This window comes from Canis lupus, chromosome 30, assembly GCF_048164855.1.
Source record: "Canis lupus baileyi chromosome 30, mCanLup2.hap1, whole genome shotgun sequence".
NCBI classification, from domain to species: Eukaryota; Metazoa; Chordata; class Mammalia; order Carnivora; family Canidae; genus Canis; species Canis lupus.
Window position 1 is genome coordinate 4757499 of NC_132867.1, and position 72089 is coordinate 4829587.

The 72089-nt window shown below is 37.8% G+C and overlaps 2 protein-coding genes across 2 annotated transcripts; one reads left to right on the top strand and one right to left on the bottom strand.

Moving 5' to 3' along the window:
• The first annotated feature begins 8790 nt into the window (after window positions 1–8790).
• Window positions 8791–28335, top strand: POU1F1 (POU class 1 homeobox 1). The gene is made up of 6 exons (XM_072806505.1): window positions 8791–9033; window positions 11614–11685; window positions 19276–19500; window positions 24252–24416; window positions 25141–25201; window positions 26050–28335. The coding sequence occupies exons 1-6, from the start codon at window positions 8892–8894 to the stop codon at window positions 26258–26260; spliced, it is 876 nt and encodes a 291-aa protein (XP_072662606.1). The 5' UTR covers window positions 8791–8891; the 3' UTR covers window positions 26261–28335.
• Window positions 28336–30182: 1847 nt separating this feature from the next.
• Window positions 30183–58534, bottom strand: CHMP2B (charged multivesicular body protein 2B). The gene is made up of 6 exons (XM_072806506.1): window positions 58184–58534; window positions 44448–44539; window positions 40308–40502; window positions 36101–36203; window positions 32043–32149; window positions 30183–31846 (listed from the first exon to the last, which is right to left on the bottom strand). The coding sequence occupies exons 1-6, from the start codon at window positions 58215–58217 to the stop codon at window positions 31736–31738; spliced, it is 642 nt and encodes a 213-aa protein (XP_072662607.1). The 5' UTR covers window positions 58218–58534; the 3' UTR covers window positions 30183–31735.
• Window positions 58535–72089: the final 13555 nt, after the last annotated feature.

Consider the following 72089-nt stretch of genomic DNA (forward strand, 5'->3'; position numbering starts at 1 on the left):
TTAATTATTATTATCCAGGGCATGAGGAAGCATTCTCCTCAAATTGTTCTAATTTGTTCTCTCCATTTTTCCCCACAGAGACAAACACATTCTACTTGTTTATTAAAGAACTAAACTTGAATTTTCCTCCACTTGTTCAATTACTATATTAAAAGAATTCTAGTACTTGGAGAGATTACTATTTTCAAAGTAAAGTGCAAATATTTGGATATTTCTGTGACAGTCAAACTACAATAAGTATTTTCAAGTAAAGATATATTAATAACAAGCTTATGTTTAATGAATCACATATCTAACACGTCAGGAAAATATAGGACAGCGATTAGCATAAAATCACTTGGAGATCATTAGAATTATATTCATTTAAATAACATGTTTTAATAACATACTTCAAAGCACTTAAGACAAATAAGTCACAAGTAGATGGTCAGTAAACATCAAATGAACCTGATTTCATATTAGAAGGAAATGTCTTATTATTAAAAATATAAAGAGCGTTCTTTTCTAATAATTGAGCAATAAATAGTACTTTGTGCCTATGTGTCAAGAACAGTCCGCAGCGTTATTTTTATATAATGTCTCCCCAACACTGGAAGTTTTCAATGCATTTAGTTATGCTGCCACTTAGTTCTCCAACATCCATCAAGCCATTCATTTTTTTCCCCATTTGAATTATTGGGAAACATTTAGCCATATCTAATTCAGAGTAGTATAGATTTATGAAAATTTAAGTTATTAGAATATTTGCTCCTCAAATGATCACATAGAAATTTACAAAGACTTCATCTGTTCATGACATTCCTGCAATGTAAGTAGGAAATATAAAAGTAGCATAAATTACATAAATTATACTTTTAAACACGGCAGTAAAAAAAAGGATAAGCGAAAGAGGATACAAATGGTATAGATAACATTTTACAATAGGTAGTGTTAAAGAGAACATAGTATGACTGTCTTCTGAAAGCCTTCTATTTCTTCATTGTGATCTGTAGTAACTCTTGCTTACCTTCACTTTAATGAATTTTTAATGGAATATTGTGAATTACACAGAAATGACTGAATTTTTTGGTTGACATATTTTGCCCCCCTCAAAAAGAACAAAACACTGAGGCAATCTCAAATAATCAAACATAGCCTTTGATCTCTATCAGAGGAAATGAAATACCTTTCTTTCTTCCACCTCGCACCCCTGTTTACCTTGTCTCCCTTCTACAACCCGTACATTAGATTATCTTGTATCATGAACTAAGCCATAGCCAGATGATTATAATTAAATAACCTCATTGCAGTAACTAAGGAAAACATTCTACTTCTTTCATCTTCAGAGATGCCTAAATGAAAAAAGGAGGCAGACTCCCTCAGCACAATATCAATTAATTTGCTGTGCTCTGTATTTATTTCTTGTTACACCATATGATATGCTTGTGTCACTCAGTAAGGCTACTAAGGAGCTAATCATTTTTTTCCATCATGAGTTTAAGGAATAAAAAAATAACTTCTAATTCAGGTTCAAATAGGAAACATCTCACGTGAAAGATTTATACACTTCAAAATGTACCTCCATGCATCCTGTGTTAACGCTGTCTATTGAACTCAGAGCAAAGAGGTTTCCCGACTAAATTAATTCAAGTGTGGCAATTCATTGTTTAGACAACACTTAGTCTATTTAAGTGAGTGAGACAAATGATAAATCTACCCATGCACTGTAGTACAATGGGGATATGGCCCATGTGGATGAGCATCACTCCTAAGTCAATATCTCACCTTGACATTTATTTTCCATAAGTAATGAGTTTACCCTTTAGACAGCATTAAGAGAGCATTCATTTTCAGGAAGGTTGCAAGCCATTGACATTATCTCTTCCTTGGGCAATAAAGAAACTTGATTTCTGGATATGAAAGGATTTAAGTAAGAATGAACTGAATAATGCACACATTCATCGCTGTTTTCATAATCAATAAAGAGCCAAACATGGTATGCATAACTGATGTGCACTTTAAATAATGTCTATTTCCAATGTGACAGAGTTCCTTTTCAAGCCATATGGCTGTATAATCTTTTCCTTAAAAAACTATTTTGAGTAAAATTTATCATCTTTTCGAAAGTTACGAGTTGTGGGAATACTGTATTTTATTGCCACTTAGACTATCTGAATAAATTAATTGAGATTCATTTTCATATCCCGATGGGAATCCCTCATCTTAATTCCTTTTCTTTCTCCTCTGTGTGTGTGTATGTATATATATATACATACACACACACATATATATAATTATTGATAGAAATATATTTATAGAAACATGTTTATATATAAAAATATATATTTAAAATATCCACAAATTTGGGGCACTGAGTGACTCAGGTCATGATCTCAGGGTCCTGGGACTGAGCCCTGCATCAGGCTCCCTCATCAGAGAGGAGTCTGATTCTCCCTCTGATCCTCCCCCCTCGCTTGTGATTTCTCTCTTAAATAAATAAATAGATAGATAGATAGATAGATAGATAATAAAATCTTTAAAATGAAATAAAATACTACAAATTTAAATTAGTTTGAAGTTCTTTGAATTGCAAGTTGGTGAAGAGAGAATTATTAACATCGATTAAACTCATTACTGGATAGGGTTAAATTATTCAGCAGTGTTAGATCTTTGCCCTACAAGAGGTAATGTTTATATTATTCTTGTAATATACCTGCCTACTCTTAGAGGTTTACATAGCAATCCGGACACCGAAAAGAAAGAGTGCTACATCTTGTAAGGAGGTATTTTTCCCCTATGTTTTCTCTCTGAAGCCACGTGACAAAAAATCTTCATACGGAGGTAAATAGAGATATGGAATGGATTTAGATAAATCTCAATATCAACATCTCTTTTCCTTATACAATAAAGGGCAGTATTATGTAGCTTGCTCAGGCTTCAAACGGCTTGAATTCCTACCCCTGCTACACTATTTACTGTATGACTTTTGGTAAAGTTATAGTCTCTTTATGATACAGTTTCTCAGTCTGTACAATGGCGCCTACCTGTTTGGAGTCATGTGAGGATTAAATGAAATACCCCCAAAATAGACTTTATAAGCATAAAAATTATTATAAAAAGTCACTTATTAATAATTGCTAATATTTATTGAGAGTTTATGGCACGCCTGGCATTTTTCTAAGTGAAACAAGCAATGTCTTCATTTTATGGATAAGATAAACTGAGACATTAAAAGGTGAAGGTAATAGTCAATCATTACATAGCTGCTAAAGTGTAAAGCTTGAGTTCAAGACCAAACAGTTTGGCTCCAGAATCTACCTACATGCTGAATCATTATTCTGTACTTTTCAACTCAAGTAAAAATATTAAAAAATTAGCAAACAAAGATGTGAAAAAAAGAAAAATAAGGCTTTCTATTATCCGGAGATAAATAGATTTGAGTATTATTTCTTAATAGCATGTTTTCTAGATTTGTATCTTTTTCTTAAAACACATTCTATCAAACAGTATATATAAAAAAAAAAATCCTTGGCTTAAGTGAAGGGGAGGTCCAATGAATGAATGAGACTAACAAATATCCTGGCCTGGCCTTCCGCTATGTTTTCCTCTATTACTTTAATGTGATTAGATTTTTCTTTTTTTGATAGTTTTTAAATTATGCTACAATATTCATTAGTATCTAAGCAGTTATAAAGAAACTCTAGAAACATAATGAACATGGCAGCTTACAACATCAAAAGGAATTTTTAAGGTTCCAAAATAACAAAACACAAAACGAACAAAAATTTCTGGACAAGGGGCACCTGGGTGGCTCAGTCAGTTAAGCGTCTCCCTTTGGTTCAGGTCATGATACTGGGGTCCTGGGATCAAGCCTTGCCTCTAGCCCCCTGCTTAGCAGGGAGTCGGCTTCTTCTCCCTCTGTCCCTACCCCCAGCTCACGCTCTCTCTCTCATTCACTTTCTATCTCGAATAAATAAATAAGTAATAATCTTGAAAATAAAAAAAATTTCAAAACCAAAAATTTCTGGACAAGAGAAAGAGTAAAAACTTAAAATTATTAAGAAATGCACAAAATAAAAGATCAATGTATTTAGCTCATACCTAAAATATTATGTATGTCAGTGTCCAATATAAATTTAAAAGACAAATAAGAAATTAGGAAAATTTTAATCATAAAATGAAAACACTAAAAGTTATTATTCTTAATATATTTTGAAATACAAACTGATAATAAAACAAAAAGATATTAAATAGGGGGTGAAATATACTGTTTGCTAATTCACAAAATGATAAATACAAATAGGTCCTATAGGTATAAAATATAGCATATTAGGAATAAAATGCAAATTATATTAATAAGATGGCATTGTCTTAACAGACTAATGTTTAGCCTAAGTATTTACTCTTTATTACTGACATTGAGAATACAAGAAAATTGTCAGTTTCGCTCTACTGGTGCTTTTGTAAAATTGTAGAATAGCATCAGTCATATTTTAAGAATGTCTTTACAGATGACAATCTATCTCTCATTGTCTACAAATGTCTGACTGCTTCCAGTGCAAATCAATCCAGTCAAAAGTGTGTGCACCAGGAACAATAGCTGGTGAGACACATCAAGAGCCATGGCCAATTAAACTATTTCTCTCATAAATATAGACTGAGTAGCAGCAAGATAATCTTTTTGCCTGGCTAAAAGCTTAAGGCATGATCTGGAGATAGATGGAGAATCCGCCAGGCTGCTTTGCAGAGATAGACCCAAAATAGTGACAACACCAAATGTTGACAAGGATGTGGAGCAACAGAAACTGTCATTCATTTCTAGTGGGAATATGAAATGGTATAGCCACATTGGGGAACTGGTAGTTTCCTTTTTTGTTTTTAAAGATTTTATTTATTTATTCATGAGAGACACAGAGAGAGAGAGAGAGAGAGAGAGAGGCAGAGACATAGGCAGAGGGAGAAGCAGGCTCCCTATGGGGAACTTGATGTGGGACTCAATCCCAGGATCCAGAGATCACACCCTGAACCAAAGGCAGATGCTCAATTGCTGAGCCACCCAGGGATCCCAGAAAACTGGTAGTTTTTTACAAAACTAACCATACACCTATCATGAAATCTTATAGTCACAGGCCTTGGTATTTACCCAAAGGGATTGAAAACTTACATCTACACAAAAATCTGCACACAAATGTTTTTAGCATCCTTATTCATAATTGACAAGACTTGGAAGCAACAAGATGTCCTTCAGTAAGTGCATGGGTAAGTCAGGTATGGTGCGTCCAGATAATGGACTATTATTCAGCACTGAAAAGAAATGAGCTATCAAGTCATGACAGACCTGGAGGACTCTTAAATGCCTATTATCAAAGTGAAAGATGCCAATCTGAAAAGGCTACATATGATGAAGTTCAAACTATATGACACTCTGGAAAAGGCAAAACTATGTAGACAATGAAAAGGTAAGTGGTACCAGAAGCTCAGGTCATGATCCTAGGGTCCTGGGATCGAGTGCGCAATGGGAAGGCTGCTTGAGGATTTCTCTCCCTCTCCCTCTGTTCCTTTCCCCATTTGTGTGCTCTCTTACTCTCTCTCAAATAAATAAATAAATAAATCTAAAAAAGGGGGGTGCAGGCAGTACCAGGTGTTAGAAGGGAGGTTATGAATAGGCGGAGCACAGAAGATTTGTAGGGCAGTGAAACTTTTCCGTACTTTTCTGTTATTACAATGGTAGAGTCAAGTCGTGATACATTTGTCAAAACCCATTGAATATATTAGAAGACTGAACTGTAATATAAACTGACTTCAGCTGATAATTCTGTGTCAGGGTAGACTCATCAATTGTAACAAATGCAGCGCTCTGGTGGGTGATTTTGATAGTGGGAAGGACCGTGCATGGGGCAGGGGGTTTATGAGAACGCTCAGGACTCTCTGTCCAGTTTTGCCATGAACATAAAACTACTCTCAAAACAAAAGTTTTTTTAAAAAACAATTTGGGAATTTTTTTAGGAACTTCAGTAAGTCAATCGGAGTAGGACAATCATTATACGGTTTCACTCATACGGGGAATATAAGAAATAGTGAAAGGGATTATAGGGGAAAGGAGGGGAAATGAGTGGGAAAAATTAGAGAGGGAGACAAGCCATGAGAGACTCCTAACTCTGGGAAATGAACAAAGGGATAATGGAAGGGGAGGTGGGCAGGGGGATGGGGTGACTGGGTGACAGGCACTGAGGGGGGCACTTGGCAGGATGAGCCCTGAGTGTCATACTATATGTTGGCAAATCGAACTCCAATAAAAAAATATATATATAAAAAAATAAAAAAAATAAAAGTCTTATAAGACAAATTCAGTAATCCCACTTCTAAGAATCTATCCTACAGGAGGATATTTAGATTATATTGTAAAATACAGATTATATTGTGAAAAATGCATTGTGTAAAAATTTTGGAGAAAAACATTCATTGCATTGTTATTTATAAAAGTAAAAAGCAAAAGGTGATATAAACACCCAACAATAGGGATCCCTGGGTGGCGCAGCGGTTTGGCGCCTGCCTTTGGCCCAGGGCGTGATCCCGGAGACCCGGGAACGAATCCCACATCGGGCTCCCGGTGCATGGAGCCTGCTTCTCCCTCTGCCTATGTCTCTGCCTCTCTCTCTCTCTCTCTGTGTGACTATCATAAATAAATAAAAATTAAAAAAAAAACACCCAACAATAAAGAAATGGTCAAATTGTAATAGATCCATACAACTCAATATTATGCAAAATCACAATTGTTTACAAAACTGATTTAAAAACCTGATGAATTAACAGTTGATAGTACTAAGTGAGAAGGCTGTAGTGGAAATGTCTATTTTCTGGCTTCATGCAATTTTAACTGGGGCATTCTGGTTTGCATTTCACAGCCCAAACAGTTAAAAATTTAAAAACTTTTATTAAAGAAATGATGTCAAAGATTCAACTGTAGTATTTTAGATAGTATGACAAACTGCTGGGAAAGCTTTTTGTTTTGTTCAGGGAGATTTTACAGTGCTCCTCATTATCTACCACTGTGTTGATATACTTTATCAGCATATTCCAAGGACTCTTATCATTTAGCTTATTTTTAGAAATATTCAATCTCCAATATGTTTATTTTTATTTAATTTTTTAAATAAATTATCTTTATAAAGACATTAAAGCCCCCCCCTTTTTTTTGCTTACATAGCCTGAAAATTTCATAAATTCTGTCAGAATAAAATAAATATTTTTGATTACCTGTAACCTTCTTCTCTCATTTAAAGAAAATTAATAGAGTTTAAAAGATACAGGATTTAGGGGATGCCTGGGTGGCTCAGCAGTTGAGCGTCTGCCTTTGGCTCAGGGCATGATCCCGGGGTCCTGGGATGGAGTCCCACTTCCAGCTCCCTGCAAGAAGCCTGCTTCTCCCTCTGCCTGTGTCTCTGTCTTTCTTTCTGTGTGTCTCTTACGAATAAATAAATAAAATTAAATCTTTAAAAAAAAAAAGATACAGAATTCAGAATGAAAAAATATGTCACTATCACAATAAATAATTTTCAAGCAGTATCTAATGATTTGGGTAACCTTACATCTTCCTACAAAATATCAACTGGTTATTAGCAAAACACTTGAGTTGCAAGTTTTTTAAAAAAGTATTCTTATCAATATAAACATTAGATTTAGCACAAAAAACGAACTTCAAATTATCTTGAAACATTCTGTAATACAAAATTTCAAAAAATCTAATGAAGCATGGCCTTGTTTATGTCAATAATCTCTATGCCTCTTGGTTTACTTCTGTCTGCTATATTATCCCTAGCATACATTCTGAAAATAGTATTGCATTCCCTCATTTATTTGTAGAAATCATGATCATTGAACTTCATGCTAATATATTTATCTTTGAATGAACTGTTTGTGGTATATGTGTGTGTGTGTGTGTGTGTATACATATATTTTTTCATGCTTACATAATGTCAGTATTTTCACGTGGAAGGTTTACAAACCCCAGTGCTACTGTGGTTACTGCAGGCTCTGGAGCAGAATGGTCAAGATCAGGGGCTCTGGAACAAGCATAGTGAGGATGGGATGGTAAATAACACACAGATGTGAGATTTGCATGACATGAACTGTAGAAAGTGCCTAGAACAGTGTCCAATAAGGGCTTCTTACTAAGCCCATAGTTAGAATGAATTAAGTGTTCATGCTTAATGAGTAAATTGAAATCAAGGGAAAGAGACTGTCATTCATGTTTGTCTTCTCTACACAGTACTACAATTTTATTCAATATTTTTCTATTTTCTATTTAGAGCATACAAATCAGTTTACATAATTTTTCAAAATTGCATTGTTGAGTCTGAATCAATAGGTGGCAATACATTCATTGTCGTATTTAGTCTTCTATGCTCTTTCAATTTAAACTTCTAGTTTTTAAAAAGTTTTTGTAGTGTTTCTGTTGTTTTACAGATCTAATAAGAAGTTATCAAAAAGAATCTCCTATATAAAAATCTGTTATTGTATTAGTAACAAAAAGACACCTAGCACTTTTCAATTCATTTTGAGATTATTTCTTGGTGGGACATTTATTTCTAAAGTTCCTGAATCTTTTCTAAAGTTCTCAAAGTCTCGGATTTCTCCCTCTCCCTCCACCTGCACCCCAGAACCAGGTTCCCTCTTGGGCATGGATTATGCTTGGGCGAGAAGGAAGGCAGTTCGGTTAGATAAAGCAATACCCCTGGGAAAAGACGATTAACATGTATAAAGGGATTTCCCGCGGTATAAGCGCCAGCACGCGCTCCCGGCGGCGGCCCTCCTGATGTGTCTGCGCAGGCAGCGCTGGACCGGCCCTTTGAAGCGGGGATAGAGTAACACTGACCCGGGCAGCAGCAGTTCTCCTCAGCCCTCTCGTGGGAATGAGCTGCCAACCCTTTACTTCGGCTGACACCTTTCTACCCCTGAATTCTGAGGCTTCTGCAGCCCTGCCTCTGATCATGCACCCCGGCGCGGCCGAGTGCCTCCCAGGCTCCAACCACGCCACCAACGTGGTGTCCACAGGTACCGGGGCCACACCTGTCTGCGCGGTCAGGGGCCTACAGATTGCAGAGCTGATGCCTGGAATCTGGCTACTGTAGGATCCCTTTGCGTCTCTTAGTTTCTCCTTCATTTTAATTCGTTTTAAGTTAAACAGTAAGGATATTGAAAAAGCCAGGCAACCTAAGACATTTTTGAAGAGTATTATTAAGAGTGGACATTTTAATTGTCGATTTTATTATAAAATCACTCTTCAACAAAGGTAAACCGTGAGTCTGAGTGTTTTTGATCCCAAAACCATCTTTATGTAAACATTTAGGTAGGGATAAGGAACAAAACTAAAGAAATGGACTGAGCAATTTAGTGTTTAAAAGGTGTTACTTCTTTATCTTCTTTAAAGATTTATTTGTATTACCACGCCTAAGAATAGCCATATACCTCATAGTAAACACAACTGAATGATTCCCAATACCAGCAACAAGGGATTTCAAAGAATAATATAATTAAATGATTTTAACAGACATTTTTAGCATAATTCAAAAATCAAAAATCAAAGCTAGAAGCAGTATGTAGCATTTAGAACCCACAAAGTGGGTTAAAATATCTTAAAACTGAGTTCTGAAGAGAGTACAATCTCTCTAGCCAAGTTTTAATATTTTCTTATGTGACTTTCTAACATATAAGTTAAGCTTGAAAATTTGAATATGTTGTCTTAGATGCAGTCAAAGAGGTATGTGTTGCTAATGCATCCATTACAGGGTAACAAAGTTTTTTAAAGTAGCTTTATGAATAGACAAAGCCATGAGTTGAGTAAATTTCTTTCATATGTAAGTTTGGGATTAATCTGCAGCTGAATTTTTAAAATCTAGAGTGTATATCTGGATTTTGGTGAAATTATTAATATAGAGGTTTTGTTTTGTTTTGTTTTGTTTTTCATCTATTAAAGATTCTCATAATTTAAATAAAAAGACAATAGTGGAAGTTTCCCAAACATATTTTTTAGAAAATATAATACAGTATTTTAACCAAAAATACGTTATAAATAAACTTAAACAATGATCACGTAACTAACTATATATTTAAATAACAGATTTCTCTATTTTTAATATGTATTTAAATAATAGGCATTTAAATATATGATAATAGCATTGATTTTATAAATTTTCCATCAAATGATACTATACTAGGTAAGAAACTATAATCATTGTTTATAATGAGAAGAACATTTGGGTTTATTTGTTTAATTTTAGATTGCATAGTAAGATTTTTACATGTAATCATTATAATATAAAATATCATTATAATGTAAAATGACTTCAGTTCTTTCTACATGTTAATTATAAAATGGAAATTGTGCAGATATTCTAAAATATTGAAGATTTATCAATAGTAAGAGAAAATATTTTGCTTCTGAAGTGACCACATGTCTTTAATTACTGGATTGTATCTCAATGTTTTCAAAGGATTCTTTTTTTTTTTTTTATGATAGTCACAGAGAGAGAGAGGCAGAGACACAGGCAGAGGGAGAAGCAGGCTCCATGCATCGGGAGCCCGATGTGGGATTCGATCCCGGGTCTCCAGGATCGTGCCCTGGGCCAAAGGCAGGTGCCAAACCACTGCGCCACCCAGGGATCCCTTTTCAAAGGATTCTAATTCTCTATTTTATAATATCTCAAATGAGAAAGTAAAATACATAGAGAAACAGTCCTTTTATTGTCAACACCTAAACTCTTATTCAACTTGGTGATTCATGTTTAAAGCCTGATAAAAATTTAGTGATGTAAATTTACTTTCATTATTATGAAATTGATTCCACAAGGCAAGTAACTATTTGTGAATGGTTATATTTATATATGAGGTACAACCTTTATAGATTTCAAGTCATTCAGCAATCATTTATTTTTAACCAGCTTTATTATTGGAATTGTTGAACTGATTGTTTGCATGCAGAAAACCTATCACTTCTTGGTTTCAGCATCAACATTCACACATCATACATTGTCACAGGTTTTCCATAAACCTCTGAATTTAGTGGGATTTTTACGATTGTATCCATTTATAGGCTAGTTGCTTGGCCATTTTCTCTTTGATGGAAGAAATTTGTTAGGAGAATAAGCAGAAGTAAAGACTGTCAAGAGTTGATTTCTGTATTCATTCTTCCAGAGAAAAACCACATATAATACCATATTACAAAAGAATTTAAATTGATTATTCCTCTAGTCACTTTATTGTAATGTCTATATGGGATGGAACCTACGAGAAGTTTGCAACTCCCAAGTGGCCAACAGCCAAACTGGTCAGTTACCCCTTCACAGAGCACAGCATAGTTAATGAGTCCTATCATCCACACTGATGATTTAGGATCTGATTACTTGAGACAAACTTTGATTTCTGCTTTTAACCTATGTATATCAGAGAATTTCCCCCAAATGAAAACAAATTACTGCCATATAACTTTAAGAATCTTATAAATGTGTATTTTTGCAATGAAATGAATGTGTCTTGAATCCTCATACATTTTCTTATCAGTCCCGTCTATTTTGTTTTTGATCCAAACTCCTAAATGTTTGCATGCATATTTCTTGGTGACAATGGGAAACACAGCAACAGGACTTCATTATTCTGTTCCTTCCTGTCATTATGGAAACCAGCCATCTACCTATGGAGTTATGGCAGGTAAGAAAAATTGTCTGCATATATGAGATTGAGTATGGGGACACTTAGAACCTATTTCTTGGATCTGAGGGAATCTTGACCAGAGCGTATCATGAAATTCTCATCTCCTAACCTTAGAAATCATTGGTAAATCCCTGTGTTCCCTGATACGGAGTGCCTTCAGAGACCATAATGGTTAAAACTTGATTGCCCCTGTTCTATATAACCCTGAACTTCTGTGCTTAACTCTTTTGTTTGCTTTGTATGATTTTTACTTCTAATTGACTACTACCAAACTGCTGATTGTCACTTGATGTTATTGGTGGGCTCAATCCAGTAATATTACAGTAGTGACTAACCTAATGTGGTAATTTAAATTTAAACATAAATTAGCTAAATAAGGCCAGATTTAAAATTGAGTTCTTCAGCTGCACTACTAGCCCTATTTCAAGTGCTTAATAGCCTCATGTGGCTATCAAAGCAAACATCACAGATTTATAAAACATCCCCTCACTGCGATATTTCTTCTGGACATTTGGTCCATAAATATAAATAAGACATTGAAAGTCAAGATAAGTTGTAGTGGCTTTAGTGATAGTCATTTGTAGTTTTGGCATCTCTAAGCTATTGTTAGTCTTAAATGAGATTGAAGAGTTGAAGTTACTTATGTTTCTTCTCTGGATAAATAAAGCATCACTAGATCAAGGTTAACTATTTATTGATGCTTGGATGAAAGCAGTGATAACACATTCCTTAAGGAAGAGGAAAATCTGACCTAATCTTCATAATGAAACTTACGGCTTAATTTTAGGATATGGCCAGAAAAAAGATTTTGATGGTTTAATAAAGTACACAATTTTGTTCACATATTTTTTAGCTATTTTTGATCTTTTATATTCATTTTTGTAGTAGGGAGAGAAATCTTATGAATGACAATAAACTACTGGGGCTCTATGTGAGAAAATGAGTGTGTGTGTGTTAGAAAGAGAAAGAGTGACAGAGTGGGGGGAGAGAAGCTTTAATAAAGGAATCATATTCTAACTGCTGTGTCTTCTTGTCATCCATCATAAGTGATGGAAAAAAACCATGGATTTATGACTATAAATTTGAAGTAAAATTGAACAAAAAATTTAGTTCACTGCTATTTAATTTCTCCATAATTTTCAGTTTGAGACTAACACTTAAATCTTAAAATAAAATATTCCAATAAAATAAAATAAAATAAAATATTTCAGAACAAATTAGCTTCACTTAGAATCTATCAAGTAGCATTCTGAATAAACTAGAATCCTTACATTTATGGTAAAATGAAGACTGATGTGTCCTTAGTGATTACCTGTATGTTCTAATAACTCTTTAATAATTATAAAAGAGGGACAACCATATTTTCCCCTTTGAAAACTGATCATTTATGATACATATATTTAAGTTAATCAGCACTCATGGTTAATGAGAACAGTCCTTGTTGATGGTAAATGACTTTCATTATAAAAATAGTAAAAGGTACATTTAGCCACTAGAGTTCAGGCAGTATGCCCTGCATGGCCCAAACCCATTTTGATTATGAAGATAGGAAATGACAAGCACATGGCCATGTGCTGCTGTCTCTTGGAGGAGAGTCCTTGCTGTTCATTCACAGCGATTCTCACAAACCCAGGTCCAACTTTAGGCACCTTCTATAACCAACAGGCAGCAATGGATTGAGGTTAGCACAAAGATAACATCAGCCACAGACCAAATACCTTTTTTTTTTTTCTTTTAGAAAGGGAGAGACACACACACAGAGAGAGAGAGAGAGAGAGAGAGAGAGAAGTAGGGTAGAGGCAGAGGGAGAGGGAGAGTGAGAGAGAGAATCTTGAGCAGGAACCATGCCCACGAGTGCGGAGCCTGACATGAGGCTCTATCTCAACTCTGAGATCATAACCTGAGCCAAAATCAAGAGTTGGATGCATAACTGACTGAACCACCTAGTTGCCCCCAACCCAAATACTTCAAGATGGTTTTTGCTACCACCTCCCTCCCCACCAGATCGAGGCCACTGGCTACTGGCCTAGTGGATCTGCGGCTGGCCTGACAATTCTAACGTGTTTCTCATTTCTGGGCCCAGGTTCACAATGAGAGTCCATAGGCAGCTCAGGCTGTGTTGCCTATTGCCCTCAGCTGTAGTTGAAAAGGAGTGTCCCCCAGAAAAGCCCCTTAAAATGATCCAAAGCCTGGGTTAGTCACATGAGTAGCAAAATGATATCATGATTTGAATGTATCACCATAGTCTTAAAAGTAAATAGTAAATATATGTTGTCACTGAAAGAAAAACTCACCATAGCCAGCATAGACATTATACTGGAGTATTTTTTGAGAGTGATATGCTTTATTGTTAGAATGTCACTATTTTGACATATGTTTAGTATGAGTATTTGCATCATAGCAAATTAAACCTCAGAGAATCTGAACTCTCCTGTCTTTATCCCCAGAGAAGCTACATAAATTGAGTTATAAAACACAGGGATTCAAATATAAGAGAGCAAAGGCATAAAATACACAAGAGAAACTGGTTATGTCAGAATTTTCTGAGAAGTCTCAAGGCATTCATCAAATCAGCCTCTTCCACACAATTCACAGGAGCATCTTATCATCTACAACAAAGACAGGTTCATTGTCATATATGCCACATGAAAGGAAAGATGGAGAAAGACCTATATTTCAAAGCATACAAAATTGCTTTATTTTAATGTGGCAATCTTATAGCTCATATTCTGATGCTTACCTTTAGTTTGAGCATTTCATTAAATTAATAACCCACTGAAAGGGAAGAGCTGTAGCTACTACTTTGTTAAGATTGGTGGAGAGGACTTGGTAATTACCAGATGAATCCATGGTGCCTTGTGGGCCAGATGTAGGCACACCAAAAAGAATGACTGACAGAGAGGAATGAATCAGCCATGCCATGAACTAATTACAAACCTTGTTCTAGTTACTTAACCCATCCTAGTTTCTGTCTCATATCTGGGTTGGGGTGAGTGCTAGCACTGTTCAATTGTGGTAGATTTGTACCAACTCGACTTGTTTTTCCTATGATCTTCTCTTGAGATACACTTGTACCTAAATGCCTTCTATCCTTCCTTCCTGAGAATTCAGATAATTCAACAGCCTACAGCAAATTAAAAATGCCCTTCAAAATCTCTTCTAGAAAAACATGACATTAAAAAAAAAAAAAACCCTCAAACCTCTAATTCTTGAGTATCTGAAATTGTTCCTGCTCCCAAGCTTCTGAGGCTGTGTGAAGCCAAGAAACATGTTCCACAGGCTGCCCCCGCTGCCCACCAGGCCTGGGGACGGCACAGCAGCCATGTGGCAATGAGTCTTAGACTCAACAAGGTCATATTATATGACGGCCAAACCCAGGTGAGGTGTGAAAGTCCCTATTTAAAAATTAATTTGAGGGACGCCCGGGTGCCTCAACATTTGAGCATCTGCCTTTGGGTCAGGGTGTGATCCTGGAGTCCTGGGATCAAGTCCCGCATCGGGCTCCCCAAAAGGAGCCTGCCTCTCCCTCTGCTGGACGGAGATATACTTCGGGGCTCTGGATGCTGTGCGGATCCTTCCCAGCTCCTTAGCCGCGTGGCTCTTTAGGCTGACGGGCACTTGGCTTGGTCCATGTTTGGGGAGCGGTTCATGGGATCTCTGCTGCTCAGGACTCCCTGCTGCTTTTATCTTCTTCTCCCCACCCCCCCTAATAATCAGTGCTTTGGAAAGATTTTAAAAATATCTTGCTATGTATACCAGTCACTCTCCACTCTCCCCCAGTTACAGGACCCCATGGTAGGTTGTCGGGCGTACCTGTGACTGTCCTGAATTCCTGTTTCAGGTTCGCTCCAGGAAAACCGTGTCTGAGTGGATAACTCTGCATGTAGTCACATCATGAAAAATGCAAACATTATCATACATTGTGTTTTCCTTTTTGCTTTGGATGCCGAACCTTTGAATATGATATCCCCTGTGCTCTTTTCATAGACTCATGTTCAATTTTTTCTTTTTTTTTAAAGATTTTATTTATTTATTAATGAGAGACACAGAGAGAGGCAGAGACAGAAGCAGGCTCCATGCAGGGAACCTGACGTGGGACTCTATCCCAGGTCTCCAGGATCATGCCCTGGGCTGAAGGCGGCGCCAAACCACTGAGCCAGTCCTGGGCTGCCCTGGACTTCAATTTTAACTGTATAGTTGATTCATGTAGCACCCAAGGGAGGTTATTTCCTTTTACTTCAATTTTTTAAATTTTAAATTGTGAATAAAAAATATTCTTTCTACCTCACTTACATAAGGCTAAGAAGATGACAAATGTGAATGGAACACAACACAAAGTATGACATGAGATTTGTACTGATGTGTGACTATGGCCAGCAAGAAAAATTGAAAATAATGACTAAGATTGCTAACAAATTCAGAACTTACGGTTTATCATATAAAAGATATGTAACAAATTACTCATGGAAAATAAAAATCTGACATAGGTTAACGTGCCATACATTAAAGGTGCAAAATCAAATAGCAGCCTACACATACATATACAGTGAGGTATTACTCAGCCTTAAATAATGAAATGGGGGTGTCTGGGTGGCTTAGTGGGTTAAGTGTTCAACTCTTGATTTCAGCTCAGGTCATGATTTCAGGGTTGGGAGATCAAGCCCCACATTGGGCTCCTCACTGGACATGCAGCCTGCTTAAGATTCTCTCTCTCTCCCTTTGCCCCTCCTCCCCATCTCTAAAAAAAGAAAACTGAGAAGGCCATTTGTGACAACATGAATGGAGCTAGAGGGTGTTATGCTGAGTGAAATAAGTCAGAGAAAGGCAAATACCATATGAGTTTGTGAATATGTAGAATCTAAAAAACAAAACCATGAGTGAAGTAGAAACAGACCCATTAATTCAAAGAACTGATGGTTGCCAAAGGAAAGTGCGTAGAGAAATAGGCAAAATGGGCGAAAGGGAGAGGGAGATACAGGCTCCGGTTATGGAATGGACGTCACAGGGATGAAAGGTACAGCAAGGGGACCACAGTCATTGGTATCTTAAGAGCATCACCTGTAGTGATGGATGGTGGCTGTACTTAGAGCAAGCACAGCATAATGTCTAAAGGTGTCCAATCACTGTGCCGTGCACCTGAAACTAATGTGACATTGTGTATCTATTATACTTCAGTTAAAAAATACATGGTAAGAGAAAAAAAAAAACCCAGCAGCCTATTTTTTTTCTCACTGCTTTTACTCTTAGAGTATTTCTTCTTTAAGTGTCTTAAAGGACATTTGGTATTTTTGGATGATGAAAGATTTTTCATTTATCTAACATCCAACTCTGAGAGCCTAAGTGAAAATAAAGTCTTGAGATAAATGCTAAGTAAATGCTAAAATAAACGTGATCAGTATTCTTTCACTGTAGGTGAGTCTTTTCTTTTACTTCAACTCACAGAAATCCAAAACTAATAGAAAGCTAAAAATAACACCCCAAACTAATAAACCTTTTTAAAAATGAACTATATAGTAAATTAAAAATTGATACAACTGCTTTTAAATATGCTATCTGGTCTGATCAATATACAACCCACTAAAGCATAAAATGGATGATTAACTTTAAAAAGTAAAACTGGTAATTTAGGTTTATAAAAGCAGCACGGATTTTTTTTTTAGACAGGAACAATTTCTTTCAAATATTTTTCAAAGCAGCTAACTTTATTTTATGCTATTTTGTTTAAACCCTCACTTTTATATTTGTTTTGCTTCAAAAAAGAATATAGCCCACTGGAGAGGGGTAGACTTTATAATTACACATTGTCATATAAGTAATACAAGTCAACAATTTGCTGACTTAATACTATTCTTTAGTCATTACATATTGATATTTTAATGTAAGATTTATATATTCTGGAAAACTATATTATTACTCATGTCTTTGATTTGTGAATGTATTTATAGAGAAATAATAGGAAGCATAAACTTGATATATTTTTCCAGTGTTTTCAAGAATGATTATAGCAAACATTCAATAGCAATTTATTTTTAGTTTAAATATTTATTTATAATCATAAGAAAAATGATTAATCACCAAATATTTTATTTATATCAAAATGTCTTGGTTATACAAGTGTCATTTAATATAAATCGGAGTGAAATCTCTACCAATAAAAACGTGATGTACTGATGAGGAAAACAGAAGTAATGTGTGGAAATTTGGCTTATGCTACCTTTTCACCCATGCTCCCCAACTGAGGCACTCTCCTTTCCTAGTAAAGGATGAAATCTGGTCACAGTTTTTTAAAAAACAGATCTTTTAGTCTTTTGTGTGATTTTTCATTTAACTCAATTGATCTAATGCTTTAACATTTACAGGTGAATGCCCATCATCTATGGAATTGCACCCTTCCTTGCCACTTATTTTTCTTCTTAAATAATAATCAAGAAATTATTGTATTATATCGTATACTTTTCAAGAAATCTTGATGCTGACTTTTTTTTTAATTTTTTTTTAATTTTTTTATTTATTTATGATAGTCACAGAGAGAGAGAGAGAGAGAGGCGGAGACACAGGCAGAGGGAGAAGCAGGCTCCATGCACCAGGAGCCCGATGTGGGACTCGATCCCGGATCTCCAGGATCGCGCCCTGGGCCAAAGGCAGGCGCCAAACCGCTGCGCCACCCAGGGATCCCTTTTTTTTTTTTTTTTTAATCTTCAGTGCTCCTCCTTTGCTCTTAGGTTCAAGCCTGTGCATACCCGCAGAGCCAGCAAGGCCCACTTTGGTGGTTTTTTTTTTTTTTTCTAGATTTATTTATTCATGAAAGACAGAGAGAGAGAGAGAGAGAGAGGCAGAGACACAGGCAGAGGGAGAAGCAGGCTCCCCGCAGGAAGCCCCATGCGGGACTCGGGACTCGATCCTGCGACCCCGGGGTCACGCCCTGGGCGGAAGGCAGAGACTCAACCACTGAGCCACCCCGGCGTCCCTTGATGCTGACTTTTCACAGAACTTTAAAAATTATCTTTGGTCTACTCACTCCTTAAATCTATGTAATCCTATTAATGTATTTTATGTTCTCATAATTTTCTTTTTACCTGCCTTTGTTAAATTAAAAAAAAAAAGACCTGATTATTTCCCCTTTGAAGCCAGTTTTATTTCGCTGATGAAGTAGTGGGGCTTCTTAGTATCGTAAAGTCAGTTTTCCGCCCCTAAGAAAACTTGCCAGCAGAGCGTTTAAGCATATGCCTTGATGATGATAAACGTCCTGGATGGCCTGACGGAACCACGAAAACAGAGATGGAAACACGCCCCCGGGTTTAGTTGGACCAGGAGGTGATTCACAGAAAAGTGTGTCTTTTAAGAGAAAAACGAAATCACGGACAGCACGCTTCTGGGAGAATTTGCTTCTTTGTTTTGAAGGCTTTGCGGTTCCCCGCTCTTCCCCTCGGGCTTCAGTTTTGTTTCCATTGCTCGGTGGAGGCGGGCGGGGGCGGGGGCGGGGGCGGGGGCGGGGGGCGGCCTTGCTCCGCGGCCTCCTCTCCTGCGGCTGCGCGGCTCGGCGGTGACCACGACAGCCTTGTCCTTCGCTCTCCCGGTTGCTCACAGGTGGCCTGACCCCGTGTCTCTACAAGTTCCCGGAGCACGGCCTGGGCCCCGGCTTCCCCGCCGCGCACCAGCCGCTCCTCGCGGAGGGCCCCGCGGTCGCCGACTTCAAGCAGGAGCTCAGGCGGAGGAGCAAACTGGCTGAGGAGCCCGTAGACACGGAGTCTCCAGAAATCCGAGAGCTCGAGAAGTTCGCCAACGAATTCAAAGTGAGGAGAATCAAGCTAGGTAGGCGCCTGCGGGGCCGGGCGCTCGGCGCGGCGGGCTGGGCTGGGCCGGGCCGGGCCGGGCTCCGCGAGCGGGGGGGACGCGGCTTCCCCGGCCCCGACGCCGACTGCGTCAGCGCGCTCGTCCTTTCCGCAGCTTGCCTCGCCCGAGGTCGGCCTTGACGCCTCAGCCTGCTCCCCCGAGGTCGGCCTTGACGCCTCAGCCTGCTCCCCCGAGGTCGGCCTTGACGCCTCAGCCTGCTCCCCCGAGGTCGGCCTTGACCCCTCAGCCTGCTCCCCCGAGGTCGGCCTTGACGCCTCAGCTTGCCTCGCCCGAGGTCGGCCTTGACGCCTCAGCTTGCCTCGCCCGAGGTCGGCCTTGACGCCTCAGCCTGCTCCCCCGAGGTCGGCCTTGACCCCACAGCCTGCTCCCCCGAGGTCGGCCTTGACCCCACAGCCTGCTCCCCCGAGGTCGGCCTTGACCCCTCAGCTTGCCTCCCCCGAGGTCGGCCTTGACGCCTCAGCTTGCTCCCCCGAGGTCGGCCTTGACCCCACAGCCTGCTCCCCCGAGGTCGGCCTTGACCCCACAGCCTGCTCCCCCGAGGTCGGCCTTGACCCCACAGCCTGCTCCCCCGAGGTCGGCCTTGACCCCTCAGCTTGCCTCCCCCGAGGTCGGCCTTGACGCCTCAGCTTGCTCCCCCGAGGTCGGCCTTGACCCCACAGCCTGCTCCCCCGAGGTCGGCCTTGACCCCACAGCTTGCTCCCCCGAGGTCGGCCTTGACCCCACAGCCTGCTCCCCCGAGGTCGGCCTTGACCCCACAGCCTGCTCCCCCGAGGTCGGCCTTGACCCCACAGCCTGCTCCCCCGAGGTCGGCCTTGACCCCTCAGCTTGCCTCCCCCGAGGTCGGCCTTGACGCCTCAGCTTGCTCCCCCGAGGTCGGCCTTGACGCCTCAGCTTGCCTCGCCCGAGGTCGGCCTTGACGCCTCAGCTTGCTCCCCCGAGGTCGGCCTTGACCCCACAGCTTGCTCCCCCGAGGTCGGCCTTGACCCCACAGCCTGCTCCCCCGAGGTCGGCCTTGACCCCTCAGCCTGCTCCCCCGAGGTCGGCCTTGACGCCTCAGCTTGCTCCCCCGAGGTCGGCCTTGACGCCTCAGCTTGCCTCGCCCGAGGTCGGCCTTGACGCCTCAGCCTGCTCCCCCGAGGTCGGCCTTGACGCCTCAGCTTGCCTCGCCCGAGGTCGGCCTTGACGCCTCAGCTTGCTCCCCCGAGGTCGGCCTTGACCCCACAGCCTGCTCCCCCGAGGTCGGCCTTGACCCCACAGCCTGCTCCCCCGAGGTCGGCCTTGACCCCTCAGCTTGCCTCCCCCGAGGTCGGCCTTGACGCCTCAGCTTGCTCCCCCGAGGTCGGCCTTGACCCCACAGCCTGCTCCCCCGAGGTCGGCCTTGACCCCACAGCCTGCTCCCCCGAGGTCGGCCTTGACCCCACAGCCTGCTCCCCCGAGGTCGGCCTTGACCCCTCAGCTTGCCTCCCCCGAGGTCGGCCTTGACGCCTCAGCTTGCTCCCCCGAGGTCGGCCTTGACCCCACAGCCTGCTCCCCCGAGGTCGGCCTTGACCCCACAGCTTGCTCCCCCGAGGTCGGCCTTGACCCCACAGCCTGCTCCCCCGAGGTCGGCCTTGACCCCACAGCCTGCTCCCCCGAGGTCGGCCTTGACCCCACAGCCTGCTCCCCCGAGGTCGGCCTTGACCCCTCAGCTTGCCTCCCCCGAGGTCGGCCTTGACGCCTCAGCTTGCTCCCCCGAGGTCGGCCTTGACCCCACAGCCTGCTCCCCCGAGGTCGGCCTTGACCCCACAGCTTGCTCCCCCGAGGTCGGCCTTGACCCCACAGCCTGCTCCCCCGAGGTCGGCCTTGACCCCTCAGCCTGCTCCCCCGAGGTCGGCCTTGACCCCACAGCTTGCTCCCCCGAGGTCGGCCTTGACCCCACAGCCTGCTCCCCCGAGGTCGGCCTTGACCCCACAGCCTGCTCCCCCGAGGTCGGCCTTGACCCCACAGCCTGCTCCCCCGAGGTCGGCCTTGACCCCTCAGCTTGCCTCCCCCGAGGTCGGCCTTGACGCCTCAGCCTGCTCCCCCGAGGTCGGCCTTGACGCCTCAGCTTGCCTCCCCCGAGGTCGGCCTTGACCCCGCAGCCTGCTCCCCCGAGGTCGGCCTTGACGCCCTAGCTCCCCCTCTTGATTCGGCCTTTGGAATAGACGGGCGGTTCGGTGAGGCGCTGCTGGGGCGAAGGGGCGGAGGCGCCCTCCCCGCCGCCCGGGCCCGTGTCCCGCCGGAGACGCCTTCTGCGTTTCGGCCAACACGTGTATTCCTTGGCGCAGACGTTTATTTGACCGTTTGTGTTAGAGAGCTTTCCGTTCTGACTTTTGGGAGCTTTGCTTTCTCTCACTTTCTGTGAATGAGTCCATCAAACTCCAATTTATGAATATATTGTTTAGTCCCCTACTGAATTCAGGTTATCACCAAACTTCGTGGATTTTTAAGGTTTTGTTTATTTATTTGAGAGGGAGAGTGAGTGAGAGAGCACAGTGAAGGCAGAGGCAGAGGCACAGGGAGATGCAGGCTCCGCGCTGAGCAGGGAGCCCAACGTGGGGCTTGATCCCAGGACCCGGGTCACGACCTGAGCCACAGGCGGACTCAACCAACGGAGCCCCCCAGGCGCCTTCCAATCTCACAGTGTTAAAAATTATCTTACAACGACTCGCTTTTCAAACGTCATCTCGTACCTATGTAAATACATACGTAGGACAAATGTTAGAAGCACAATTTCTTGATTAAAGTGCATGTGTATTTATGATTTTGTCAAATTGGTCTATATAGAGGTGCCAAATTTTACCACAGGTGTCTTTTGGCAAACTCCTTAGAATATTATCTTTAATGAAAGCAGTTTGTTCTTTATCCGTTTTTATTTTTCCTTAAAGGCATATCCTCAGCCCTTAGAACACTGGAAGCACATAGAATAAGTAAATACTTGAAAGGAAACTATGGATTAAAGTTTTGGATCTTTGCAAATCACATAGGTAAAAATGGTTGGTCCCCATGGAATTTTTGTTTTTAAAAGAGGGGAAGAGTAAAAGAGCATGGTCGGGGGAGGGGCAGAGGAAGAGGAAGAGAGGGAATCTTAAGGCTTCACACTCAGGGCCAACCCCCACACAGGGCTCCATCTCATGACCCTGAGATCGTGACTTGAGCCCAAATCAAGAGTCCTTGGGGCCCCTGGGTGGCTCAGTGGTTGAGGGTCTGCCTTTGACTCAGGTCATTTCCCCTGGTCCTGGGATCGAGTCCCAGGGGCTCCTGGCAGGGAGCTTGCTTGTCCCTCTGCCTGTGTCTCTGCCTCTGTGCTCTGAGTGTTTGTCTCGTGAATAATAAATAAAATTTCTAAAATAAAAAAAAAAAATCAAGAGTCTGAAGTTTAACTGAGCCACCCAGGTGCCTCAGTGACTTCATTTTAAATTTATGAGTGAAGACTGAAAAGTTGTTACTTCGTGTGTTTTATAGTCATTGTAATTCTTTGTGAACTGTCTGCTCAAAACCTTGGCACACTTTCTATTCAGTAGTGTTTTTAACATAAAATAACTATGATAATTAACCTTGATTTAAATTCATGAAGTAGCATATCTTTTAAATGGACTGAAAATGTAGTTCTATCCTCTGCACTTGTGGAATGAACCACAGGTAATTTTGTAATGATATTTATTGATAGGCATCATATGTGACCACTTGACGCATACAGACATATATATATAACTTTAGGCCCTGAATTAATATGAGGTTACTATTTGTAATAAACACAGCGGTAGACATCTTTATAACAACCATTTTCAGTTTGCTATTTATATTGCTATATTTCAAATTCCACGTTGACGGCCAATATCAGCTTGTACTCTAAAAATGTTTTAGGACAATCAATGAAGATCTCTGGCCTGAAGACAGAAGCATTACCAAATGATATAATGAATGTGCTCAGAAATACACGTAAAATATTGGGTGATCAGTCTCGTAATAAACATTTTTTTAGGGAAAGTCAGCATGATTCTTAGTTTTATTTTATTTGGTGCCATTTAACAATATAGTTGATTTTGTACTCTTACAGTTGAGATGAAAATATTTATATCATCATATAACATGCATCATATTTAATGTACCATATTGTTTAGCATATATCATCAGATATTTAATAATAATAAAGAGAGCAAGAATTTGTGTCTTATAAAGTGTTTATGACACATCTATCCAATTTCACTGCATATTGTGAATGGTGGCTATTCCTGTCTAAATTCTTTTGACTTCTAGGAGAAATTAACCAGCAGTATTTTTTGAAGTACTGGACAAGTCTACACTGAACTTACTAAATAATTCTAAATTGCCAATGAATATATGCTCAAAAGCAATATTTAATAGTTAACAAAGAAAGACACAAAGATTTCTGTGATCACAGGCCACAATGAATGCTTCTTGAATAGCTGAAGCTAACGGGTCCTTCCTGTCCTTTCACAGGATACACCCAAACCAACGTGGGGGAAGCCCTGGCAGCTGTGCATGGCTCTGAATTCAGTCAAACGACTATCTGCCGATTTGAAAACCTGCAGCTCAGCTTTAAAAATGCATGCAAACTAAAAGCAATCTTATCTAAATGGCTGGAGGAAGCTGAGCAAGTGATCACAGGCCACAATGAATGCTTCTTGAATAGCTGAAGCTAACGGGTCCTTCCTGTCCTTTCACAGGATACACCCAAACCAACGTGGGGGAAGCCCTGGCAGCTGTGCATGGCTCTGAATTCAGTCAAACGACTATCTGCCGATTTGAAAACCTGCAGCTCAGCTTTAAAAATGCATGCAAACTAAAAGCAATCTTATCTAAATGGCTGGAGGAAGCTGAGCAAGTGGGAGGTACTGAAGTTGTCGCTCTGAAGTTCTGTGATGTTTTAACTTGAAAGCAGTGACTTCCACTGGTAGGATTTAGGCTAAAGCAGAGAGGTTTGAGGTTTAGTTGGGTTTTGTTTTTCTCTTTCAGATGAAAAAGAAATGTGTTTCATAATACTGAAAGAGGAAGGCTAATGCAAGTATAGAAATAAGTTTACTGAGAAGTTAAATATAGTAAGAGAAGCAGCTAGATAAGGACAGCTTTCTGGATAATGCGGCAGAGGCGTTAAGTGGTGAAATATTTTAACACATCCAAATTTTCTGGCTTTGTGCATACTGTAGTAAATGTACATGAATTTTTATAAACTGATATTACTGTAACCAGAGCATTGGTGCACACCAGTCTTCCAAGTAAGTACATAAGCAATTGCTAACGTAATAAAATCATCTACTCATACTAGCGTTAAGGCTGGATAAAGAACAAGGTATGAAAACATTTAAATCAAGTGTTCCAGGAAAAGTGTGATCGGGATATCATTTATAGACAAGCTTTTTGCAAAATCAATATTTCCGCATTAACATTTTTATCTTGGTCTTATACTGTAAAATAATGTAGAATGCAAAAACTTAAAACAAAAATGTATAGCGAGTTTATTTTGCATTGTTTTAGAAAGAAAATTTGAAACTCAAATCTGATAGTTTTTTTAAAACCACTTTGATTTTATAATTACTTCTCTATTCCCCATTACAGCTTTATACAATGAAAAAGTGGGAGCAAATGAAAGAAAAAGGAAGCGAAGAACAACTATAAGGTATTCTTTTGAGATATCAAAACGTACAGAGGAGATGGAATATATACATATATACAAATGGAAGAGCATTTGAGGGTAATAGAGGTACAACATAGCACATAAATGTATGGTGAATAGAGCCAACTGAAAAAACAAGATTGGTGAAAAAGCATAATTTAATAATTCGTTAGTGAGAAATGGTGAGCTAGTAATTTTTAACATTTGATAGAAAAGTAGGTTATTTAAGTCAAGAACACTCCTCAAGTTTTAGATAAAACAGAAATTAAGCAATCACTTCTACAAAGAGTGACCATTTCTGCTGTCCTTTTAGATATGTCTTGTTCTGGCAATTTGGTATCTAGGTTATTAAAAAATAGCAAAACTAGTTATCAGTGTATCAAAGTCCAATGTGATTTCTTGCACTTCAAACTGGCAAGATTGTTGGGTTATCTTTTGGTAATTTGCGTGAAAATTATGAAGGAAATGCTAAAATACAGCTTTTGTTTCAGTCGATGCGTTCACTGAATATTTCTTCTATTGTCAACCACAAATGATTCCTGAGGGACCCAGAAATGCCCGCACAAGTGTTCATTTCCTTTTCAGGAAGTCAGCGCCCTCTAGTGGCACAGAGTGGGGTACACATAGAAAGCCTAGGACACCTTTCTTCCTGGGATCCACTCACCATACCCTGCGTAAAACAAGCGTCTAAATATTCCACTGACTGCACATTTATCTTTGTTGAAGCTTTGGGGGTGTTTTCAGAATCTTTAAGCAATATTTTCATGTTAATATTAGTTTAATTTTGATCTGCTAAAACATCATGAAAACACCATAATCTCACCCTTCTGTACCTGTACCCCTCCCCTCAGTATTGCTGCTAAGGATGCTCTGGAGAGACACTTTGGAGAACAGAATAAACCTTCCTCTCAAGAGATCATGCGAATGGCTGAAGAACTGAATCTTGAAAAAGAAGTAGTAAGAGTTTGGTTTTGCAATCGAAGGCAGAGAGAAAAACGGGTGAAAACAAGTCTGAATCAGAGTTTATTTACTATTTCTAAGGAGCATCTTGAATGCAGATAAAATTTACTGTTGTATGGCAGTGAGTTTTTCTATTTTTCATCCCTTTCTCTTCTCCAACAAAAAAACCCCCAGAAATTAGTTATTTGGCTGGCTTCAAAAATCATTTTTATATCAGTAACTTTTGCAGAGGCTTTTCTACTTTTTTTTTCTTAAAGAATACAATTTAAATATTGACAAACTATTTTCATTAAAGTAATTCTTTTCAGAAGCCAAACGGTACATTTTTAAGCCAAAGATACCAACAGGATTAAAACAGTGATTCCCTCTCAATCTCTCTTCCTCTTGCTCTATCTACAGACACACACACACATATACACAGTGTGCACATGGATCTTCTAGTTTAAGATTTCTTTTCCAAAGGCTGTTTATTAGCTTTTTAACATTTCATTGATAATGCCAAATAAAGAATATCACTGTAGAAGATACAATCAGAAAACTGATTTAACCGACATCCTGCTTGCCATCAGCTATAATAGTTTGTTGGAACTAAATAGTTTGCACTTAAGAGCAAGATGTGCCTTTGAATTACATTAGTGCATTTAGGAATAAATCTTAGAGGCGACATTTTTATCTTTTATTCTTCCCACAGATTTAGCTTTTTTGATGTTTATTGACAGACAATATGCATTATGGATTCTTGAACCCTAAACTACCACAGTGCAGGAATGATTATCTGGCCTGTTTGCTGTTTGCTGTTGTTTATGCCTGGGAAAGTGTTTGCTCCTGGTGGGCATGCAGTCTTAGTTAAATGAACAAAGGACTGTGCTGTTAACAATTGCTACTTACTACTTGAAGGGTGCCTAACTTAGTAAGTCTCACAACCCAGAAAATCATCCGGGATCCTATCAAAAAGGACGATCACTTTGGTTTAATTGGTTAGATTATGATTTATTGTTGATGAAAAAGTTTGACCATGAGTATTTAAACTTGGAGAATTATATCCAGGGAACATATTTATTTAACTAATAAGGCATTTCTTTGAAATTTGCAAGTAGAAGCAAACTATAACGTGGTATCAATCTAAGAGAACTTTTTTTTGCATTTAAAATACATAAATTTGCTGGCACTGTGTTTGTAACTTATTTTACATAACAGAAGTGAAAACAATTAGACCAAATTTCATTACTGATTTAGAATGCTTACTAAATAAATTATACTGTCCTGTTTTAGCTTTCTGTGAGATTAATAAAGACCAAGAATTATACAGGTCATAATCTCTATAGATCATAGGTGTTTATGCATGCATAATCACCATTAATTGGATGGCTAGAAACTTTGATATATTAATATAAAGAGATCGTTTGCAGTAGCTTAATCACCTATGCTTAAGTACACATCTAGCACCCAGGAGAGGTTGAACAAAATATACAAAGACTTTTATTATCCAAGAGTAAATTCCAAATTATTCAGCCATGTAGATATATAAATTCCTTCTCTGTAATTAATTCACCTGCTTACTACATACACTAATTGGGAAGTGATCCTTCAGTTTGCAAAAGGGAGGGATAGGATGTGTAGTTGTACAGATATACATTTATTTACATACGCAAAATGCACATATGCGTATCTGAAAGTTGCAAAGAGAAACAAAGTATAATGCACAATAAATATTTGAATAGTGACTTTTTTCCACTTTAAATATGAATCTGCTAGGAACATTTAGTCTTTCTACAACAAAAATAAGCATGTACATATGCTAATATCATCATCACATAGACACGATCATCATCCTATCATTCATTCCATAAGGTCATTCCAGTTTAGATACAACTAACATTAGGAAGTTATTTTTCTCCCTAAAAGGAATTATTTTGAATCCTTAATTTTGAAATAGCAAATCTTTAGTTATTTACAACTTAATTGTAAATGCACTGGTATTTACTATTAACTTATTTGTATTGAGTTTTTTGAGACTATTTATTCTAACTACATTTATTTTAGTAGATATAGATTGAAGTTTTTATAAAAATAGAAAATATTGTTTAGAATCCTAAACTGCAATTAAACAAGTGACGAATGTAATTTTCTGTGCAAATGTGGGACTAACTTGGGAATAAATGGTAAAGTTGACTTTAGCCACAGTCTTTCCACCTTATGTCCTTGTGAACCTTGACACTCATTCACGCATTTACTTTTCCATCTCTAATGGTGGAAAGATTAATCTAGTAAAAAATATTTTGCATGTTCGGGGATGGGAGCGGTGTGTCTGTGTGCAGCTGCACTCAAGCTCTGGGGAGGATGGGGAAGTAGAGTAAGAGTAATGTATGTTGTGTGGTGTTCCAACAATGAGAGGGTCTTCAATCAGACTTCACAATCCCCAGGCTTCCTCTAAGGTGAATTCAATCCAATTGACTCTTGAACTAAGTTTAGAAGAATGGTCTTAATGGGATTCAATTTCTACAGAGAGGAAATTAGAAAGTTGATCAGCTTTTCTGCAGCTTCAAAAACCTATTCCTGCAGAATAATGGCATCAAAGAAGAAAGTCATCATAGATCTCTGGACACACTCTGTTTTAACATGGGAATATCTAAAATAGGAGCACATATTTAAATGAGGCCCACAGGGATCAGGATGTAAGTGGGGCTACTGGGCTAGTAAGGAATATACTTGTGGCTGAGGGGAGAGCACTTTTCTCCTAAAGGCACTCAAACACACACAAAAGGAAATATACATCCCTGTGCAGGTAGAATAAAATAAAGCCCAAGCTTGGTTGCCAGATTCCCTCTGGTCTTACAGGGTCACAGTGTCAAGCCCCTTCCCACTGGGCCTGGTATAGCTTGGTACTCCTCTTGGAGCACCAAAGGTAGTCTATGTAACACAGTCATCTGACAGATGGTCATTTTATGTTTTCTGAGACTAGCTGTTATTATCGTCAGTCCTGACATTTTCATACCACGTTCTGCTTCTCTGATTTCCTGAAATGTCCTCCACCCAGCCTTTACATCCAGTAATAGAATGTGACATTGGGTTACATCCATCCTGGGTCACAGACATTGCTATGCTCTTCCACTCTCTATTGGCAACCTCTTGTTTAAATATAGTTACTGAAGTAATAATCTTTTTGCCAAAAAAAGAGAAGGCAAAAAAAAAAAAAAAAAGTTAATGCAGTTGACCACTGAATACATGGGTTTAAACTTTGCAGGTGGTCCACTTATATACAGATTTTTTCAATGTACAGTACCATAAGTGTATTTCCTCTTATGATTTTAACATTTTCTTTCCTTTAACTTACTTTATTGTACAACACAATATATAATACAGATAACATGAAATATGTGTTAATTGACTTGTTATGTTTTTGGTAAGGCTTCTGGTCAACAGTAGGCTATAGGTAGTTAAGTTTTTAGGAAAGTCAAAAGTTGTATGTGGCTTCATAACTGCATGGGTTCCGTGCCCCTAACACCCACAGTGTTAATGGGCCAACTATATTTTCATAAACTTAATGTATAAGAATCCTTATTTTCTAATCTTAGGGGTTGAAAAGTTTTATTTTTAGTAAAGGGCAGTATAACATAAATTTATAAGGATTGTGATAATTGCCACAAGAGCATTTTACAAATATAGCCACATCAGAAGAGCTCTACTCTCTCCTTTAGGTCCCAAAGCCTTCTGTAGTATCCATTTCTAATCGAAAATAAATCACTAAGACTTAATTGTATCAAAATATTTAAAAATGTTTATCCCCTGGAAGTTCTAGAAAAGGAATCATCAGACCAAATTCATGTGAACCATCAATTCTTAGACTTACTCCATTCACAAACATCAGTCCTGTATCAACAGCTAATTCTTAGAAAAGACATTTGTTAAAATATAAGGAGCAGCTAACTAATTTTCTTTCCAGGAAAATAATAAAAATCATTCTTTTGAAAAATTACCAGGTACTTTAGCAGAAGCCAAAAATAAAATATACGGAAAAAAAGCATAACAGCAATAAATCTTTATTGGAATTTTTCTAACAAAATAATTTTTAAAAACAAAAGCCCCCACATGTAAACAAGAAAGTAAATAAAGTTAATTGGCATCATCATGTACATCCAAGAATCAACACAAGTTCTGGGTTAACATTCTGTAATCCAGGAACATGTTATGACTTATCAATGATGAGGAAACTGTTTAATGCTATCGACAGTGCAACCTCATCTTTCATCGTATGGTGGCTCAGGAATACGTAGGTGTATGCTATACGTGCCACGTGTATGCTAGTCCTAACATGCATTTATGTTGTCGATATCAGAACGAATGTGTCCATCATCGGAAGCTGGTTATACCTATCTGATCTCCTGCATGGTTTTTATGTTGACATATGCTAGAACTCATGTATTATGATGTAACTTTTTAAAACTAACCTAATCCTAAATTCTATCTCTGACTAATCTGCCATTTCATTTTTTCTCACTTCCTATACATACATTAAATACCGTAGCAACTTCACCTTAAGAAATACTGCTAATACATTAATACACATTTAGGCAGTAATTTCTGACAAAGTTGTAGTTTATTTACAAAGAAAAAAAATGTTAGTTTTTATTTTAAAATTTAGGTCAAGTATTGTCATAGTAGTGTTAAACTAAGAAGGAAGGCTTCCATTTACAGGGTTCAATATTTACATTACTGAAGATCAAAATTAAACACAGATTAAATTATACCTCATATGGAAATATTTTCTCAGTTCTTGGAAGACCAAAATACAGTCTTATTACTATAAAATGTTATTAATTCAGTGTCCATTTTTGCTAATTATATTTCATTCAATTCACTTTTACAAGCCTTACAAAAGAAAACCAGGATAATTTTTCTAAGAGGCCTTAATTTTGGTTTAAAATGTAATGCTTTTCTGTCAGTTAAAATAATTTAAAGATTTGTACAATAGGTTTGTGCTGTTTAAGGCAGGTGCCAAGTACATTTTTAAAGGTAATAAACTTACCAACTAGAATGTTCTCCCAAAGGAAAAAAAAAAGAAAAGAAAAGCTCATGACAGTTTTTAAGATAGATGTTTAAATAGCACTCTTCTTTTGGATCATTTAAAAATAATTTGGCAGCTGAACTGCCTAAGGTGATAACACATATCACTTTTACAAAGGACAAGCAACAGATACAGAATTAATGATATATTTTTAATATTTTTACAAGTCTCTTTAGTTGGTGCTAAGTGGCATTTAATGAGATTTTTTTCAGTGTAAAAACACAGAACATAAACAGTAAATAATGAATATAATTTCTCTATGCCATGCAGAAAAGAAGTCAACTTTTTACACATCATCACTCCTAAATAGTTCTAATTAAAATCCAAACTGTTCCCATTTTTGCATCCTTGTCATTCTTTGGTAAAAGACTCAAAATAGCTATGGGTTAGGAAACAACTGTTTGCTGATGGTCTTCATTTTTGCAAATAGATGTGTTTTGTAAAAGGAATCTGCACTGTGCCTGGTTTATACTAAATAACCATAAGTAAGTAAAATATTATGGTTTTTCTCACTAGTCTACTCCTAAAGCTTTGAGTTGCCGTTCAATCTCTTCATCGGAGATTGTAGCCTTTGAAGTAGAGGCAGATGGTAAGCTTCGGGCAGCTGATGGAGCTTTGGCCATCTACATTAAAGGAAAAGGAAAAAAAATGTGCATTATCAAACATTTGGAAAAGGACACAAATGGACACACCATTCCAACAGATATAAAAACATAGATCTAAGAATAAAGACTAACCTCAGTGACCAAAGTGGTAGAAATGATTTCTAACCAAAAAAGAAAAAAAAAAAAAAAAAAAAAAAGAAGGGTCTATTCATACCTTTCCAGAGATTTCAATTCCTATCTCATCAAGAACTTGATTCACAATATCTTGGCTTTCTTCTTCATCATCAGAGCCATCAAAGATGTCATCCAGTGTGTCATTGACTTGTGGGCAAAGGCAGAAATAAAATTACAATTACTTTCAAACAGATTTCAGGTTAGATTAACATTTTTAGAAGGTGGCCCAAATCTGTGTATACATTTAAATGTTACTCAAGGGCAAACTTACGAGAACCAACAAACTACAAGTCATTTTCAAATGTGAGTGAAGTTCACTTACACATTTCTAAATTACTAAGTCTGGAGTGATTTTCATTGCCATGCAAATTATCCTCTAATAAAACTAGTCTACCCTGATTTTTAAAAATGTGTCTTTAATGAACAACAAAAAAGTTCACAGCAAAAGGCTTACAGTATTTAAATACGATTCCACAAACTGTATTCAGTGAGTTAGATAGCAGCTATTAAATCTGACAATGGAATAATATGCAAGAATCAAATATCCTGTAAGTAATAGGGAGACAGTTTACTCTTCTTAGTTAATTTTCAACTTAAATTTACATTCAACATATAGGTAGACTATTCTAACAAAGTCCGAGGTTCCATATTCTATTAAACTTGTCTAAGAAGGACATCCAATTTAACCTCGCAAAATTATTACTGCTATATCCCTCTCTTCCTCCCTTCCCTTTCCAAAATATTTATGGCAAGGCTTTTGTACAGAAGGTGGTACCACATTAGGATTATGTCTTGTTTACTTCTAAAGCAAAGTGCCTAGCATGTCGTACAAATACAATTAATGGATAGATGGAGAAAAATGAAGACTTCAGGTAGTTTACATTTAAGTACAGAAGACATTAATAACCAGATTACGGTAAATAAGAAAGGTAAATGATCATACAGAGGGAAGAGATTACACCCAAGTAGGAGGAAGTAAATGTGAGGTGGTCCTTGAAGGATGCATAGGTTTTGACCAAACAGATCAAGGGAAGAGAATGAGCAAAGAATTGGTAGAAGACAACAGGGATACACTAAAGGAAGATTAAGTTCTTCCATTGTGTTATTATTTAAGGCAAATAGATATACCTTTTTCATTAAATAATCATATTTAATATTTACCTTAATTTACCTTTAGTATCTATTATCTGGGTCAAAGAGCTTATAAGTCTAAGAAAAAAGATCTAGGAAATCATTTGGGATGCTCCAGTCCTCTCCCTGTTTCACATGTACATCCTTATTGCTTGTATCCTTAATATTATTAATAAACCTTGATACTGGTTAAGATCTCTGGTTGGTATGAGCATAATATGACAATTGATTTTTTGTGTTAGCTCAATAGCATAAATAGCATTTGGAAAGCACGAGTTAAGTTGAGACAAAAATATAGAATATCATCTCTGAAAAAATAAAACAAATGTTACGCCTTCAAGTAGAGTCTCAATTCTTCCATTCAGTACATATTCAACTTTTGTTGGAGAAAGTCATTTTACCTCTCTGAGCCTTGGTATGCTCACTGGCAAAATAAAGGGGCCTGACTTGAAAACTGTTTTTGATTTACATCTAGGGACTTTATTTTGTAGTCCGCAAGAAGTAACTAAAGGAATCTCATTGGCATCTTCAGAGATAAGTTTCTGAAAAATAATTTAGCAGTTGTAATACTCTGATGCTAGTGAAGTAATAATGGGGGTGGGAAGTCTAAGTCAAAGTCTATAAGGGGGATCCCTGGGTGGCGCAGCGGTTTGGCGCCTGCCTTTGGCCCAGGGCGCGATCCTGGAGACCCGGGATCGAATCCCACGTTGGGCTCCCGGTGCATGGAGCCTGCTTCTCCCTCTGCCTGTGTCTCTGCCTCTCTTCTCTCTCTCTCTCTGTGTGACTATCATAAATAAATAAAAAAATTAAAAAAAAAAAACAAAAACAAAAAACAAAGTCTATAAGGGACTCAATGAAGAAGCAGTCGCAAAAAAAAAATGAGAGAGACAGATGAGAAAGAACAGAGAGGTGTAATCAGGGCCTAACAAAGAATGCTTTCAGAAAAACTGTAACAAAATTAACCATATATATATTTACATATATAAAATAACTAATACATATATATAAATAAAATGTGTGTGTGTTTGTGTGCACATGCATGAATAATACAGACTTCTCAAAGATCCTGTTTCCAAAATTTGAACATGAACAAGTTCTTCAACTGGAAAAATATATATCCATTCAAATCTTGGATTTACCTTTGGATGAAAATACTAATGTTAATGTACTTTACTAGGTCACAGAAGATATGAGTAATCACCGACAATTACTATTCTTTCAGACCCATTTGCAAAGTACTAAAATACAAATGAGAACTATGATAGATATGAGTGTATGAGCTTATTGATTCTCTTTGTTATAGCTTAATGGAAAAGTTAATTCCTCTAAGATATGTTTACACCTGTGCCATCACTGGAAATCACAAAAACATGTTAGATACTATGATCATTATATAAATGACATTTCTCACAGTCATTAAAAATTCACTAATGATGTTTCAAAAAGTTGTATTTTTCAAAGATTCACAATCAAAGCTACAGAATTTTTGAACTATCAAAGATACACATACAATTTCATTAACTCCTAAAAGGAAAACATATATTCTGAAATTGAATACTTGAACAGTGTTGAGTTTAGTAATCTTGGTAATGTAATTAGATACTATTTTATAGGGGCAGCTGGGTGGCTCAGTGGTTGATCATCTGCCTTTGGGTCAGGTTGTGATCCAGGGGTCCTGGGATGGAGTCCTGCATCAGGCTCCCTATGGGGAGCCTGCTTCTCCCTCTGCCTCCCTCCTCTCTGTCTCTCATGAATGAATAAATAAAATCTTTAAACAAAACAAAACAAAAATAGATACTATTTTACACACTAAATGCCATTAAATTAAAATTCTGGCAGCTAAGCAGAGCTAAACTAGCATATCTCTCTATATAGTTGCAAAACAATTAGAAAATAACTTAGTAAAATAATGATGTCAGTTTTGAAATACCATAACATAACAATATGTTACATAACAATTCAGTGTTGACCAGGACTCTGTAAAGGGTGTCTTACTGATTAGTGGCAAAATAAAGATTGGTATAGTCTTTCTGGGAAGAATTTGGCAGTATGAACCAAAAGCCTTTAAAAAGTTTAATAAATATTCTTAAAAAGATTTAAGAAATTTAGACAAAAATAATACAGAAAAATTTATCAAAGGATTACCTAATACACTATAAATTTTAAAACAATCTTACTAACCAATGTAAGCATGGTTTAATAAATTAAGATTGAGGTTATTTACTACTGATGTTATGCAATATTACTGCTATTTAAAAAAAGACTTCAAAGAAGATTTAAGGTTCTGAGTACATGCGTATATCATACTCTTATGATTTTTAAAAGCAGGATAAGGTTCAAAATTGCACATGTAATATGATTTAACTACTAAAAGATATGGGAAAATATAGGAAAGAAGCATATAACACTAACAGTAACTATATCTGGGGGTATAATAATAGATTTTTAAAATAAACTTTGTTCCTTTGTATTCTCCTACAAATGCACTTATAGTCAAAAAGAAGAAAACTAAATATTAAATACCTCTGGGAAGGAAAAGGAAAAAATAAGAAGAAAGGAGTTCCATTATGTCTACCTCCAATAAAAATAGAGATCTCTAGTATGAAAGAATCAACACAACTCTGAAACTGCCAAATTCATACCAGGAAGTTATCGTATTCACAAGTTGTTTTTGGTCCACTTATCAATGACAAAGAACTGCTGAGGCCAATATAGCAAAGAAATATGGCATATCTTATTTTATATTTTTCCTTTCAGTAAAGCTTGATAGGATTTGAGCCTCATACTTTGCCAACATAAAAATACACTGGAGTTTATAATACAGACATCCATTCAGATGGGTGCTGTATCATTGCTTTTTTCAACATTTGTGCTTTTATGGATTAGAATATGAGGTTGCTAGTAAATAAACCTGGCTGATTCAAAGGTGAAAAAACCGTAAATTTCATTACAAGTTATTAAACTTACTCATTTCTTCAGTCATTTCCATTTTCATGTTTTCCTTCTGGAAATTCTGCATTGTTTGTAATGTCTTCTGTGGATCCATCTTCTTGTTAACTGCTTGCATTGTCTTTAAATAGATGAAAAGATTCATGTTGGCTACATAATTGTGACATTTTTACTATGAAATAACTCCAAAGAGAACATATCAAATTAGATACAGGCTTTCTAAAGATATACATCCTGCCATAATCAAACATAAGACTGTTAAGTATTCTAGAAAAAAATGAAACCATCTGCTTAACATTTATGCAATAAAGAACAGGGTGAGAAAAAAACTCATATGAACAGTAGGCAAAAAAAAAAAGTAATTAAAAAACATTGTCAACAAAAAAAATCCATTGCTATTCAAGTGAGAAAACTACATTTGCCTATTATGTGGCAAGCAGGTAATGTCTAAATTGAAAAGAATTGCAATTTAAATTTTACAAAATTTTTCATTAAGCTTTTGAGGTCTAAATTAAAAAGGAGGATACACAGCATACATACTTAACCATTAACAAATTTTTAACCACAGTTTCAAGAAATGAACATTACATAAGTTTTACAAAAAATATATGCCAAGAATTCTCTAACATTTTATATTCAAAAGTTATTTCATTAAAAGGGATTAAGGCTATCTAATATGGCCAAAACATTTTATACATATTATATATAAAATTTTTCAGTATAGGTGCCTAAGTGGCTCAGTAGGTTAAGCATTAAAAGACACCATACAATATAAAAACACACCAGTTTCAAAGATACTAAGCAGTCTTTTCTCAATCTATACAATGCTACAGCCAAAATAACCTTGGTATAACACTGGATTTTCCCCATCCCTCTCCAGCCCACACACCTCTGAAGTGGTTTTCCATTGTTCTTAGCATTAAAAGCCAAATTCCATAATTCACTATGAGACCCAACACCACTGAATTCTGCTTAACAAGCTAGTCTTACTGTGTACCACTGCCCTCTAGCCACACAGATCTTTCACTTCCTTAAATATACCATATTCTCTCTTGCCATAGGACCTATGCATATACTGTCTCACACTTGGAAAGCTCCTCTACATTTGTTTTTACTATCAACACTACAGATTTCACTATTTTCCTAGGGAAGTAGTCCCTGACATCCTTGATTAGAATAGATAACCCTCTAAAATTCTATTTCACTGTAGATGAAATTCCCTATTTACTGATGTGTATTATTTTACTTCACTTGCAACCTAAAGTACTGCTGTACCTAATACTACTAACAACAATAATAAAGTAGTAACTGCCAATATAGTCTTAATTATGTGCCAGACACTGTTCAAAGCACTTTGTGTATAACGTTTAAAGTTAAAAGACATTTATTTAAACCTGATACATCTTTTATGTACTAGTTGCCCCCATTTTCCCTGTATTAAAAATGGGAGAATGAAGGCACAGAGGGCAAATAACTTGCCAAAAGACACAAAGCTAAATGAATAGAAGTAAGATTCAAACTCAAGTAATCTGGTCCAGAATGTATGTTACTAATTGCCACACTAAACTACTTCTCAAATAGGCTGTTTTTGAAACAGATCATAGGGAGGTGCCAGGGTGATTCAGTTGGTTGAGTGTCCACCTCTTGATTTCAAGTCAGGTCATGATTTCATCAGGACCCTGGGATTGAGCCCAGGGTTGGACTCCAAGCTCAGAACAGAATCTCCTTGTCCTTCTTCTGTACCTCTTCCCACTCACTCTCTCAAATACATAAATAAAATCTGAAATAGACTGTACAGTTCAAACCCTTGCCTAGTTTTGCTTTCCACTTTATCCCCATCATTTGTTATACTTCCTACCTATAAAGTTTAAACAAATATTTGCTGAGTTAATACATTTCTTAAAAAAAAAATAAGTGAAAATTCTAGTTCAGATATCTCTATTCGATTACTTCTATATGGCAGGACCGTATTTGGTACCTTTTCCTAGCCTAATGCCTGCAAAAAAAAAAAAAAAAATTACAAAATAAGCAGTTTTCCCCTTACTGTAATTGAAAGGTTACCCATCTCAAGTGTGTGATCAGCACATATGATCTTTTCCCAAATTAGATGTTTGGTTCTCTCCAATTGTAAAAGAACAAAGGAAAACAAAAGTTTTTGCCGTAAACTGTGTAATAGAAAATGGATCTGTAAAAGATCCACCAAGAGTTAGTTAATTGACAAAACAAAACTTGTATTGAAACTTCCTCTATTTTTTTAAAGAACATAATGTGTCACTATACTTACTGCACCAAAGATGGATAAATTCTATTTTCATGTGCTCTGTAACCTAAAACACAATTATAGTTGCTCCTCATTATTTTTGGATTCCATGTTTGTGGATCTACCTCCTCACTAAAATTTATTTGTAACCTCAAACCAATACACAGAACTTTTGTGTTCCTCTCTAGACACACAGAGAACAGCAAAAAAATGTGAGTTACCCAACATGCTTATTTCTAGCTGAGGTTGAACAAGGTGACACTCTGCCTTATTGTGGTCTACTTAGTGCCACATTTTTGTACCCTTTGTTGATTTTTCCATTTAAAATGGCCCCAACCATAGTACCAAACTGTTGTATAGTGTTCCTAAGTGCATGAAACTATGATGTGTTCCTGGAGAAAATACACGTTAACAGCTTTGATTAGGCACAAGTTCAATGTTAATGAATCAAAAGTATTTATTAACTACAGCGTCTTTCAATAGAAACACATAAAACGTTAAGTATAAGCTGGTTGACAAAAACGTTGTGACCAAAGGCTCAGAGGAACGAACCCTGTATTTCCCCTAGTAGCAATGGTTTGATATTCTCTAATTCAGTACAGCGAACTTTACAGAACATTAACTACTTCAAATAATGAGAATCAACTGTACATACCATTTTTCTAATATGAACCTCCTACTTTCTCTCCTCTGTGGCTTTCTTTTCTTTTGGTCTTCATATGCCTACTTCTTTATATTTAATACCTAGTGGTATTTTTAAGACCTAGGTCTTCTGCAAAGTCTTTCAGATCATTCAATTTAAAGATTTGTGCAGTTCATTGAAACTTAATGCAAACTGATAAATATTGTAGGTAGTTTCCCTGTTAGATATAGCTTAACCTCCCTGCTCCCTAACCTCATCCCATCCCCAAATGAACTATAAAATCTGTGAGGGCAGGGCCTTTGTCTAAAATATCTTCTTAGTCTTTAGAGTACTTCATATATATCAAGGGGGTCCATTATTTATTAAAAATGAAAAAGCTTAGGGGCGCCTGGATGGCTCAGCCAGTTAACTGTCCAACTTGATTTTGGCTGAGGTCATGATCTCAGGGTCATGAGGTCAAGCCCTGCATCAGGCTCTGTGCTGAGCATGGAGCCTACTTAAGATTCTCTCTCTCCTATTCCCTCTACCCTCCACCCCACCGCACTCTCTCTCTCTACAAAAAGCTCAGAGTCCTTTAAACTCTATAGTAAAAACATTTTTTTATATAAAGGCCAGAAGTTGGGCAGCCCCGGTGGCCCAGAGGTTTGGCGCCACCTTCGGCCTGGGGTGTGATCCTGGAGACCTGGGATCAAGTCCCACGTCAGGCTCCCTGCATGGAGCCTGCTTCTCTCCCTCTCTTTCTGCCTGTGTCTGCCTCTCTCTCTCTCAGTCCGTCATGAATGAATAAACAAAATCTTTAAAAAAAAAAAAAAAAAGGCCAGAAGTTAAACATAAGTTCCTGATAAAAATTGATAAATCCTCCTGACAGAAATCATGTATCTCTCTGACACATGAAAATGAATCAAGAGCAAACTATTACTCAAAAGTAATCAAAACGTATAGCTTAATGAACTAAGACCAAAAATCTTCTGACAATTTAAGGGAAAAAAGTAAACAATATTTTAAGTCAGTTTAAAAAATTTAGAGGCTACACATGACCTTGGGACAATCAAAATGTCCTGAAACAAGAGATTTTACAATATAACAAATTAATAAAAAATCTATACACAACTGTAACTAATATAATAATGTAAGTTAACTATACTTAAAAAATCTAGACATAGTTATTTGGATTATGTAGTATCATAACTCCTTTTATCAAATATTTCACAGATTCTGTACCACATATACATCAGGAGGTACTTTTAAATCTGATTTGAATACTGACATTTAAATGTCTTAGATAAAATTACAAATGTATGGATATAAAGGTCCCCACTTACTTTGGCTGTAGTAGACATTGCTCCTGCCATCTTCATCTGGGAATTCATCACTTTTGTTTGTGTTGACATAGAAGTGACTTTTGAACTTACAGCAAAAGTTCTTGTTTTCTGTTTCCGTAGATGTACAAGCTGCTTGGCTAAAACTCTGCAAGCTTCTTTATTACCAATCTTAGCCATTTTCTTAATTTCTAATTCCTAAGAAAGGAAATAAAAAGCAGAGAATAAAATCATTGATAGGTAGTCCCCAGTGATTTATTTTAGAAGAAAATCAAAGACACATCATATACCTTTTTTTTTTTCCCCTGATCATGAAGAGAGGAAGAGGCAGTCATAAAGTCACAGAGATAAAGAGTAATCTGAGAGGGTAATTCATTCCACATGTTTACACGGGAAAGACAGAACTAGTACCTTCATCCACAAATACAAAGCAAAGTTTATATAAAACAATATTTACAAATAGCCCAAAAGAAAATGAAAAAGCTCAAATCAAAAGTCAGTAGGAAAAAGAAAAAAAAGAGAGAGCTGGTGGGACGGAGCAAAAAGAGCACAGTGGTAGGTTTAAAGCTAAGTGAGAAGGTTCACCTACCACCTCAGTAAAAGCAGGTTGTCATTTTAGATAAGGACATAAGCTGTGCTATATTCTGTATCAAGAAAATTTTAATTACAAAAACACAGCTAAGTAAAAGGATAGAAGATATATCCCATATAATTACTAAAATCTGAAAATCAGGAGTGGGTACATGAACAGCAGATCAAACACACAAACAAGCTTGAGAACAAGGAATATTACCAGAAATAAAAAAGGGCATTTCATAATTATAAAGGAATCAATAAAGATGTTAAAGCAACCCTATATGAGCATGTACCTAAGAACAGTGCTTCAAAATATGTGAAGCATAACTGACAGAACTGGAAAGAGAAACAAATACACAATTAGCAGGAGAAATATCAACAACTCCCCTCTGAAGGACATTGCTATAACTGTTAGAACAAGTGGACAGAGAATCTGCAATGAGACAGAGTTGCAAAAAATACTATCATCAACTTGACCTAACCAACATTTATAAAAACTTCATCACTAAAAGCAGAATACTTGTTTTTTGTAAGTGTATACTAAAAAAGAAAATCACCAAATATATTTTCCATCAGAAAACAAGACTCAGTAAATTTAAGAGGACTGAAATCATACAAATCATGCGGTTCCCTAACCACAATGAAATTAAACTGAAAATCAGTAAGGAAAAGAAAGGAATATCATAAATAAGCAGAAATTAAACAACATGGTTCTAGATAAGTCATCAGTTGAAAAAAAATCTCAGGAGAAATAAGATAATATTTTGAACTTAATAAAATGAAAATGCAACACATGAAAATGTGTGGGCTACCATTAAAATAGTTCCTAGAGGGAAATTTATCGCATTAAAGCTTTTATTAGAAAAAAGGTATCTCAAAGCTTTGAAATTGAAAAGGTAGAAAAAAGAAAAGTAAGTGGCACACTTAGTAAATACAAAGGAAAAAAAAACAACAAACAAATGAAAGAAATCTGTGTAGTAAGAAAAAAATATAGAAAATTAATGAAATCAAAAGCCCTACCCCTCTGTTTTTTTAAACAAGAGATTGATCAAATTGACAGGCCATCAGCTAGATAGATAAGGGGAATAAAGGAGACAAAGAGAACACACAAATTGCAAAGATTAGGAATGCAAAGGAGGGCATCACTTCATATCCTAAAGATGTTAAAGGATAATATGAGAATATTATGAATAATAGGTCATTACATTTTAAAATTTAGTAGACATGGACAAATCACTTGACAGATGTTCACTCTCAAAAGCTTTACTGATGAGTCCTATCAAACATTTAAAGGAAGAATACACAAAGTCTTCCAGTAAAGAAAGAGTAAGAAATATCAAATTATACTTTAAAGTCAGCCTCACTCAGATGTCAAAGCCAAATAAAGACACTGCATGAAAACATACAAATCAGTATCTTTCAACCAACACGGGTGCAAATACTCTTAACAAAATTCCAGCATACTGAGAAAAAAACATTTCAAAAAAACAGGTCATTACCAAAGGGGCTTATCCCAGGAGCAAAAGCTTGATTCAACTTTAGTGACTCAATAAATGTAATTCACTACATAACAAAGGAGAAAAACTACATAATCCGCATCTCAATAGATGCAAAAGTGAACCTCTACCCTCAGCTGGTTAACACAGTAAAACTCAATTCAATATGTTCACAGTCCTAAATGTAAGAATTAAAACTGTAATTCTTCTAGAAGAAAACTTAAGAGAAAATATTAGTGACCTTCGGTTAGGGAAAGATTTCTTGGGACACTAAAAGTACTACTCATAGAAGAAAAGAATATTGCACTTGATTAAAATAAAAATCTTCTGTTTCACAAAAAACACTATCAGGAAATTAAAAGACAAGGCCAATAACTGGAGAAAACATTTGCAAAATGTATATTTAACAACGTACTTGTATTTGAAATATGTAAAAAAAACAAAAGCTCTTAAAAGACAGGCACATGAAAAGACACTGAACATCATTAGCAATTAGCAAAATACAATTTAAAATGACAACCCACTATACACCACCAGAATGACAAAAAGACTGTCAACTCCAACTAACTATTGGCCAGGATGTGCAACAACTTTACTTTCATATATAGCTGGCAGGAAGAGAAAACATTACAGCCAGTTTGCAAAATTGTCTAGCAGTTTCTTACACAGTTAAACATACACTTACCCTATGATCCAGCAATCTCACTCCTAGGAGTATACCCAAGAGAAACCAAAACATATGTTCATACAAAGACTTCAATTCCATCTTTACAGCAACTTTATTCAAAATAGCCCAAACCTGGAAATAACCCAAATGTCCACTAGCTGGTTAACAGATAAATTGTTAAGTATCCATCTATGAAGTAAATTTTAAAAACTAATAGTGATTATATAACATCAATTAATCTCAAAATAACCGGGTTGAGTGAAGGAAGCCATGTTAAAAAAAAACAGAGTTCATATTATATGATTCTATTTATATAAAGTCTAGAAAATGTGAACTAATCTACATCAACAGATCAGTGTTTGCTGGGGAGGAGGGAATCAGGGAGGGATAGGTCAAAGACATTACATGATCTCATTCATATATGGAATTCAAGAAACAAAACAGAGGATCATTGGGGAAGAGAAGAAAAAATAAAACAACATAAAATCAGAGAGGGAGACAAACCATAAGAGACTCTTAATCAAAGGAAACAAACGGGCTGCTAGAGCAGAGGGGGGTGGGGGAATGGGGTAGCTGGGGGATGGGCATTAAGGAAGACACGTGATGTAATGACCACGGGTGTTATTCGAAACTGATGAATCACTGATCTCTACCTCTGAAACCAATAATACATTATGTTAATTGAATTTAAATAATCTTTTTTTTATAAATGGAAGTAAAAAAAAGAAAAGAAAAGAAAAGAAAAGAAAAGAAAAGAAAAGAAAAGAAAAGAAAAGAAAAGACATTACAAAGCGAGTAAGGAAATTTTTCAGGCTATGTCCGTTACCTTGATGGCCGTAATGGTTTCATGAGTTTATCCATATGCCAAAATGCATGAAATAATATACTTTAAATGTTTAGTTTACTGCATGTCGACATTACCTCAATCATGCTGTTTAAAGATTTTAAGCAACATACATTTAAAAGTATAAAAATTTTTAAGGTGGGCAAGATAATCTATTTTTTAAAAAGTACATTCATTACCACAGGCACAATGACCACTAAAATATCAAATAAGACACCAATGAGTTAATGTAATTATTTCTTGTAATTCAGGATTATTCTGCCTTTGTTTTTAACCAAGAATAAGGTAGCTGCGTTTTGAGCAGTATTTCCTCATAAGCATTCATGACTTCTACAAACTGAAGAATAATCTGATTTTATAATCAGCAGGATACACAGAATCCTGATAAAAATCATCAGAATGACACAATAAACAAAGGTAAGCAGAAAAGGCAGGAAGGCATTAAATGCCATTTCTTAGTAAATCACCACCTGCCATGTGTCTTTTTCTTAGCTAATTATTCTAACATTAATTTCTGAATTTTTTTGAAAAGTTAAACTGAAATTTAATGTTCTACTTACCAGCTGTTTTTCTTGTTTCTCTAAAGCTGCTCGATCTCTGATTATAGCTCTCTGCGTACCTCGTAATTCTCGATTCTGTTCTTTTATTACATCTAAGAGAACCACAAAAAAAACCTAAATGTATGAATTCTAAAATTTTCTTCAATACCAGTTGAAATATTAGACTTGGAGACCTTAATAAAAAAAGAAACCTTGATTTACTAGATGTTAAAATTTTTCATTCAATACACTAAAAAATTGTCAAATACTAATACTTGGATTATAAATATTAATTATATAAAGAATTACAAGATACTTACAGATATGCTATAGTCTGAGATTTAACCAAAAGTGTATATAAATCACAATAAAATATTCCTTTAGAGAACTGATAGTATGCAATGCTTTATGTGGCACATATCATGTGTGTCTCTCTCACTCTCCCTCACACACACACACACACACACACACACACAATTTCTCATTTCTTCCTCTGCCAGTATTAATTAAATTCCAGGAAGGAAGATAGATCATGTGTTTATTAAATCCTTTTTCTACTCTAGAGTGAAGCAGGAGACCTTATAATGAGGCAGACCTGGATTTGAATCCTCCCTCTGCCACTGGGTCATTATATGATGATATCTTGGCAAAATTATTTAATATTCTAAACTTCAGGGTTCTTATTCATAAAATAAGGATATTATTAAGGTGTAAGCAGCATACATAATGTCCTGATATACTTTTAAATTTCCACTCGATCTTAATTTTTTTTAACTTATCTCAATTCATTTGGATTCATTATGGATTCATTAGTCCCATCTTTTGAAGAATTAAAGTATTAGTCTAGGCCTGATGGACCATAAATTGGGTTAATTGTTACTAAATAGTAATTTCTTCACAAATCACAGATATGGATGGTAATTCTTGCCAAAACGGATCTCTCATTATCAGGAATCTTGCTAAGTGGTGTATACCTAGTATATAATATTCACAACAATGCTATGGGGTTGCTTTTTCTATATTCGAAGAAAATTGAGTGTTAGGAAGTTTAAATAACTTGCCCAAGGTCACAAGGTAGTAAGTAGTAATGCCAGATTTGGATCCAAGTGTTCTGTCTCCTAATCTTAGTCACTTCATTAGAGTACCTTTCCAGTCAAGAGGTAGATTTAAGAACAACTGTAACAGAGAAAATGGTCTCTTCATCAAATGGCATTGAGACAACAGAATGTCCACATGAAAAAGAATGAAACCGGACCCCTACATCACAATATACATAAAAATTAACTAGGGGCACCTGGGTGACTCAGTTGGTTAAGGTCCAACTCTTAATTGGCTCAAGTCATGATCGTGAGATTGAGTCCACACTGGGCTCCAGGCTTGGCATGGAGTCTGCTTTAAAGTCTCTCCCTTCCTCTATCCCCTTCTGCCGCTCACATGCACATGCTCTCTCTAAATAAATATATTTTTTAAAAACTAAAATAAGAATAAATATAAGAAATGAAATCATAGAATTCTTAGAAGAAAACATAAGAATAAATCTGCATGATCTGGGATTTGGCAATAAATTCTTAAAAGCATGAGCAACAAAAGAAAAATAGATAAGATGGACTACATGAAACTTAAAGGCTATGTCCCAAAGGACATTATCAATTTTTGGAAAGACATTGTACAGAAAGGGAGAAAATGTATACAAACTATATATGTGTTAATAGTCTAATATCCAGAATATTATATGGAACTACTAAAACTCAAAAACAAGACAATCTCATTAAAAATGGTTGAAGGATCTGAATAGAACTTATCCCAAGGAGATACAGCAATGGCCAATAAACACATAAAGATGCTCAACATCATTAGTCATAAGGGAAATGAGAAATACTTCACATCCACCAGAATGGCTATATTCAAAAACAAAAGTGGAAAACAACATGTGTTATTGAAGATGTGAAGATCGGTACCCTTATATTTTGCTGGTAGAAATGTAAATGGTTTCAGCCACTGTGGATAACAATTTGGTGGCTCCTCAAAAAGATAAATATAAAATGATCATATGACCCAGGAATTCCACTTCTAGGTATAAGAAGTTCTATAAAAAAAAAAAATGAAGTACTGATACTACTACATTAATAAATCTCAAAATATTATACTAAGCAAAAGAAGCCAGATATAAATGGTCACATTTTATGATTATGCTCATATGACATATGAGAAAAGATAAATCCATGAAGATAGAAAGCAGACTGGTAGTTGCCAGGGGTTGGAGGAAAAGGAGAATGCAGAGTCATTGCTTCACTTGTATAGGATTTTACTGTGAGGTGATAATGTTTTGGAAGTAGAATGGTGGTACTTCAACAGTGGTATATAACCACTAAATGCCACTAAATTGTTGTTCACTTTAAAATGGTCAATGTTATGTGGATTTTACCTCAAATAAAACAAGAGCCAACACTCATTATCCTTTTACTAATGGAACATCACAATTTATGTTCTACACATTTCTTTATATAACATATAACTTTACTGAGTCAGAATAAAAACTATATTGAGGAATAGGCACTATACTATGTGGTTCACAACAACCACAAAGGTAAGTACTATTATCTCACTTTTTTTCAGAGGAGGGAATTGATATTTGGTGAGGAAATCTGCCCAAGGAAGAAACAGTGCTAGGATTCTTGTACAGGTGGTCTGATTCCAGGGCCTCTGATTGTAACTACTATATTATGCTGTGAATGAAGCCTTTTAGACAAACAAGAAATAAAGTTATCAGAAACATAATTCTTGTAAATATAGACCTGTATTAATAAAATTGTACAGGACGAAAAACATTTCAAGTCATTATATAAAGTATAACTAATCAACTACAATGACTTTCTGAATAAAAGGTAAAATAAGATGCCAGAGCTCCTCCTTACAAGACATCTATCTATTTCACCTCCTTTGCATACTATTTCTCAATGAAGTTATATTGGTGGACATCTCATGCTCAGGATTTTCTAGGGATGTCATTTTGTAAGTTCCTTAGATACAGGAAACCATATCATATGTATAAGGGAAATGGAGGGGGGCGTCTGTCTCTCCTACCACCTACTTTATTCTGGATGGGCAACACATTTCACTTAAAAAAGAGAAAGGAAATATTCCATAGACAAATATATTTAGGAAGTGTTAAAGTTTTGTTGTTGTTCTGTTTTGTTTTTTTGTTTTTTTTTTTAAGATTTTACCTATTTATTCATGAGAGACACAGAGAGAGAGAGAGGCAGAGACACAGGCAGAGGGAGAAGCAGGCTCCCTGTGGGGAGCTGAATGTGGGACTCAATCCTGGGATCCAGGATCATGCCCTGAGCTAAAGGCAGTCGCTCAACCGCTGAGCCACCCAGGCATCCCTGGATAAAATTGGGGGAAAAAAAAATGCAGTCAATTCTTAAGGGGAGGAATATATGGTAGATTATTTCCCAAAATTACTTATTTTTTAAAAGATTTGTTTATTTATTTACTTACTTAAGAGGGAAAGAGCACATGCACAAGCAGGGGGAGGAGCAGAGGGAGAGGAAGACAGACAGACTCCCCACTGAGTGGGGAGCCCAACATGGGGCTTGATCCCAGGACCCTGAGATCATGGCCTGAGCTAAAATCAAATGTCAGACGCTTAACCAGACTGAGCCACCCAAATACCTTTATATCCAAAATTTATTAATCCAAGGATCTCCTTTAAGAAATTTCTATTAACATTTCCTAGATCCAGTGTTCCATGGAGCACTGGTTGGCATGCTATTTTAAAATAACATGGTTTTTTAGTTTCCTAGGGCTGCTATAACAAATACTATAGACTGGGTAAACAACAAACTAATTTTCTCACAGATCTGGAAGCTGAACGTCCAAGATCAAGGTGTTGGCAGGTTTGGTTTTTCCTGAGGCTTCTCTCTTTAGCATGGAGACAGCTGCCTTCTTGCTGCATCTTCACATGGCCTTTTCTCTGGGTATCTCTTCCTCTTCTTTAAGGTCATCCTCTATTGGATTAGGGCCATACCCTCATAACCTCATTTAACCTCAGTTACCTCTCTACACACCCTATATCCAAATATGGTCACATTAGGGGTTAAGACTTTAACATATGAATTTTGTGGGCATACAATTCAGTCCACAGTATCTTTCCTCTGACAACTGTAGATAGACAATAAGCAGCAAAGCTCTCATTTCCCTAGCTTTAAAAGCAGTCATCAGTCATTTTTATCCTCAATACTCAACACTCCCAATTTTCTTCTTTTGAACTTAGAATGCTACTTGCCTAAGCCAATGAACTGGTATAAAAACATTAAGCACTCACCCTACTATTTCAACAGAAAGTGTTCTATATACAAAACTATGAAATTACAAATAAACTCTTGGAGTATTACTTTTCTTTAAAGATTTTATTTATTTATTCATGAGAAAGAGACAGAGAGAGAGGCAGACACACAGGCAGAGGTAGAAGCAGGCTCCATGCAGGGAGCCTGACATGGGACTCAATCCTGGGTCTCCAGGATCACTCCCTGGGCTGAAGGCGGTGCTGAACCACTGAGCCACCAGGGCTGTCCTGGAGTATGACATCTTTGTGTACTGACAACTCCCTAAACCCAACTAGTATAAAATGAAAAGGTAATACTGGGATAGTGATGAGGGTCTTCTAAAGCCATTAGAGTACAGAGGTGAAAGAGAAGCCACCATATTGACAAGTTAAATTGTGGACAGACAACTGATACAGATGCAAAGCAACTGCTGAAAGCTTTGACTACTAAGATCTAGAATTCTATCAATACATACTTTTTCATTATGAGAGTGCTATAATATATAGTAACAAGTTAATATTTGATCTTTGTCTTGAATTCCTGGCACAGAGCTCCTAAAACCCTTGGAATTTCCTTAGCGATAGGAATATCTTTTAACTCAAGAAAGGGAACCCCTAGATAGTTTTTATAGGAAGCTGGTTACTAGAAAGAACAAATGCTTGATTAGCGGGTAGGAAGTTCAGCCCCACCAACCTGACCTCAGGAGAAGGGAGTGAGGCTAAAGATTGGGCTAAAAAAACTCCTGACTAATAAGATGAGGAGAGCTTCTGGGTTGGTAAACATCCTATTAGGCATACTGGGAGGGCAGCATGCCTGAAAAGGATGAAAGCTCTGTGCTGCTTACAGCGCCCAAAACATTCCTTCCATTGGCTACTCCTAAGTAAAACACTTTCCTGAGTTTTAAGAGTTTTTCTAGCAAATTATCAAACTGTAGATAAACTTAATGGGGTTCATCTACATGAACAATGAGACAAATGTAGATGAACTAACAGCTGGTTAGTCAGAAGTACTGGTGGCAAACTGGGACCTGTGACTGCATCTAAGATGAGGACAGTCTTGTAGGACTGAGCCCTGACCCTGTGGAGTCTCTGCTAACTCTACATAGTGTTAGGACTGACTTTTTGGAGGTACCCAGTTGATGTCAGAGAACCAGAGTGCAGAAAATAGGTATAGCCATCTTTGTTGGGAAAACACATATCATGACATGAAATTTTACCAAAACATACCTTAATCAAAAGTTTTACTTCACTTTTCTTAATTTTATGTGTCACTGTATATTAAAGAAAAATAAAGAAAATTAACTACTGCATAGCCCCGTAGTTAATAGACCTATTAATATTTAAATAGTTCTAAGCTATAAAATGAGGGCATCTAATGTTGCATATTAAAATACAGTCATAATACTTTAAAACATATTACGGTAAGTAAGAAAAGATAGTAAAACATTTTCTTCATATGAGATGATAGGTATATCCTATAAAACAAATTATTGTTTGTTTCAACCTTATTTTCCATTATATTCATTTTTTGGTAGGTTTGATTTCCTTCCAAGATTACAAGCTCTTTAAGAGCAAGGAGAAAGTATTTTATTTATCTATTTGTATTCCCACTACACTTCATGCCAACCATTACCCCAATATAGTATACTTAGCCATGATCTACGGGAGTACAAACATATATTGAAATGTAAAAGAAATGCTTAATAGACATAGTCAATACATTTCTTTAAAATATATAATAAACTGTATCGGTTACCAAGCAAGATGGTTGATAATTTAATAATAACAGAACCTGAGCTATGATAAATCTCTTTATACAGTGGAAAAATAGAGCACTGAAATAGCCAAATAGCCCTTACAATTTTCTGCTTTCCCCCTTTTTTTCATTCCGAGCCAACACAAGGACAGAAACATATACTGGGTATTGCAGACATCTAGGACATAAAGTGCTCGGCTCCTGTCCCTGCAAAAGGATATGCCCAAATTTTTATATTCCAGCATTTCATCTACCTTGTGGGGCTGCTGAGAAGCACAGGTGGCAATAAAAAACATTCGCATTGTGAAAATGGCAATGGTAGCATGACTGTGACTGTGGTATGTTCTCTTTGGTACCACTCCCTGAAGGAAAATGGGTCTGGAGGCCACCCCAACCACTACCCTCTTTCTCATCCATACCCAGCACAACACTTAAAGAAGGCCACCCAAGCCAGCTCCACTGTAGGCATTAAAAAGCTATTCAAGCCTTTTGGGCTCTTTTTACTGAATGAAATACACATGTGTGCACTAGTGACTGAAGACTTAAATTCTGGATTTCAGAAGTTACAGACAGAAAAAGCCATTCTGCTTTCCTTGGTTCTGAATCAATAAGGTCTATCTGCCTGGGGGGGGGGGGGGGCGGGGGGGGGCGGGGGGGAGTAAGTAACAAAACAAAAGGGACCTCCATGTGGTCCAACCTAGCTTACTAGAATCTCAACTGGGGTTTGAGGTGAGGCCCCAACTTGAATTATGGCTGTCCTTCTAGACCTTGCTTATTTACATACAATTTGAACATTTGAGGATTAAAGCAAAAAGTAATTATCAACTCTAAATACAGGCATTCATTAATTTGTGAGTTATATTTTAAATGTATTTAAATTAAAGTGCCTTTCTTCTTGGGGAAAGGAGGTGGCCTGTCTCAAGGGTAGTTCAGGATCATTGCCCCAGGAGCCCTGAGGCACAACATGCAAATGGTACCACTCAGTGGGATTCCAGCTGGTCTACTTGACAACATCCACTCTACCATATACTGGGTTTTGTGCTTTTACCATAAGGTCAGGACAGAAATTTTAATCTAATACAGCATATTTTCTGCTTTTAAATGTACTTCTTTAAAGGAAAAAACAATCATTTTGGTTCATGCAGTTTTACTGCCTATCAGTTGTCCTAAATCTGCTCACTACATGGATTGAAATAGGAGCACAGAAGAAATAAAGCACATCCTGCCTTACCATTTTTATTAACTTGCTCTGGAGAGCAAGACCTGAGAAGGCAGGGAGCTTCTACTTTAGATTTCATCTGCAATCTCCACAGCAACTGTGAGTGGAAGTAGTGAGTCTGCAGCCCTGGTTTAGCAGGAGAAAGGTATTAGATAATTAGATACATCCTGACCCTTACTGAATAGAACGGGGATTGTGGTGGAGCTTACAATAACCAGGATAGGAGTCCTGGCTCTGGGAGAATGCACCACCTTCTTCGGGGGATGGGGAGAAAAAAAAACTACAAAATGGTACAAACTCAAGAATTAGGGGATAAAACAGGGATGTTTATGGTCAGTTTCTAGGAAATGCTGGCTCTGGGAACCAAATTTACTGAGAGGCAGAAGGACAATGACAATGAGAGAACACCTAGTGGAGGAATTAAAATTTGATATGCAAGCAAATCTCTTTTTTTTCAGGCTTTGGAAATTTTGTATCAACAGATGAGGGAGGAATAATATTAGCTTAATTAACCAGTTTTGACACATGGTAAAGAAAAAATAAGAACAAAAAATAAACAAAAAACAACAACGGGAAACAGGGCTGTGGAGGATTGTGCCAACACATTTCTTTTACATATGGTCCTGGGAGCCAAGGATCCATTTAAAAACTAGTCTGAAGTTGAGAAACTCAGCAGGACTTTCCTGGAAGGAACAGGTGGAATACTAAAGAGAAAACAGGAGAGGCTAGTCTAGCCCTATGGTGGCATAAAAGGAATGCTTTCCTCCCCTGCCCCCACCACCAAGTAAAGTCTCAAGTCACTCAAATCCTGAGAAATTCATTCAGATTAACTTATTACTAGTAAAATATCAGTGTTTCCAAGAGCTGAAGGAAGGTCTTCACATGGACTACGTACAAATAGATCTTCAGGTCTCATTTGGTCCTCAAAGACCCAGGCTTTGTACCAACATCAGTAACAGCTTCGGTTCAGAAAACTGTGAAAGAGTATTTTCTTGCTTTAGATGGGAGGGAACAAGAGGCAAAGCTCCTATGAAAGGAAAGTTTCACAGACCTGTGGACTTGAAGGTGCAAAACAGCAGCATGAAAAGAAATACCAGTCTCTGGAGTTATGCTAGGGATGCAGAGAAAGGGGAGACATTTTCCTATGAAATATCTATACTAGAAGTAGGGAGAATTTCACTCAGAAAAATGCTCAAAGAGTACTACAGTTCTGAATCCCATGTTCAATTATTTTTCTTTGGTGTGCCAAGAATGTAGGGGGCAAACAGCAAGAAAAATTTGAGTTTTTAAATATCCACAATAACAAGCACTAAGGAAACCCACAGCATCCTAGGAAAGACCTAGGTATTACAGGTAGTACCAGAAGGTTGTATCTCAGTTGGAAGAAAGCAGAAAAGTTCTGGAGGGGATTCAGTTTAAATAGATGGTATTTTTTTTTAAAGATTCTATTTATTTATTCATGAGAGACACAGAGAGAGAGAGAGAGAGAGAGAGGGGACAGGCAGAGGGAGAAGGAGGCTCCATGCAGGGAGCCTGACGTGGGACTCGATCCCGGGTCTCCAGGATCACGCCCTGGGCTGAAGGCAGCTCTAAACCGCTGAACCACCTGGGCTTCCCATATAGATAGTATTTTATCCTTTCTTAAGGATAATTATAAAACAATATAAACAAATGTGTCAACCTACCTTTTGACAGGAGATTTATTCCAAGTTAGTCAAAACTTCACAGATTCTGAACTCCGACTAATAGCATACATGGATACAATCCCCAGTAAGGCAAAAACCAAGAACCTTGCTCTTATGCCAGTAAGGCTCCTCAAATTATGTCTAAGCTTGCAAGTGGGTGGCAATGATATATGGATGTAGTTTATAAACAGCTCTGGATATGGAAACTACTTTTGGTTAACAAGTGCTATTATTTTGAAATTTTGTTTCTAAATTATAAATCAATGCAGAGATACTTTCACGAATCCTAAAGAGACTGCTACCTTGCATAAACAGAATATAGGAAAAACTTAGAACAGACATAGTCCAACTTTGGAAGTATACAAGGATCTACTTTAGTTCCAGTGAATGCAAGTCAGGAAACAGAGCCTAAAAAAATTACAATACAGGAGCGAGATCCTTAAGCAATTTGAGATTGCATCAGAGAAGAAAAACACCTGACATAGTGCAGGTTAGCCAGCAGAAGGAAAAAGAGGATTCTATGCATAAAGATATCACAAGCAAAAATACGTCAGAGAGACAAAAGACCATGGTATGTACTGATGAATATAAAAACAATACTGCTGGACAGTAAAATGTTCAGAGACATGACAAGAAAGTCAAGGATCAGATCATGGAGGGCCATATATGCCTTATTAAAGAGCTCTCACGGATTCTGTTGGTATCATGGATATAATAAAGGGATTTAAACTGAGGACCAGCATAGTCTGATTTGGGTTTCAGGTAGATCAAATCACAAGGCAACTCTGTAGATGAACAGTTTAAGGGCTATGAAACTATAGGGGGAAAAGAAAGGCAGAAAGATGATGTAATAATAGAGTGCAAGGTAAATGGGATCTGAATTAGAGCAGGAGTTGCAGGCTCACAGTCAAAAATTATGTGTGCCAAATACGTAAGAGGCAAAAGGAGCAAAACTTGGTAATTAATTAAAGGTAGGAGACAAAATAAAGACCTGCCAACACTGGAACAGGAGACTCAGGAAAGGAACTAACTTAAGGAGATGGTGATGAATTCTGTTTGGAATCTCCATTTGGGGTACTTTGGGACTTCTAGGTAGAGATACTCAGCAAGTCAGGTCTGAAACTCAGAAGAAACTAGAAACACAAATTTGGTATCTATCAGCATTTAGGTAGTAACCACAATAATAAGACTTTGGGTAAGATCATGCAGGGAGAGACTGTACAGTTAGAAAGGTGGTAGCCCAACATGGAACCAAGAACACTACCATTTAAGGAGCAAGGGGGAAAAAAGGGGAAGGAAGGGAGGGAGGAAAAGAGGAAGGAAAAAAAGAAAAGATGAATCTGAAAGGAGAAAGTAAAAAGAGTGGTCAGAGAATATATTACAGAGTTTCATGGAAGCCAAAAGAGAATTTCAATAAAGAAATTATTAGGATCAAATGCAAAACATAGGCCCAAGAAATGATCACTAAAAAATGGCCATTTTGGCAATCTAGGAGTCACTGATGATCTTAGCAAGATCTCATTACTTAAGATGTAAAGCAAACTGCTGTAGAATTGGGGGGTGGTCTGAGAAATAAAGGGGGAAGGAATAGAAGACAACACTACTCCTTTAAGAAGTTTACACGAAGAGCAAAAAGACTGGACAATACTTCCTAAGAAACCCTTGGGTCAGTGGAGAGTCAGAAAAAGGAGGTTTTTTTTTTTTTTTTTCTTCCAGTTCTACCACTATGCGAAATTAAAGCTCTACCACTGATTCCAAGAGGAAAATAGCTTGGCTCACAGACAAACAGTTACCAAGGTTGGGAATTCCATATACTAGAAGAATAGCAAAATTAAAATGTGCCATAGGATCTCTTAGACAAAAATATTATCAATGATAATACTCAAGGGATGAGGTTCTGGTTTTGCTACTAAGTTGTGTCACCTTGGGCAAATTACTTAGTTCTCTGTATCTCAATTTCCTCACCTATAAAGTGAGGGCAGTAATAGCACTTATCATCTAAGTTTTGTGAAAATTAAATAAGATGCTGCACACAAAATGCTACCACAGTGCTGGCTTAGAGCAGGACCTCAAATTTGCCTTTAACAAGAACAACAAAAATTATATAGTTCTTAAAAATTTTCACTTTTTAAAAGACCTATTTTAGTTGTGCATTTATGATAAATCCTCATGGCAACCTGCTTTACAGGTTCATAATTAGTTTCAATAAATAGGTCACCATTAGTCCACTTGGGGTGGGGAGAGAAGCACTGTAAACACATTACCGCATGTACATGTATATACCTTAAAAATCAGTAGAAGGGAAACCAAATACTCCACTGTAATTTCAAATTCAAAGGAATTTTTCTCTTCTGTGGCACTGAAGTACAATCCTCATTAATTTCTCTAACAAAGTATACACTGCAGTCTTGTTCATCTTTGTGTCAAAAATGAATTAAACATAACTCTGAATAGTAATAAGTGCTGTAATGTTGTCTCCCTTTTTAATTTACAAGTGCCGTAGTCTTTAATGATATAGCATGCAACTCTTCCAGCCAATCCAAAGAGACAAAAAGATTCATTTTCCAGATCTATATGCAGTTACATATTTCCTTATATATCAGAATTTCATTACTGCTGAAACAGATAAAAAGGCAGCATACAGCAAAAGATCTTATGATCAATAATCAACGAGTCTAAGGATCTGGGTGAAATGCATAAAAATACATTACATTTCATAATATACAGCCTCATTACTGCTAAGAAGAATGCTGTCACCTTTTCAACAAAACACCCTCTTTTTAATAAAACAAAGAGTAAAAACACCAATAAAGCTCTATATCAGAAAAATGAAAGTACAAATCTATAATTAGAATGTCATTAAGTGATCTGAATTGACATGATAATGTAAAAAAAAAAAACCATCAAGTATGCAGTTTAGTAGTTATAGTAAATGCACACAGTGGCCAAATTTATATTCAGAAATTTCACACATAGATCTTTTAAATCAGTAGTATAGTTCCTAGCCAAAGTCCTTAAGACTTTATTTTCACAAATAAACCTATTTAGCAAAAAACATTATTTCTTGGATGAATTAACCCAACTGCAAATGAGTATACAATTAAACATCCTCACTGTTTTTTCTCTTTTCTCTTTCTCTGGTCTGTACTTCAAGTACAATACAATAGTCACTAGCCTGCCAAATTCACCAAGAAGCACACCAATGAGAATACAGAACTAACATTTATGTCTGTGAAAATATTTGACAGATATTAAGCAATTAAAGCTGTTTGGCCTTTAATGTTAAGATGTTTTTTTAAAATACAATCTGTAACATCCCAGTAACAAAGGTCTAACTCTTTTCCTCTCTTTAGTAAATTCTCACTAAATAAAATTGAAACAAAAAAATAAACCTTTCTGCCCCTCCCCACCTGCCCACGAGTACAGAAAACCACGATATTGGTACTGAAACAGTGAAGAAAGTGCCACATTCAAAATTAGATGGCATTCTCAAATAAAATCCATCTCAAATAATTGTACTACATCCTATACCAACTCGGAAGGTATTCCAGGTACTGTAAATGGTACTTCTTAGTTAATAAAAAGTCCATAAATCAGAAAAAAAATTTTTTTTGTCGCCCATTCAGGGCAGGCAAAAATGTATTATGCTGTGCACTAAATTAGGACTAAAATTACATTATGTGTTGAAGTGAAGGATAGAGTGGCAAAGTAAAAGTGATGTCTTTGTTATCCTCCCCAAAATAATGTTGCTGGCACTGGGATAGTCCATACAAAGGAATAAAGAATTACCCCAGGTCTGGACTCAGCACTGTTTGTACCAATCGCGGTCTAGCAGTGGTAGCACTGCTCCTTTTGTGGCAGGGTGAGACCCTTACAAAGAAGTGATTCTTTGGTTGAACCAACAGCAACCTAGACTCAACATGTAATAGGAAACACAATTTTTAAATAACTTGAATGAATTTGATTCCTGGTGGCAGTCAATGAAAATACCAAGAATAATTCATTAGTGTTATATAATATACACTACAGTAATTGCTTATAAACAATTTACATATTTTTGTACATTCTTTTTTTCTTCTTAAGATGACATTGAGCTAAATGTCTGAAACAATGCAAGTGTCTGAAAATATAAACTTCTATGCAGAAATACGTATCACATCTTTTACTTAGATAGGGAAGGAAAAATACATTATAAAAAGCAAACCCAAGTCACTTCCCTTAGGTTTCCTTTATATTTCTAGTGGAGTCAGTAAAGAAGCATTTGTTTCACGTCTCTATTGGTGGGACATTCTCAAAGGCAAGACGACCCAGACCCAGGCTCACTTTGTACCTGGAGCCTGTTATCCCCTCCTCCAGCTCAACACGGGCGTGCTGTCTGCACCCCAAAAAGTACAAGAGCTCCAAGATGCAGGGGCAACCAACCAACAGATGCAGCCAGCAGGAAATTCGTCGAATCACCGTCTAATGACACTCCAGAGCCAGCCGCATCCAGTCCCCCCGAAGGGCTCAAGGTGTCGCTAAGGGAGGAAGACGGGCGGGGGCGGGGGCGGGGGCGGGGGCGTCGGCCGGAGCCGAGCCGCGCAGGTGAGGCTGGGGCGCGGCGCGTCCCAAGACGCGGGAAGCAGAGGAGTGACGCACGGGGCGGTCACCTGTGGGGCCGGGGCCACGGCCGCGACCCCGCCCCAGGGAGCAGGGAGGACCGTGGCCGGAAGCGCCCGAGACACGCCGGAGAAGCGCCGCGGGGGCCCCTTCCGCCCGGCCTCGACTCACCGTCCACGGTTTTCTTCTTGAAGAGCGACGCCATGGTCAGGGGCCGCGCCCGGGCCGCCCGGCTCCGCCCGGTCCCGCCCGCGGCCGGGAGAGGACAGGAGGGAGGACTCGGGCCCGCAGACGGCCCGCTGCGGCGGCGGGGCGAGGGGCAGGCGGCGAGGGCAGGTCTCCGGGCGGGACCGCGGAGGGCGGGCGTCGCGAAGCCTCCCGCAGCCGAGGCGCCCGAGCTCAGGTGACCGGCAACTAAGACACTTTTCGGAGAAGTCACTTGTAGGCGGCGCCTGCGTATTAGGCGCGCGCGCCTGCGCACTGCGGCGCCCGAAGCCGCTGCCGCTGCCCTCACCCCGGCGCTGCCCGCCCTTCCCGCCGCGGCCGTGCGGTGCGGTGCGGCGCGGCGCGGCGCGGGCGGCGCGGGCTCGCCTCGGGGGGGGCGTGGCGGGCCGCGGCGGTGGGCAGGTGCCTGCGGGGCTCGTGGGGCTTGCTGGCCGAGGGAGCGTGCGCGAGCCCTTGCCTCCTTGGTGGCGGGAGGCTGCAGTGGGGGTCTCCGGCGCGGCGGGACAAGCGTGGGTCGTCCCGGAGCCAGCTGGTTTCCAACATCCCGTTGCTGGGTCAGGACTTTCCCAAGTTCGGGGCTGGCTGCGGCCGGGGGCCGGGGGCCGTGTCTCCGAAGTTCACGGGTCTCCCGCCCTGCCTGGTCGAGCCTCCCGCGCGCTGGCGGGTGCAGCCCCCCCCCCCCGGGGGTCCTGAGAGGCGTGCACCTGCCTCGCCCGGCCCGGGGCTCGACCGCCCGGCGTGCTCCTGGGAATCCTGTTCCTGGGCTCGGGGATGGCGGGAGGTAGGGAATAGGGAGCAACGTAATGCAACACTTTTTATTTACTGTTCTTGGCCGGAAATGTGAAAAACACAAACAAAAAACCCCACATCTTTGCATACGGATTTGAAGGTCTCTATTTCTTAAAATCTCTATTCCTTGTAATTGCTCGAGAAAAATTCATGAAGATACTGTGAAGCTATTACAATGCTATGTGACTGCATCTTGGTGCTTAATGTGTGTTGGGGGAGGAGCCCCTAAAGGAAAAGCGTAATAAATTATTTAAAGAATACTTGTGCGTATAAGCATAAATACGGAAAACACAGTCTTTGAATCAAGACCTTAAGTTCATTGTTTCACTCTGCGTGTATGTGTGTGTGTACGCACATCTCAGTAGAATATATTATTTCACTGTTTAGAATCGTAGTAATTTTGCTGCGAACTTCTCCCCTTCCAATCTACTAGTGCTTTAAGCCACACTGTCTTCCACGGGATAAAAATAGCAATAGCCTTTGTTTCACGTCATTTCTGCCAGGGGAAACACTGCAGTTATAGTGTCAATACTGTTAGTCACCTCTGGCTTTATGAATCATGTCTCAAAGATTTTTTGTGTTTGTAGGAGTCAGACTTTGCTTCCTCATTTTTTTTTCTCTCTCATATCAAAGTCCTCAGGGACACTGATAATCCTGCTGTTGTTGCTAAAATTTAGCTGAGACTGCTCATGAAAACTTTCTCAGAATGATATAATGATATGCAGATTATTCTAGATATTATGGGACAATGAGTAAGGAAACAAGAAAAACTAGAAATAAGAACTCTAGTCTCTGAACCCAAGACCTGGCCTTTCTGTGTAAACTATATGGCAAAAAGGCAGTTTACCCTGGCTGCCTGTTGTAATGAATGGTGTTGAGCTGTGCTTGAGTGCATGCGAGGCAATAAGCTGTTATGTGCGTAGTAATGGTACTCCTCCCTGCTGCAGTCACCCTTGTTTTATGACTCCTATACAGTCCCCCCCACTGACCCAATTGTAACAGTTGGGAAAAATGCCAAAATACTTAGCAGCAACCATATGGAAGACCCTCCAAAAGTGCACAGCAGGAGCTAAAGATAGGCTTGTTCATTACAATAAAGACAAAATAAAAATATGTAGTATTTAAACTCAGCACTCTAATAGCTTGATTCTCCCGTAGTTTGAAGCAGTCAGATATTAGCTGAAATGCACCAGACTGGTTGGCACTCATTCTAATTAGTTGGCGAACAAACTGTACTTGTACATGTTTCATATCTCACTCCTTATTTAAAGGGCATGCACACTTAAATATAGCTGAGAAGCTGAGACTTAGGACACCAAGGAGCCAAAAACTAGAATACATCAGTATTTTTCATTTGTTTAACACCATCATCATAAAACAAAGCACAAACAAAAAAAACCCACCATCATCACAAACACTGAATCAATAAGACGCCTATGTAAGCATGGTGGATAGAGAAAATATTTTGTTTTTTAAAAATATCATTAAGAAATGATGAACTCATATCCCATGGTCAAATAATTGTGACTCAATGCTCTTCTTCCAAATTGCTCAGATAGCATTTTTCTCTTACCTACCTTGCTATCAGGTTTTCCATCTTTTCTCATTCACTTGTTACAGTTCTGACACCAATTCTAGTATGTGTGTCTTTCTCCCCCCCCCCACACACACACCAAGCAATTCTCAGACACCATCTATGTATTCCATACATAATTCAACTAGACTTGCCACTCTCTACATGGAGTGGAGTGTCAGTTTCACTGGTCAAAGGTTCAGTTTAGAATTGTCCCCACTTCAGATGTCAATCACAAATCCAGGTTGTTACTTGTGATTCTGATGGACCAGTTGTAAACCAGAGATTTCCATATTGTACTTCTCTATCTCCCACCTTGGGTTTGATGAATTTGTTAGGTGGGCTCACAGAACTCAGAAACCCTGTTTCTTTTTTTATTTATTTATTTTTTTAATTTTTATTTATTTATGATAGGCACGCAGTGAGAGAGAGAGAGGCAGAGACACAGGCAGAGGGAGAAGCAGGCTCCATGCACCAGGAGCCCAACGTGGGATTCGATCCCAGGTCTCCAGGATCGCACCCTGGGCCAAAGGCAGGCGCCAAACCACTGCACCACCCAGGGATCCCAGAAACCCTGTTTCTTTACTAGATTGCTGGTTCATTGCAGAATATATAGAGGATACAAATTAACAGCCAGAAGGAAGAGATACTCAGGGCAAGATTCTGAATGCAGGAGTTTTTGTTCTCTTGGAGTTTGAGGCCCCAGCACCATGGCATATAGAGGCAGTCTGATTTCACCAACCTGGAAGCTCCCTCAACCCTGTCCTTTTAGGTTTTCATGGATGCTTCATTACTTTGCATGACTGATTAAATCACCAGCCAGTGGTGACTGAACTCCATCTTAGACACCTCTCCATTCCCCAGAGGTTGAAGGGCTGGCTCTGGACGTTCCAAGCCTTGAATCACATTATTGGTTCCCCTAGTGACTCTCATCCTTACGGGCTTTCTAAAAGCCACCTTATTAACATAAAGTCAAGTATGTTTGAAAAGGATGTCACAGCTATCAAGATACCTTATCACTTAGGAAATTCCAAGGGTTTTAGGAGCTCTGCCAAAAACAGGAACAAAGATCAAATATATATTTATTATAAACCACGATATCACATTTGTCCATCACATAGAAGCAGGTTTTGGCTCACGCTAAGAAGAAGGGCTCTTAAAACCAGAGCTATTCTAAAATGGGATGAGTTACGTTCCTTGTCATCAAGGAATTGTTCCATGAGGAGATTATTGTAGACAGGATTCCTTTAAAGAATCAAAGGCTTGAGTAGAAAGTTTCTAAGTTTTCTTTAAAATCTGGAATTTTATTTGAATAACATAGTGTCCAGGCCAAATATTTTGGTGTATGGTATTTCACACCCTACAGATAGTACTACCAAATCCTGTTGGCTTTACCTATAAAGTTATGATGAAGCCAAAAAGATGTAGTATTTCATCATTTTGAATCATCCTGATTAAGGTAAGCTTTAGGTCTCATCTGGATCATTACCACCTGTGCTATTTCCTTGCTTCTATCCTTACCTCATTCCACTTTCATCTCAACATTGTTGCAGGATTTCTTTTCCTTCTTCCTTCTGTGCCCGAGGTTCTTGGTCCCACCACTTGAAGAATGAAGAGGTAGACCAGACAGAGTGGTGGGCAGCAAAGTAAGGCTTATTGAGTGATAGTAAAACATAAAACAAAGTTTACTGAGTCATAGTAACCTTCACTGAGTAATAGACAAATCTCCCAAAGAGGGAGGAGACCCGAGAGGGTTGCCAATGGAATTTCTGTTTCTAAGGGCCTGTTGGAGGGCTGTTTTAATGTGAGTAACCTTCCCTGTGCCTGTCATCCAATTGAGTTTTTGTCTTCTACCTATCACATGGGAAAGGGTGGAGGGCTCTTTCCAGGGTGGTGCAATATCTTTTCAAGGGTGATTTCCTCTTAGGGATGGGGGCTCCTTGTCCCTTCCTGCCTTTCCTCTAACTGTCCTTCATCAATGACAGTGTTCCTGCTAAAATATGAATGAGCTCATGCTGTTCTGTTTCTCAAAAAGAGAACAACATACTCCCAATACTTATGCCTGGAACACACACATGGGTGCACACTCAAGGACACACACACACACACACACACACAATCTATTCTACAGACTAAATTTCCATTGTTTATTCATTAAATGTCCAAATTTTTACCATCCAGACCATCCAGGTTGCCTTCCTCATTATTTCCCCTCATTATGTGTCACACAGGTGGAACATAACTATTTAGATGTAATCTTAGAATTATACCATCCATTACTTCCCTAGTACTCTATACGGATTTTGACAACACTCCATTTGAGTGCATCAGCGTTTTTGGCTACGATTCTGTGAATTATATCAAACTTTTAGTCAAGTTAAACTTTAGCATTTTTTTAAAAAATGCGACTTCCTGCTTAGTCCTCCCCATCCTCTATTTGATGGATAATTTTAACCTAAAAACCTTTTAAAAACAAGACTTTTCATACATCACTAGAGACAGACATCTATTTGATGAAGGACAATGGAAGAAAGGTGGACAGGGACAGGGTTCCCCCCACCCAGAGGAAACCACCTTAAAAGGATTTTACACTACCCTGGAAGGGGCCCTCCATCCTTTTCCACACGAAAGATCAATGACAAAAAGCTGATTGGATGACAGGTGCTGGGAAGGTTAATTAGATTAAAGCAGCCCTCCAACAAAGCCCATAAAAAATCTAGACTAGGATATTTCCAATGGTAACCCTCTTGGGTCCCTTCCTTCTCTGGGAGCTTTGTACTCTATCATTAAATAAACTTTATTACCCCTCAATAAACCTTGCTTTGCTGCCTAGCACTCTGTATAGTGTAGCTCTTCATTCTTCAAAGCAGTGTGACCAAGAACCTCGGGCACCAAAGAAGAAATCCTGCAACATGATTCATCTTTGTATTTATTCACTTATACAAGCACGTTTGAGGCATTGTAGTTATCTCTGAATTCATTTATACTAAATAATCAAGATTTTAACTTTCAGTTTTAAGACCATTTTGAAGATTTTCGTAATTTTTAATGAGACAGACATTTCTGCTAAAATAAAGGTATATTATTCCTATTTTTCATTCACACTTTATCAGTTATAGCAACCATTAAGGTAAGAGAGATGAGTTCATACCTGAAGAAAAAATATTCATTCCATGTGATCAATGATATCTTTTCCAAGGATTAATAAAACATAATTTCATAACCTGTTTAAAATTGTTTTGTACAGTATTTCATAAAATAGTTTCCTCTTCTTTGAGCATCAGATATTTGCCATTCATTGGCTGTTTGTGTCTTAGGTTATAATTTGAATGGATGCCCTCTTCTAGTCTGTTGGCTCTTGAGGTGTATCCTGTCAAGGTGGAGAGTGCTGACACAAACTGCCTAGGTCTAATACCAGCTCTGCCACTTTCCAGCTAATTAGACCTGGGGCAAGTCACTGAATCTCTCCATGTCCATTTCATCTCTATAAAATTGGGATATCACCTTCAAATGACTGTTGAAAGAATAAAATAAGTTAATACATATAAAATTCCCCAACTGGGCATGGCACATAATAAGCACTAACAAGGTATTACTGTTCCCAACTTACCTTTACATGTTTTATCAAGAATCATCTCTTTACTTGGAAATTCACTTAGTTCTAGATGCTTTCATTCTGTCAGCTACCACTTCCCCGTTAGTCTATTTCTCTCTCCTTAATTTAGAAAAGAAATCTGGTTTTTCTTGTTCCTGGTTCTATTATTTTTATAGGAGTTGACTTGTATGTCTAACATTGGTTTTTATTATCTTTTTTTTTTTTTTTTTTTTTTTGAGAAAGAGAGAGAGGGAGGGGGCAAGGCAGGGGGAGAGGGAGGGAGAGTGGAATTGAGAGATTCTTAGGCAAACTCCATGCCCAGCATATGAACTCCAAATGAGGCTCCATTTCACAACCCTGAGATTATGACCTGAGCCAAATCCAGATTCGGGTGCTTGATGGACTGAGCCACCCTGGTACCCCATGTCTTTTATTATCTTAAGACGATTCATTACAGGTTTCTATGTATTGTTTTTTTCTCCTTGGCATCAGCTCCTAAGCTCCTTGAGTTCAGAAAGGATGTGTTGTTATTCTTCTTCAATGATTTTCCCTCTTGAAAGATACATAAATTTTTAAAACTTAACTCGATAACATCTTTATATGGCTATGTTTTAGTATTTTTAATGCCACATGACATATCTATTTAGTATATTTATATTGATTTGACATAATTTCAAGCCTCCCCAGATGTGAAGGGCATCCAACAGTATCCATCTCTGTAAATAATGTAGGTCTAGAGTTTCTAGTTCAAAATCAATAAATAATTCTGTCATAGCTCTAGGTAAGGATTTTGTGTGGATATCCTCTTTTTTGGTTTATACTTTGTTTTAAATGCCTTGGTTTAAATTTGGTCATACTGTAAGATATTTTATTATTTCATTCACTACCTTACACTGTATTTTGTTTTACATTCAATAATGCTACAATACAAAGTATGACTTTTTATAAACAAAATTATGACTAACATGTCAACTTACATAGCATTTAAAAATTCAGAGACATAGTATAGGACAGAAACAGTCATTGGAGAAGTCTAAAAATCTCATTTCTTTTTTTTTTAAAAGACTTTATTTATTCATGAGAGACACACAGAGAGGCAGAGACACAGGCAGAGGGAGAAGCAGGCTCCCTGTGAAGAGCCTGATGCAGGACTCAATTCTGGGACCCCAGGATCACAACCTGAGCTGAAGGCAAACACTCAACCACTGAGCCACCCAGGTGTCCCAAAATCTTATTTCTATAAAAGGTAAAAAACCAACAGAAACGAAATGGCTTTTGAAAGACCAATAGCTAGTAAACTGTTGAGTCAGAATACGTGAGGACAGACTCTTTTAGTGTGTTTATGCTTCCTAGCCAACGAGGGTCTGTTTTTCAGTCCTCTTGTGACTGTGACTAGACAGGTTGTGTGTGCTCAGTGGGGCAGAAGAGCCAAGAGTGTGGACTATCAAAGGTTGCTACTTCCAGCATTTACTCACAGAGGAATACAAGAGTTGATAGGTAAGCTAACAGAAGGATCTCCTGTTTTACCTCCCATGCTAGCTCCCATCTCTTCTCAACATCCTCATATGGATGCCCCTCTCTCAACCTCTCCAAATCCAGAAGTTAGGCAGCACTTACTCTATTTGACTAAAGAACAACACTCAAATGAGATTATCTCAAACATATGGATAATTTTTGTTTTTAAAGACAAATAAAGTATGCAACATTGTCCTATGCTTCAGCATGTTCAGTATGTTTTAACATTAAAATGTGGATTTTTTCTATAATTTCTGAATCCATGCTTTATAGTTACAGAAATTCACCTCATTTCTCTCTTTGTCAAGTCTTGCTTTTAAAAATATATGTCATAAAGAATGAGTCAAACTAGTCAGACATTTAGTCAATGAAAAAGCTAAATGAGTACCCTAAATGTGTATGGCTGCACATCATTGGTTTTATAGTCTATGAGAGTTCATGTGTTATTTGGAATATGTAATAACATGATCCTTTTTGAAAAATAAAATAAACTTTGCCCTGAATTCCTCACAGTGTTAATAGTAGTTGCACATGAGTAAATCAAGACAGAATTTGTGCCCCCTGGCACAACGGAACATATGTATATATTTGCTCTTCAATCCAATAAGGACTCTAGAGTGCAGAAGTACTACCACACACAAAATAGAAAATAACTTCAATATATGCGTAATGGATTTGAATCTTCAATAAAGTAAACCTTAATAGCTATCTCACTTTCTATTTCAAATGAATAGAAATTAAGAGAGGCTCTGAATGTTAGATCTTGGTAAATTAAAAAAAAGATCTTGGTAAATTAGTAAGTATAAATAATTTACTAAAACAAAGGCATTGTGTTTTCTATACAGATAAGGTAGCCTTTTAATAAGGCCCATTTCAAGCTACATTTAAATGGTCTTCTCATCATTGTTTTGTTCAGTCTTGTAACAAACACTTATAGAGCAGCTACTATAGAAAATATGTAATACTTGTTAGTAACTCTGAGGGATGTGAAAAGGAAGTAGATATGAATTTTGTTCTAAAGAAGTTAAAAGTCCAGTAAAGATATTAAAGATACATCAAGAATTAGATGACAAGGAAGAATATGTGGTTGTAAAACTTAGGAACACTAACAAAACTATGCAATTAATTGAATTTATAACTATAAATTTGATGTTTGGAAATCATTCAGATAGATGGACTATAATTAATGTATTGAATTTAGAATTTGTCTTCATTTTAAAAATAAATTAAATATATATTTTCTTTTAAATTTGTTTCTCTTACATTCAAGGAGATGATTCAGAAGTTCAAAGATGCCTAAGAGCAGATGAAACATTAAAGCAATTTTGAAAATAATTTTAGACATTCTTGATGCAAAGAAATATAATAAAGTCCAAAGGCAGAAGTCTGAAATTGTTGGTAGACATAATATCAATGATAAATAATACTTGAATGTATACAGTGTTCAGACTCCTAGAGAATACTGTATTGTATTTATATGGTTTAGTAGGAAGATTGCTTATCTTCACCCTCTCACTTCTACTGGAATTGTGAGAATTATAATTTAGGCTACAAGACAATTATAATTATAGACTACAAGAATTATAATTTAGGCTACCATTTCAAAACAGAAAATAAACATTAAAATTTTAATATTACATTTGTATTATAAAATTTTCAGATAATCATTCATAAACAAAGACCTGGACATTGTTTGTTGGAATCTTCTTGTTAATATGTATTTATACCCAGTTTTGGGATTACTTTCTATCAGAGACTAACTTTTACATGGTTCTTATGATCACATAATCAATAATCATATTTAGTAATGGCCTACTCTAGGTACAGCCCAAAGAGATATAGAGAAGTATTAAGATAGGGTCTTTGCCAGGATGCCTGGGTGGCTCAGTGGTTGAGCATCTGCCTTCAGCTCAGGGCGTGTGATCCTGGAGTCCCAGGATTGAGTCCCACATCGGGCTCCCTGTGTGGAGCCTGCTTCTCCCTCTGCCTGTGTCTCTGCCTCTCTCTCTGCGTCTCTCATGAATAAATAAATAAAACACATTTTTTTAAGAAGATAGGATCTCTGACTAAGAAAGAATAATCTATTTTGAATGATGACAACCAACCCTACAAGCAAATGACTTGTAGTAGGAGCATTAAATTTGTAGTTCACAAGAGCAAGTTGATCAGTCACATCAGAACAGACTGCAGGGCAGCCCGGTGGCGCAGCGGTTTAGCGCCGCCTGTATAGCCCAGGGCGTGATCCTGGAGACTCTTGAATCGAGTCCCACATCAGGCTCTCTGCGTGGTGCCTGCTTCTCCCTCTGGCTCTCTCTCTCTTTCTCTCTGTGCCTCTATGAATTAAAAAATTAAAAAAAAAAAAAAGACTATAGATTACAAGAGTTTTTATGACAATAGTTGTTGCCTCTGGAGGTGTAGAGTCTCAGGTACAATTCGGAGATTAACTATTTTCTCCTGGTCTCTCTACTGAATGTCCACCTTTTTGTTTTACTACCAGAAGGATGTGGTATGAGTTTGCTATTGTTGCTGTCACAAATTACCACAAATTTAGTTGTTTAAAACAACTCAATTGTATTATTTTACTCTTATGGAGGCAAGAAGTCCAAAATTATCACACTGGACTAAAATCAAAGTTTTATCAGACTGTGTTCCTTCTGGAAGCTTGAAGGGCAAATCTGCTTTCTGCCTTTCCGATTTTTAATTTTTTTAATTTTTTAAAAATTTTTCTTCTTTTTTGCCTTTCCAATTTTTAGAGCTGCCTGAATTCTTTGGCTTCTTGTACCTTCCTCCATCTTCAAATCCAGCAATGTCATATCTTTAAATCTGTCTCTGTCTCTGACTCTTCTGCCCTTTATCCACATTTAAGGTTACTTGTAATTACATTGAGCCTACCCAGATATTCCAACATTGCCTCCTTATTTTAAAATCAGTTGACTAGCAACTATAATTCCGTCTGCAATTTTAATTCCTATTTGCCATTTAACATAACACTTTCACAGGTACCAGGTTTTGGGATGTGGATATCTTGAAGGGAAAGCATTCTACCTGCCACAGGTGAGACTAATTTTTAAATAAAGTGTGAATTATTGGTTCTGCATAACATTCTTTGGGCTCTTTTAGTTGTACAGTTTTTTCAATGGTACCTGACACCTCCCATATCATTATAAAAAGCACTGTTGAGCTTACTGACATGCATATGCTATTCTTTGCTACTTCTGTGCCATGGTTAGATGCGTACAAAATGGTCATCTATATAGCCTTCATTGGGCAGGAGTATTTTTGATGCTTTCTCATATCAGCCCTAACAGATTTTTAGAAAAGGGAGTAAAAGATATTTGGGTATATCCTGACATGAAATTTTCCATTAAAACAAACTTGGTTTAATACTTTGTTCTAAAGTCTCTGCTTCTTGGGGCGCCTGGGTGGCTCAGCAGTTGAGCATCTACCTTCAGCTCAGGGCGTGATCCTGGAGTTCCAGGATGGAGTCCCACATTGGGCTCCCTGCATGGAGCCTGCTTTTCTCTCTGCCTGTGTCTCTGCCTCTCTCTGTGTATCTCTCATGAATAAATAAATAAATAAAATCTTTAAAAAAATAAAAATAAAAATAAATTCTCTGCCCTAGGGACATATATAGTACATTAGTATTTAATCAAACTTTTCTTTAATTGATATTTAATTTTGGACTCGAGCTGCATCCATAGCATTGACTACCAACATATTTAAATGTTTAAGTAATGGACTGCTTTTTTAAATCTTTCATATATACCTAGCTCATAAAGGTCCAATAAATATTTGTTCTATTGAGTCAACAATTTTCTTTTTTTCTAGGTCAACAATTTTCAATTGTCAACAATTTTCAATCAAAATTTAACATACAATGAAATATGTCTCAAAAATGCATATTTAAATATATCACTCAATTTTATTGAAAATTTTTTTTGAATTTTTTATTGAAATTTTATTGAAAGACAAACCAGTCTAGCTCAATAACTTTATTCAGTTACTAACAATGAACTTTATTCATTTCTTCACTTGTTCATTGACTTATGCTAAAATTTTAGAGGTGAAAGAGATGTATAGATAGGTCATCTATTATAAGATCTTCATTTTGCAAATAAATATATCAGGGACCCATAGCAAAGAATTTCTGAACCTCACTGTTGGCCAGTGAGAGATTTATAGCTAGAAACCCAGATGACCCAACTCTTAAGCCAATGCGTGACCTGTCTCACAGATCTGTCTTAGTAAAAAAGACACAAGAACAGAGAAGATCCTGGGAGGCAATATGAGAAATCTGCAGTTGTTGGTACATTTAAACATCTTAATTTATGAGGAAATGACAGGATGTTCCACCCAACATCAGTGCCCAGAATATAATTCATGTAGTTCATTAAGGCCGGTTGTGTAGATATGAGGGGCCAGACCTTTGGATAAACTTCGCATTCTCCTTGGTACATTTGAGCTAGGATTTTTTTCTTTCAACAAATAATTTCTGCCATTCAATATGTAGATTCAGGAGAATACTCATTAATATTTTTATAAAGATATTCTAATTTTAATGAAGACAAAATTATTCTAGGTCAGAAGCATATATGGGCAGAGATGAGATTAGTCCCTAAAAGGAATGATGCAGAAATGGGATTGGGATTATGGAGATGGGAATTCTTAAAGCCCTATCCACAATCTGCTAAGGAAATTTGAAAGTGGTGGAGGCAATTCTCATGAACAAGTCAGGATGTACACATATACTCACCATTTAATTTCTTTCTTTCTTTTTTTTTTTTTTATTTTTATTTATGATAGTCATAGTCACAGAGAGAGAGAGAGAGGCAGAGACACAGGCAGAGGGAGAAGCAGGCTCCATGCACCGGGAGCCCGACGTGGGATTCGATCCCGGGTCTCCAGGATCGCGCCCTGGGCCAAAGGCAAGCGCCAAACCGCTGCGCCACCCAGGGATCCCTCACCATTTAATTTCTAAGCCATCAAAAGCCATTCTTAATTCTCCCAGTTTTCTCAAACCCGGCCTAAGGTTATGCTTGTTGGGGCAGTGAGGTAAAGATTGAGAGACAGTGCTAGCATTTCCATGGGACACATATTCTGCATTGTAGAAGCTAAAAGCACAAAAATAAAATGGGCTTACATTTTAACCCAAAATTACAAAGATTTAGCATATTTTAGGATATGTTTTTACACTAAAAAATAAATTACAAAAGGTTTTATGTCAAGAGAATGCCTAATGACAAGCTAGACTTTTCCAAAATAGAATCAGAAATATTGGTCAATTACATTATATGAATACAAATATAAATTCTGGCTAATAATATCTGACATTATAAGAGATGGCAGCTTTCTTGTTTTTGTTTTTTTACATTTTGCCTATAATCCATTACTTAGTAAAGCAGATCTAAGCAAGGGGTTGTGTTACCAAAGGAGGTTGGAGACTCTCTCCTTGGGGGTCATAAATATAGTTTTCCATCTGCTGGAGACTGTTTAGGTGAAACATGCCTGAAGTCAGGGGCTGGATCAGATGATCTCTGGGGGTCTCTTCCAGCCTTTTGAGTCTTTGCGAGAAATTTCTAATCAGCATGTTAATGAGTACTTTAAATTTGTATTCTGGTTTCCTTGAAGATAATTACCAGAAAGACTAAGCAGAGAGCATTTCTAAATACCCGTTTAAAAGAAGAAGGAAGAAAGAAAGAAGGGAGGAAAAAAAACCCCCACAGTATTCCATTTAAAAAGAAAAAAAAAAGAGCTAATACATGTGACCCACTTGATATCAAAAAGGCAATTACCTGAGAAGGTAATATGGTTCAGTGGTCTTGGTAACGTCTGAAAAAAGTCCAAAGCTATTGGATCTTTTCCCTGTTCTTACAATGTCTTGCTGTGTGACACAGAGCAAGTCACTTGACCTTAGTTTCTTCATCTGAAAACACAAGAGCCCAGAAGTTGTGCTTGATTACCTGACTAATATCAAGCTACAGGAATTAAATGAAGAATGGAATTTCATTTTGGGTTTCATCACTGCTGTGGTGATGACAGATGGGAATCCTATGAATGAGGTTAGCCCCTGCGCTTCATTAACTGACAGAAAAAATGTCTGAATGACATGGAAGCTAAACTCTGGGAACCCTGGAAGAGATCTTAATTTAGATATTATATGGATGATACAACTGGCAAAGATTTATTTTTATTTCAGTATTATGGAAAATCAATTGTGATATTATCCTGTGTTTGATTAATCCAGTTACTTCAGAATTGGCCCTGGGAAAAACATGTACTAAGTTAGGCCAATGTGTCTTCTTCCTGAACTTATTTTTTAAAGAGGAAAAAACCCTTCTTACTAACATGGACATAGAGCTTCTTTATAAGAACAAAAGTAT

Excerpts from the sequence above, each read along its gene's own strand:
- CHMP2B (XM_072806506.1), bottom strand. The coding sequence starts at position 58,217 with ATGGCGTCGCTCTTCAAGAAGAAAACCGTGGACG. Across the intron at positions 40,503-44,447 it reads AGAAACAAGAAAAACAGCTG|GAATTAGAAATTAAGAAAAT; the intron begins GTAAGTAGAACA and ends TTCCTTTCTTAG. Across the intron at positions 31,847-32,042 it reads GAATTGAAATCTCTGGAAAG|ATGGCCAAAGCTCCATCAGC; the intron begins GTATGAATAGAC and ends CCTTTAATGTAG.
- POU1F1 (XM_072806505.1), top strand. The coding sequence starts at position 8,892 with ATGAGCTGCCAACCCTTTACTTCGGCTGACACCTTTCTACCCCTGAAT. Across the intron at positions 9,034-11,613 it reads CACCAACGTGGTGTCCACAG|CAACAGGACTTCATTATTCT; the intron begins GTACCGGGGCCA and ends TGGGAAACACAG. Across the intron at positions 24,417-25,140 it reads GGAAGCTGAGCAAGTGGGAG|CTTTATACAATGAAAAAGTG; the intron begins GTACTGAAGTTG and ends TCCCCATTACAG.